The sequence below is a fragment of the Malaya genurostris genome, chromosome 3, assembly GCF_030247185.1.
Source record: "Malaya genurostris strain Urasoe2022 chromosome 3, Malgen_1.1, whole genome shotgun sequence".
Taxonomy (NCBI): Eukaryota; Metazoa; Arthropoda; class Insecta; order Diptera; family Culicidae; genus Malaya; species Malaya genurostris.
The window spans coordinates 121,128,650-121,188,152 of NC_080572.1; the positions used below are offsets into that span (position 1 = coordinate 121,128,650).

Below are 59,503 nucleotides of genomic sequence, written 5' to 3' on the forward strand. Positions count from 1 at the left end.
CGCATACGAGACGAGCTGCTGACACACCTATTACGGAGAGACAGGCAAGAGAGGCAGGATACTCACAGAAACCCTAAAGCCATTCACAATTGGCCATTCAAGTTTCGCGGTGAAAAAGATGCAACATCGCTCAACACATTCTTAGATCGCGTAGAGTGTTTCGCTCGGTCCGAAGACGTTTCGGATGAACTGTTATTGCGATCCATCAAACATCTACTTCTGGATGACGCACTCGATTGGTACGGGCGAGCTTTTGCGGAAGGAACGTTGCATACGTGGCGTGGCTTCAAGGAGCAAATACGACGAGAGTTCCTGCCCAGCAGTTATGCGCAGATTCTGAGAAATGAAGCAAATTCTCGGTATCAAGGTGCAAATGAATCGTTTGCGAAATTCTTCAGGGATATATCAGCACTGTTTCGGTTCGTCCAGCCAGCGATGTCACCAGAGGAGAAATTCTTCATCGTGAAGAAGAACATGAATACGGAGTACGCATCGATTGTTGCAGCTGCGAGACCTCAGTCGTTAACCGAAATGGCGGAAGTCTGTAACGAGTTCGACGAGACGCGCATTCTTCTGAGCCGTCATCGCAGGACACCGATCCCACACTACGCGCTGCTTGAGCCGAGCCTAGCAACGCCAACACCTTCACAAAGAGAGAGAACATACGGGAATACAGGACAGTTGCAAAGGTTCAACAGAGTACACGCAGTGGAGTCAGCCGAATTTCGAGAACAACAACTGTATGATGAGCCGTACGACTCGATGTCAGCAGCTGGAGAAGAACAAGATTGGACACAACAACTGGAGATGATATGCCAGCAAGTAAACGCATTAAAGGCTCGCTTTGAGAGGAGAGATCATCGTCAAAAGGCGACGCAAGGGTTTCGTGTACAACAGCCACAACCGTCGAGACAATCTAATCGGTCGGAAGCGAACAATAATCGTAGAGAGCAACAGTCAGCGATCTGCTCCCAAGAAGCACAGGACGAGAACAGATCAGCCCTGCTTCGCTGCTGGAATTGTGATACGGAAGGACACAGATTTATGGACTGTCCAAAACCACAAGCCATACTGTTTTGCTATCGATGTGGTCAGAAGGGCTATTCACTTCGCAGCTGTCCTAGTTGTTCATCGGCAACGGGAAACGAGCAAGCGAGGAGTCAGTAACCGAGGGAATCGCATCCTCGCAAGAATTCTACAGTCCCTCATCATTTCCCGAGCTTCGGCACATCAACTCTATCAGAATCAACACAAACGGAGACAACCGGCCACATGCCGACTTCACAGTTCTTGGCAAACAGTTAACAGGTTTGTTGGATAGCGGAGCAAACTGTACTCTAATCGGAGGAGCCGCGATAAAGATCATCGACGAGCTGAACTTGAAGCGAGGTCGACTGAAAGGCGGTATCCAGACAGCAGACGGCACAAAACACACCATATCCGAGTTCGTTAAGCTGCCTATAGCATACAACGACCGTCATGAAACAATTCCGGTGCTACTAATACCTTCACTGCCCGAGTGCATTATACTCGGCATGAATTTTTGGGAGAAGTTTGGAGTTCGAGCGGTGTGCAACAAGATAGACATGTCGTTCGATGAGCAGAATAACAATGTTGAACCCATGAGAAAGCTGTCAGACATGCAGAAAAGACAATTAGACACGGTAATAGGCACGTTTCCGGTGAGTGAAAAGGGACGAATTGGCCGTACAGACAAGTACACGCACCGCATCGACATCGGAGATGCCAAACCGAAGAAGCAGCGCTGTTATCACATGTCGAAGTATGTCTTAGACGAAGTGAACAAGGAAATTGATCGGATGATAGCGTTAGATGTCATCGAGGAGGCAGTGTTTTCGCCATGGAACAATCCGCTCGTTGCCGTAAAGAAAAAGACAGGACAGTACAGAGTATGTCTAGATGCTCGCCACTTGAACTCGATCATGGTTAATGAAGGACATCCGATTCCGCAGATCGCCTCAATCGTCAGCAACCTCAGTGGATGTTTCTACATATCGTCGATTGACTTAAAAGATGCTTTTTGGCAGCTACCGCTGGAAAAAGAATCTCGTCCGTTAACTGCATTCACTGTTCCCGGTCGGGGCCACTTTCAGTTCAAAGTTGTACCATTTGGTCTGTGTACGGCGAGTCAAGCACTAGCACGGTTGATGACACATCTTTTTGCTGATCTGGAACCGCAGGTTTTTCACTATTTGGATGACATTATCATCTGTTCGCGCAGCTTCGAAGAACATCTGGTAACACTGAGGAAGGTAGCAGACAGACTGCGACAGGCAAATCTCACGATATCCCCGGACAAATCCAAATTCTGCCGTCAGGAGCTGAAATATTTAGGCTACGTCTTGAATGAAGACGGATGGAAGGTAGACAACGAAAAGATCAATCGCAAAGCAGGAAAGAAGTTCAGCGCTTTCTTGGATTGTGCAACTGGTATAGAAGGTTCATCGAGGATTTCGCTCGCATTGCTGTACCACTGACCGAGTTAACGAAAGCTAAAATCAAGTTCCGATGGACACCAGTAGCTGAAGACGCTTTTGTGAAGCTAAAATCGATGCTAGTGTCAGCACCAGTCCTGGCGATGCCCGATTATGCCAGACCGTTCAACATAGCCTGCGACGCCAGTGACGTCGCCATTGGAGCCGTCCTAACGCAAGAAACAGATGGAATCGAACACCCGATAGCGTACTTTTCTCAGAAACTGTCATCCTCCGAACGAAACTACTCGGTTACGGAAAGAGAATGCCTAGCGGTCATTCGAGCAATTGAAAAGTTTCGTGGATACGTGGAAGGCGTCAAGTTCACGGTATTCTGCGATCACGCTGCGTTGTCGTACTTGAAGTCAATAAAGAACCCTACGGCGTTAATGTGCAGATGGATCCTTCGGTTGAACGCGTTTGATTTCGACATCAAATATCGTAAAGGATCGTGCAATGTAATTCCGGACGCATTGTCAAGGATAGCAGCAACGATTACGTTCTCCACCAACACTAGTGACGACAATTGGTACATCCGTCTCGCAACAGGCGTAACGAAGCAACCGGAGAAGTTCCCAGACTTCTGTATCATGTCCAACGAACTCTTCAAGAATTGTCGTTACAGGGATGAGCTGGGGCAGATCACGCACAAATGGAAGAAGGTAGTTCCGAGGGACGAACGAGCGGAAATACTAAGAAAATTTCACGACTCGGTCACAGGAGCGCATTTAGGATTCCAGAAGACGCTACAAAAAATCCAGACAAACTTCTATTGGCCGAAGATGCAAGAGGACATCGCTCGTTACGTGCGTAGCTGCAAGGTGTGCAAGGCCAGCAAAGCGCCGAATTATCGCATGATGCCAGATATGGGAAAATTGAAACCTGCTAGAATCCCATGGGAGTTAATTTCTTTAGATTTTGTCGGTCCATTCACCAGATCGAAGAAAGGAAACACAATCATCTTGGTAGTAGTGGATTGGATAACAAAATACGTGATCGCGCACCCCATGCGCAGCGCAGACACTGAGGCAATGATTAACTTTCTGGAGAAGGAAATCTTTCTGCGATTTTCACGTCCAAGGATTGTTCTGACGGACAACGGGAAACAGTTCACATCGTTGGCATTTCGCTCTTTGCTCAAGCGGCACAACACTGAGCACATGACCACAGCGTATTATTGTCCGATGGTGAATAACGCAGAACGCGTGAACCGTGTTTTGATAACCTGCATTAGAGCACTCTTGAACGAAGATCACCGGACATGGGATGAGAATCTGCCTTCAATCGTGGCAGCAATCAACAGTGCAAAGCATGAAGTCACAGGAGTAAGTCCACACTTCGCCAACTTCGGCAGAGAGCTGATTCTACACACCGATCTCTACAGACAGCAGGACCTCAACACCCCGGAGGACTTGAAGCTGGCACAAGATCTTCGGTTATCGAATCTCAAGCGGATCCAAGAATTCATGCTTCAACGAATTAGAAACTCACACGAAAAGGCAAAGCAACGGTACAATTTGCGCACAAGAACGGTGTCGTTCAAAGTCGGCGACTTAGTTTGGAGAAGATCGTTCGGATTATCATCTAAGGCAGACCACATCAATCAGAAGCTAAACCCGAAATTTGTACCAGCAATCATTCGTAAAGTTCTAGGCACCAACCTATACGAACTAGAAGACGTTCCATCCGGCAAGGCAGGGAGATTTCACGCGAAAGACATCAAATCAGATTAAAAGCAATTAGCACAGCTATGTCCACAGGCTACGCCTGTCAACGATGAGCTCTACTCACAAAACACCGTTAACGATCGGGATAAATCGTAGACTGTCAGGGTGTGGTGAACAACAACTCATAGAACTACTTCCCCACCTCGGCACGAACAGGAGACAGCCTTCTGCAGGCTTGCCGTTAGCGAATCGGGAGAAAACGCAGATGAAGTCGCAAACAAAAAACAGCCTTCAGCAGGCTTGCCGTTAGCGAATCGGGAGAAAACGCAGATGAAGTCGCAAACAAAAACCAGCCTTCAGCAGGCTTACCGTTAGCGTACCGTGAGAAAACGCACCCAAGTCGAGAAAACTTCAGAGCAAAATGCCTTCCACAGGCGCGCCGGTAGCGGACCGTGAGAAAAACGCACAGGGACAGTTCGAGGAGCCGGAAAGCCTTCAGCAGGCCAGCCGTTACCGTATCGAGAGAAAACGGACAGTCGAAACATAGGCTCGCGATTCTGATCAATCCAAACAACAGGATAGAAGAAAGCGAGCCATAAGACGGACAAATTGGTCGAGGAAGGCCCATGACAACTGGCAGTCGCAGCAAGTTGCTGTCGAGACGTCAGGGACGGGATCGGACTTCCTCCTAGAAAAGGCCGAGGATGTCTGTACGTTACCGTTCAGCGAGAAAACGGACTCAAGCTAAGTAATGGCATGAGTTATGTCGACAACACATCTTCAAAACCCATAAAGTACAACGATTGAACAAGGAATTCAAGGGCACGAAACGGGTCGTAAGATCGAGAAACAAGCGAAAATCGCGTTCAACAACTGCGAGTTCCAGGGAGTAATCCTTCTGCAGGCCTGCCGGTAGCGACCCGTGAGAAAAACGCACCCAAGTATCCCGGCTGGTCAGGAAACGCCTCCCACGGGCGTGCCGTTGCCGTAGCGAGAGAAAACGGATGAATGAAGGACCGAATCATCTCACCGACGCGACCGGAGTGCATTGAATCGTAGTCGCCTACAAGGATCGAGTAAACCGAGCTATGAGCAGCACCAGCTCCCAGAAAAACAGGTTCACAAAATACCCAAGCGGTAGAAGTTCCCCTAAAAGCCTGAACAGGTGCACAAGGTTCAGTGATACAATAATAGTCTTGTTGGTCGGAGGCGTCACCACGAAGGTCGTCAACCCGAAGGAACGCGAATCAAGGGCGCGGTTATAACCCTTGCTTGGGCTCTTGGTGATAGGAGAGACTAAATCCTCTCGAACCTCAAATCAAACCAATTCTCTAAGACTGTCAATGCTGTAGTCAAGCCAATCAATTATTTTGCATGCTGCATGCTGTTTTTCTTTGTTATTCGTTAATCTTCTAGTTTAATTTAGCCATTAAGACTAGATAAGATCACTGACTGTTAATACTCAGTGGAAGTTTGAGGAAGGCATGCAAGAACTGAGCCGGAGACATTTTAGCCATGTCTTGTTGGCGTACGATTATCATTTTGTGCAGACAAGTTCTGCTGTTTAGTTAATGCTGCGGTAGAGTAGAAGAGAAGTTTTGGTTGAGCTCAAGATTTGAAGAGCATTCGTTAGGCTCTGGTATATTTGTGTTGATTTGTGTTGAAGTTTGTAATCGGCACAGTCTCCGGCACACTTCTTAAAGAAGTGAAAGTTTTAGAAATTTTTCGTGAACCACTTTCGTGCTTCACGAAAAATTTTTGCCACTGGGTAGGGTTGTGTAGCGTTATGTTAAGGATTTGAGTTAAGTCATGGTGAGATGCATATAAGGAAATTGAATCAAGCGTGTAGACAGAGTAAGAAAAAATTAGTGCAACTGGGTGCACTGCTCCTTTTGACAGAATCCGAAAAAGAGATAGCGTATCGAACGATACTCAGTTGGTCTTCCGGCGTGCTCGAGTTGATACGTGTCCTGCGAGGGCCGTTTTTTCTTCGCCTTTGGCGGCCATTGCGCGGAACGCGCTTCGGAGTGACGAAGGTTTTGGATTTGTGCGGCCGGCTATGATGTTCGGCTGGATTGTGCAGTGAAAGGCCGGCAAAAGTCACGCGGAAAAAAGGTCGGGTCAATCACCCGCGAGGCAATTAACGGAGGTCATCCAGGCAGAAGCAGAAGATCGAGGCACGTCAGGTGAAGCGGGCGGCACCCTCAATTGAGGCACTCCGCCATTGTAATCTGGGATCGCGTGTGCGGACGGGAGGAAGGTTCCTCGTTTCTGCCCATCTACAAGCACGGGCGAGCATACGAGAATTCTGCCGCTAGCCGCGACGGAGATTGACGGCGCCGAGGCCGGTAGGAAGGACAACCAAGGAAGCGAAATCCAGACAACAGTTCCGGCACATGCACAAACGGTCATGATTTGCATGATTGGTGGCGTTGGTGCAACCGATGTAATGAGAACGTGGACTTCGGAAACAGGAGTGAATGCTGAAGTGACACGGGTAAGTCTGCACAATCATTTCCTTGCATCTCATTAGTCCCAGTAGTGTGTGACGTTTATTGGTCAGCGGATCACAGTACATTGCCAACGTGGCGAGAAAGTGGCATGCCATGCCCCAGATAGAGTAAAAGAGAAAACTTTAACACGCTTGCCAACTCGATTTGTTTACTTATGTAAGATTCGCCCTTCTTTGAAAAACAGCTGACATATCATGTCAAGTGTATGTCATACATTCGTATGTTAGGTAGAACTCACAGCGCAACCCAAGCAAGGAGAGCTGCTTCGTACGTTCATTAGTTCCTGAACATGTCTGCCAGCTGATGAGTATGCTTCATGAGGTTAGCCTTTGATCAATGGTTCGCATATTGAAGATGCCTATGAGAAAACTAGATTGATAACTTTTAGTTCCAATGAATATTAATTGAAAAAACATTGCTTCTTGTGTTTGTAGGATATATACACAGTATATTCTTCCAAGAAAAAAATGGATCGTTTGAAAACGGACTCAAATGCAATATTTATGCTATAAAATGTCTGAAATATTTTTGAAATGTGATCAAATTTGGTCTTGGAGTACAAACGTTATGTTCAAAAATGATTTCTGCAAACCTACACTAAAAAGACACCGTAAATATTGCCTGTATGACCTTGCTTCGCATCTTGTAGCACGCCGTGAAGCAAAGTTCTTCATTCTCGTACAGTACTAACGAGAGCGAACCCTTCATTTCATTGCATTGTCATGGATTGCTTAGTTCATGTGTTAATTGAGACTGAGAGCACAGGCAATTTACCAAACAAGGGAACTGGTCTGCTCAGTAGCATATACTCTCACGCATCCAGTTTCTCTCTAATATAGGACTCTCATTCAGTTATGTCAAGCAAAATATTCTCAGCGGGTGTTTTTTTGTTGCTTCGTTTGTTTGAGGATTCACAATACAATCCCTGTATGCAGTGCTGTTATTTTCACGCGCGAATTTTACATTTTCTCATCTACTTGTATGTACGAGTTACGATGCGGACACGACTGGCAGCACCATGCTATCAAAAAAGTATGTCGCTAATGATTTGTTCGGAAAATATGAGAGCTGAATATCTTGATTATATGATGTCTTCTATTGCTGTTATAAAACACGTACACGCTAATCGGAAAGTAAATCGATTTCAATTGGTAATATTAAGAATACATCGCAACGCTCCAGGTAATGTTGCACGATACGATTGAATTTATTTTTGATTTGATTTGTAGTAGAAAAACATCATACTTTTTCAAATGGACTTTTTATTGCTATAATCTAATTTCGATTTAAGAGCGAAATAAGAAAATTGTCGCATATTTTGATAAAGTCTAATAAGAAGACACTTGTCAACAGTCATACCAATAAAAAAAATTTCTTTTTTTCGGGTTTTCAAATGTATACTCTTCTATCTGTCCCAGCAAACTTCGACTTTGCTTAAAATTTATCTTTGGATTTCAAAAACAGAGTCGTTGCACGCAATAACATATCATTCCAAACTTATTACTTCTTAAAAATATTTTTGAATCAGCATTTGTCATATTACAAACAATAAGAAATCCTACTTGAATCGTTCTAAACAGGATGTGCATTTGTTGTGAAATTTATTGTTGTATTAATATATACTAATATTGCTGTATAATACTACTATCTGTATTCCTAATTTTTTATATTGTCTCCATTTATCGGAACAAATCATGAATTCCGTTAAAAAGTGCAAGATTTTCATTCTGTCGATATCTTGAATTTCTTCACCAGCATCACTCGCTAGCATTTAATTCAGAACGATCGAAAATTTTGATACTAGTGACAACCAGCAGTAGGCAAGCGATTACATCATGCTGGTGGGCTTGTGCCAAAAAACATCTTTTTGAAAAACCACAAAACTGCGGTTTTTGATCGCCTCCACAGCAGGAATATAAGATTTATAAGAGTATCGAAATGAAAACAATCACGAATACGTCGTTTTTAATTTCTTTATGACAGTTTATAACGAAAATGAAATTTGCACCAAAAACATAATGCAACTTATTCTCATTCCCGCTATCTTGGATGTTGAAACGACTGTAAGTACCGTTTTCAACTTCTACTCATCGAATCCTTTCGAATAATACTCATATTGTGATGGTTTGTAACGAATATTAATATGCCGGAAATCGCCATCTTGGATTTAGAAACGTCTAACGTCGTTTTCTAACATCCACTCATTAAATCCGTTCGAAAAATACTCATATTGTGATGGTTTGTAACGAACATCGATATACCGGAAACCGCCATCTTGAATTTTGAAACGGCTTCTAACGTCATTTTCTAACATCCACTCATTCAATCCTTTCGAAAAATACTCATATTGTGATGGTTTGTAACGAACATCGATATACCGGAAGCCGCCATCTTGTATTTAAAAACGGCCTCTAACGTCGTTTTCTAACATCCATTTATCAAATCCATTCGGAAAATACTCATATTGTGATCGTTTGTAACGAACATCGATATGCCAGAAGCCGCCATCTTGGATTTTGAAACGGCTTCTAACGTCGTTTTCTAACATCCATTCATCAAATCCGTTCGAAAAATATTCATATTGTGACCCAAGTAACAATTTATGTTATGCTAGCTTGTTTGTGACTAGTTTGCAACCAGATATTTGAGTGATTGTTACTAACATCTAACCACTTGCATGACTCAAAAAGCGCAGTTTCTACTAGTTGTTAAATCGGCTAAAAATATGTTGTCGTTACGTTGTAATGCCATACTGAAATAACTTATCTTTCCATAACTTGAAAATAACTTGTTTCCAAGTAAACTAGTTGAAACTTAGTCACCATCGACATTATAAACATTGAATGAATCCAGAATACTTTTCTATCATCAATAAAAAAGCAAGAGTACTTTAAGTCCCAAACTTGATACAAGGTACAAATTTCACAACGATTCAAAAATTGTCGAGCGGAATTCAATTTTACTTAACTGTTTTTTATGCGCCTTCAATCAAAATCTGTTTATAAAGATAGAAAAAATAAACAACAAAATAACCCTATGTTCAGAATGCTCAAAATTATTCCAAGTAGAGTGATTTCTCATCATTTAAAATTCATATATCATGAGAACTTTAATATTATCACCATCGATGTTCAATCCCTATATTATTTTCTTCGTGTTTATGACAGTGCATAGAACAAAAATGACTATCCTGCCTTTCACTATTTTCGGCAAAAAGTAGTTTTGAATAAAGTAATATCCTGGTTTTTTTTACGTTTCATACACTTCTTGAGACTCCATAATCAAGTCAACAAAGGTTGTTTTGTTTGCATTGTAGTTATCATAACGTTGGGAAAACTTACCGATAACTATCTGAATTAATGAGTAAATTATATGTTATAATCTTATAATATCTAAGTTATTGTTATATCAATTCACAGTAACAATTCACATAAACGCTAACGTATTTATAATGGTTTCGCAACGGAAAATAAACCTTTTTTCAACTAGTAGCTAAAAACATAGCTGTGATTAAAGATATGTTAGAATCAAGTAACGATAACTTACAAATGATAGTTAGTTTAATGTTTACGTTATAGAGAAACACTGATGTCACCTTGTTTTAAACAGTATAACATAAAAAACATGTTCGTGCTCTTGTTGCAACACAGTTGGGTTAAGTGGTATCAAAACTTGTTATGGGTTGCTACTATTGACGTCAAATAAACTTATTTTCAACTAGTGGCTAGAAGCATTGTTGTGATTAAAAATATGTTTGGATTAAGTAACGATAGCTTGTAAATTATATTTAATTCAATATGACACAAAGATGTTATGATTGGAAACCTAAATAACTATTTCGTAACTAGTTATGTTATGATGAAACATTGCTGTCACCATGTTTTAACCAGTATAACATAAAACACATATTCGTGCTCTTGTTGCAACATAGTTTGGACTTTGTCGTATATGAACTAGTTGCGGATTGCTACTTGGGGATGGTTTGTAACGAATATCAATACGCCGGAAGTTGCCATCTTGTATTTAGAAACGGTTTCTAACGTCGTTTTCTAACATCCATTCATCAAATCCATTCGAAAAATACTCATATTGTGATGGTTTGTAACGAACATCGATATGCCGGAAGCCGCCATCTTGTATTTAGAAACGGCTTCTAACGTCGTTTTCTAACATCCATTCATCAAATCCATTCGAAAAATACTCATATTGTGATCGTTTGTAACGAACATCGGTATGCCGGAAGCCGCCATCTTGAATTTTGAAACGGCTTCTAACGTCATTTTCTAACATCCACTCATTAAATCCGTTTGAAAAATACTCATATTGTGATGGTTTATAACGAACATCGATATGCCGGAAGCCGCCATCTTGGATTTTGAAACGGCTTCTAACGTCGTTTTCTAACATCCATTCATCAAATCCATTCGAAAAATACTCATATTGTGATGGTTTCCAACGAATATCGATATGCCAGAAGTCGCCATCTTGTATTTAGAAACGGCTTTTAACGTCGTTTTCTAACATCCATTCATCAAATCCTTTCGAATAATACTCATGTTGTGATGGTTTATAACGAACATCGGTATGCCGGAAGCCGCCATCTTGGATTTTGAAACGGTTTCTAACGTCGTTTTCTTACATCCACTTATCAAATCCATTTGATAAATACTCATATTGCTATGGTTTGTTACAAATGTCGATATGAATATCCATTATATTATGTCGAATAATGTACATAAGATAAAAATTATGTGGAAAATCTGAAATATCGTCAACTTATTCTACGTAATGAATTTTAAATTACATAAACTTTGTTTGTTTGTTGATTTTGTTGACATCCTCGATTATTACGAAAGTAATTTGAATTTTTTCTTGGTAAATTTCTTTAACTATTGATTTCACTTTTTATTGAAATAAAACTAGAAACTGTTAAAAAGTAGTAAATTTTTGCTGGTTGACAACTCTATGCCCTTTTAAAGTACATGAATATAGTAAATTTTGTACTCTAAAGACTTACTTTTTATTTATTGCTATTTTACATTTTTTTTCAAAAATTGAAAATTTGCGCTAGTTGACAACCCTATGCATCTAGTAAATGTTTAAATGTTGTGATTTTCGATTAATATTCACTTCTTTTTCCATTTAATTCAAGTTTTTTTTTTGTTAAATTGAGAATTTTCGTTGATTGACAACCCTAACCCGCGCTTTTTCATTGACATTGACGTTCTCCTTTTGCAATAATGGTATGAAATTTGACCATTTCATGGAACAGTATCGAGATGAAAACTATCACTAATGACGGCGTTTTGGATTTCTTCATGAAAGTTTATTGCCAGAAATGAAATTCGCACCGAAGACAAAATGCAGCCGATTCTATTGAGGACTATCATTCTTTCGTTACATTCATCGTCCAACACGAGTAAGACTGTCGCCACTACATTCATGAAGCGCTCGCTCATGACTGTCACATGCGACTTTCATCTGTATGGTTCGTGCGACATTCATGTGTGACAGCCCGAATAGTAGGCAACATGAAAGTTTCCAGCACACGACATTCAAAGTAAACATCTACAGTTTTAGGTACCAACATAGGAATTTCACTTAAAACTGTCACGTGAAGGGACCGTTTCCAGCATTGGTAGGGTCATTCGATGTCCATTTTCCTTTTTTTTAATTTTTTCTTCAGGTTGACTATTCTTATGCTGGGTTGAAAAAATCGAAATAATTCAAATAAAATCAATTTTAGTAAACCTTTCCCATGCACAGTTTTCGAACTTTTTTTTCTGCGCTATTCCTTCTTAGAGCCGAAGTAAAGATATTGTATCCGATTTTATCACAATTCGTTGATTGAAAGTCGACTATTCGCAAAATAACATTGTGACTCTACTAATGAGATGACTATTGGTACAATAGCCCTGCGAGTGAAAACTCCAGCTCAGTATCTTGTTTGATACTTGACTAACAAATTTTGTTATGATAATAAAATTGTATGGGTAATTTTAGCCATACCTTTCTTTTAGAGTTCATGATACTAGAAGTGATACCCAAACCAGATGCTTGAGATAATTCAAATTATTATTTTATTCTTTGTTTTGTCATTTACTTTACCTGGATTCTCACGTGCTAGTCTGCATTGGCTAGCAAACATAGTGAGCAATTTCTCTGCCACCATTCTCAGTGCAGATGATTTCGCTTTCCCCTCTCTGGTTATCTTTGGGACTTTGCATGCTCCCTCATAACAAAGTACGACAACTGTAGCTTTTGCGCCGCTCCATATCACCAACGTTTATTTTATACCAATTTTATTTATTATTTATCGTGCTTCTCAGTCCTCATCCGCCAGAGAGCCAACAATACGCAGCGCGCGTTGCTCTATGGTCACACCATACCATGCCAACCTGGATCGGCTTGGAGCCACTCTTTTGTTCAACTTTGCCCGTCGGCGTCAAATAAGTTCAGTATCCGTTGAGCTATTGGATAGAGTGGATTGATTGTTTGTATATCTACTCTGCAACGTGCAACTGCTCACTGATCCAGTGGTACAGTTTAGTGCGGGCCTTTCACTCGTAAGGTGCTTTTCAACCAGTTAATTACAGGGGACGAAACGCTTGGTTGCCTGCCGCGAATCACTTGTTCACAAATACCAAAGGGCTTCCCAGTTGCCGGTCTACTGAAGGGGGCTTTTCGAAGTTTGCCGGAAATAGAAAAAATTAAACTTACTTTTATTGTGTTTTTAATTGATACAGTTCTGGTAATAGTTAGGAATATATGTCCAATAGTCGGCGAATTGAAGTTTAGTGAAGAAGGGTGCAGCTTTAACATTGAAGCTTATAAGCACATCGCGGGTTTGGTGCAAACCGGGAAGAAAGTGATTAAATTGTTTAACCGAGCTGTTGTCCGAAAAGAAAGTTGTCTGTGACTTAGATGCAACTTTGATACGTCGTAGAGATCAGATCTCCGAGCATAATTGCATGTTCAATTGGCTTCCAATCCAATCCAATCAAGTGACAAAGATTGAGTGTGTGTTACTGATCGTGGAGGTGCGGAAAACGATACAAATTAATACTAATAACAAAAGAAGAGAACAACTCCATTGGACTAACGGTAGAGGAGATTGAAGAGTGTACAAAAGAGGAAAGTCGCTGACATCAATCACATCAAGTCATCTGATCGAAACCGGATTGTTCCGAAGAAACGAAAAGAGTTTTCTACGAAGCGTAAAAATGAGGCAAATTGGCGCAGAGGTGAGTGATGGACATTTTCAGCTATTGTCACATTACTGTAGATTAAACCACATATTTGAAATTATTCACTTTAAAATTTCGATACTTATATTTGTTTCGTTATCTTATTTTAATTGTTCTTTCAAACCCTGGCTGAAATATAATTTCATTATAGTTTTAGTCGCACTTATTTTGTTCGATATTGTTCACAAACTTTAATTCAGTAAAACAATTCGTTTCTATAAAAGATGCACAATGCGTTAAATAAGCAATGCAATTCTTGAACTTATATTGGTGTACACTGTATTCGACTGAATGTAAGTTCAATGAAAAAAGCCCCGGTTAGTGTATGCAATGAAGAGTCGGTTAAACTCGAAATTTGTTTTGCGGTGTTGCATGTGTTTCTCAATTACAACGCTGCAGTTGGTTTTGAGGTAAATTGCGCCATCCTGTAGAATATCGTACCGTAGCAGAAGGCTTCACAATATTACGTTACATTTGCCAATCAATCTACAAACTTCCTGTCTGGCATTTCGTTTATCCGAAAGTAATCGATGGAGGCCATCAAGCATATGCTGGTCTGAAGAAACAAATTAAATTGGAAATTCAACACCGCTCGAACAAGAAAACGCTACAAAAAAGTGGGTATGTTTTCATGGCGTATTTAACTTGTCTGTACTAACCTACAGCAAGCGGAAGAGTTGAATCGAGAGACAACCGTAGTTAACGGATGCAGAATAAAAGTGCGAGAAATGGAGGAAAGTTCGTCTTCAAGCCTGCAATTTGCCGTCCACATTGGACAGTGACTGGTGGTGTGTGAATAAGAGTGATGGGTGATACAAAAAGTCGGAAAACTAAGACAACTTTCGGTAAACACTTCTTTGGGTTGGCCTTATTTCATGTGAAAGACATATAACTCTTGACCGTTTGGATACCAAGCAATATTTTTGCTAATTATTTTCATTCCTTTAGCCGAAAATGCACTAAGATTTTCTCTCTGCGGTTTTCTATGTCACGCAAAATAAACACGTGAAGAACATGACTTTTTTTCTGAATCCGTGAAAATCAAACTCGCGTAATTTTTTAAATACGCAGAGAAAAATTATAAACTTAATTTGTCTAAAAATGCAATATTCCATTGGTGCAGTATTTTACAGGTTCCGAGTGTAATTTGCACTCGGGTACCATGTGCAGCTGTATGGGTTTATATGTATCAATTGTTCATTGATGTGACAGACATGTGCTTCTGTGTCTCAGTCGATTAACTGATGTGCTTTGTGATCTAATGTATCTCTGTTCAAGCCGCACTGTTGTTAACGATCTTTTCTTTTTTACTTCCTTTCTCTTATAGAAAGGCTATGCAATCACTGTGAAAACCGACTTTATAACCAAATGTCATATACCATAGGCTACTGAACTTTATCCGTATCGGAGGAGGGCCGAGTGTCATATATCATTCGATTGTGTGTGTGTGTGTGTGTGTGTGTGTGTGTGTGTGTGTGTGTGTGTGTGTGTGTGTGTGTGTGTGTGTGTGTGTGTGTGTGTGTGTGTGTGTGTGTGTGTGTGTGTGTGTGTGTGTGTGTGTGTGTGTTCCGGAATTACAAGGAAATATGTGAAAATTTATGAAAAAAGGCGCACTCAATTTTCTCGGAAATTTCTTTACCGATATTCTCAAACTAAGAAGCAAATAAAAGGTCTTGGATTTTTTTTAAAAGTCCCCGAAAAGTTGATTCAGATCCTACCTCCGGTTTCGGTATTACAGTACGATTAGTGGAAATTTTCAATTTCATGAGCATTTTTTCACAAGCGATGGCGAAACGAGGTGCACATTTTCACAAAACTTGCTGCTAAATTCATCTAGTTGCCAGATCGTGGTAGTTAGTGAATATTTAAAACTACTTTGGGAGTACTAGTCCCCGGTTCCCGCTTCCGTAAGCACCGATAATAGTGAAGAAAAGCTCCAAAAACAGAACTCACTTGGACTTCTCAGTAACAGTTAAACCGTGAAAACAAATCATGATTTAAATTAAATCTCTCATTGTCTTAAAAGAGACTGAGCAATTTTATCCAGATCCAACTTCCGGTCCCGAAATTATAGAACGATGAGTGTCAAAACATTCAAATCGTCATTCAAAATGATGCAAAACTGGTACGAGTCGGTACGTGCGGCTTTGCTCCGTTCGCAACGTGCTTTGTTCAATTTCGTATAGCTTGCATGGTTGCCACATTTCAATCTTTATTTTTCAGGTGAAAAATATGTAAATTTGAAATCTTTTATTCAATTTGTATCTACTTGTTAGTATTATCACAAAATCATGATTGCCTTTCTCATATAAAAAGCTTATGCAATTACTTGAAAAATTGACTAGTGAAAATTGGCCCGGAAGACTAAGTGTGTATGTATGTGTCAAATAATGTCACTCATAAAATAAAAAATCTCATAGTCCCTTAGGTTACTATTGAATTTTATCATGCTTTCATATGGTAAAGTGTGTTTTAAAATGCACATCGTCATTTAGAGCGACGATGCAAAAGAGGGTAGAGTTCTTCTAAATTTGGCTCAAAATTGATTCAATTTGTAGGCTATATTAGTTACTTACTAAACGAACCGACTTCGGGTATACTGGTTCCATGTTTCCGGTTCCAGAAGTAGCGGAAATAGTGGTCAAAAACTTTGAAACAAGACTCAATCAATTTTTTCAGAGATTATTTGGTCGATTTCCACAAACTTAGGCTCGAAATAAATTCCAATAGTCTCATAGGTAGCTGTTTAATTTCATCCGGGTCTGACATCAGGTTCCAGATCTATAGGGCAAAGTGTGTTTAATCATTTAGTGCGACGATGCAAAATAAAGAAAAATTCTTATTAACTTGACATAACTGCTTACAATTTGAAAAGGTTATGTTAGTTCATACCCAAAAAAGGGTTATTTTATTCAAGATTTAAAAAAAATTGCCAAATCTTCTAGTGATATTTTTGAAAATATAAATTATATGAGAAAGGCATCATTACACCACTAGATGGATTAAAGAAGGTTTTTTCCACTTATGTTCAAATTAAACGCACAGAGAACAGACACCTATGCTAGTACAAACTTTTTCAAATAGCTGTGTAAAGCATACAAGCAAAAATCCATGAAAAATCATCGTTGCGCACGACTTTGCACGCAAAAATTGTCATTGTACGAAACAGAGAAGCCAGATCTGCAGATTTGTCTGTAAATTTGCAGATTTCGTACATAGTGCTGCAGAAATTTTTTAGTTGTGCAGACTTTTGCAGACTTTTAAAAATCGAGTTTCTCGCAGACTTTCGCCTAAATTTACACACTTTTGAAGTTGTTGCGACCTATCTTTGCTCGCCAAATCAGTTTAGCGTATCATACTTTATAGTGAAATGGCTGCCAGCAAGACAAACTTGCTGACTGCAGATATTTGAAATCTTTACCTGGCATCTCTGGTACGAAAGCTCAAACACAAGAACCCATAAGGGGCTACTGGGTTGCTCGAAGCTCCTCTACAGCCAAATGTATTCAAATATAATAATTCTTCAATTACATAGTAAGTTAGAAGTACCAGAAGTGTCGGAACTAGTAACCAACCCCTAAATGTTCATCAGTTTCATTTTTTTTATTGTCTGTAGTATGGTATTACTAATCGGCCAATTTAAGCGCCAGGAATTTTGTTTTATAAGTCATAATGTATATGTATACCCAGAGATGAAAATATTTTGGAAATTAAACATAAAGTTACTTTACCAATCTGTACGTTTCACTATACTTTAAACGCAAAACTAAGCAGTAATTGAAATTTCATTTTTTCTTACTGTGCCGACAGGGATTGTAGTTATTATATGTGTTCGAAAAGGTTTTTATATCTGAAATGCAAAAATTTCACAAGTAATCCCACTCATTTTTCGCTATGTGTCCGATTTCACAATAAGTGTCTCAACTTAACCTTTTGATTGTACTTTTTCACTGTAATCTATCTCAAAATTTATGATCTTCAATTCACACGAAACTGCTGATTATAAAAATCTGCAAAATTTTACTAATTAACACATCACTCCATAACTCGTGTGGCTTACTAAGAAAACCACATTATTTGACATTTTATTCATCAATGTAATCTTCAAGAGCTATACAATCATTCCAACTTTTTTGGTGTAAAATGGTCAGTAAAATCGATTCCACGTATTCAGGAGGACCGCTCGCAACGCTATCATGTTCATTTTTCCCCAAGTTCCCTTTTTACTTACCTATATAACATAAAACCGAAGTACTACATAAGAGCGAATAGAGTGTTTCTAATGTAAAAAAGTCTAACAAATCGATTACATATACACGGAACGACCGAAATCAGTATTTTCGCGAAAAATTTAGTTGATTTGCTGATTTTAGTTAGTTATTTTTTGAGACAACTAAAAAAATCTTACTTTTGCTGATTTAGATTTTTTATTCTCAATCCCTTAATAATAATAAAATATTTGTTGAAATGACTATTTTTTTTAGTTGAATTCACAAACTAAACGTACTGTCATTTCTTAGCTAAGGCACACTTCATATCCAGTCAACTAATTTTTTAGTTGAATTGAAGAAATATAATGTTGCTTTCAACCAATATGAATGGTTGAATTGGCTTCTGCAATCTGCAGCTATATGGCGCCCTGTCACCGAAACGGTAACACCTTAATGACTACTAGCCACTAGATGGCACACTACTGCCGAAAAAAATTCTGACGCGGTTGTCTTTTCTATATTGGCAGGTATAAATACGATGTTGTGTTGGAGAAAAAGACATAAACGAAACGTAAACATCTTTTTGAATTTTTTTTTTCTTCTAAATCACTGTTTTCTTCATTCTCACTGAAAACTTTGAGCACTCGGAAAACAAAAACCGAATACAAGTAGTACACCGGACGGCGCAGCTCGGAAGGTTTGAAGATACAAAAAAACTTCATCACAATTAGAGTGAAACATTCGAAATTCACTTCACTGTTCTGCGTAAAAACATTATTACGCACAATCGCTTCAAGTGCGCACAAATTCTGAATAAATACGATTTCCACTAACAGTTTACGACATTTTTACATATCGGTTTAGAAATTTAAATAAAGATATATCGAACACATGCGAAAAACATCAAAACAATGTTCAAGTAGTTTCAATAAGACTGTCCTTTTTAGCTTTTTAATGGATTGTTTTGCTTTGACACTTCTCATGAGTTTTTGGCTAATAAAGTTGTTAATAATACCCATTTCAGTTTTGGTTTTTTGTGCTGTCCTTCAGTAATGATGGTGATAGATAAATAGAAACAAATTTTCTGATTTTAATAACAAAATTAGTTGTCAATGAGAATTTCGTGTTGGATTGAAATATTGCTGGTTTGAGTCCAGGATATTCACCAACTAAACACATTCTCTACAACTAAGAGTTTTTTCAGCAAAGTAAATTCTCAATTTTAACTAATTTTATAGTTATTTTGGAAATTTTGTTGTTAAAATCAACTAATTCAAAAACAGTAATACGAATTAGGCGCAGAGCTAATTTCGGTCGTTCCGTGCAATTGATTAGAGATGGACAATTCGTTCGCGAACGATTCAAAAGAACTAATTCTTTTTAAAGAATGAATGACCAATAGTTTTTTTTTGAGAATGGTAGTTCTTAGTTCAAAGTCGTGGAGAGAGCGGTGTCTCGGTTAGTCTTTCAACAAGCAAACTAACTATGGAAAGAACGAATGAACGACTCTCGAGAACTAGTTCTTTTAATAGAACTCTCCACCACTGAACGGTTATTTGAAATGAACTGTTTTGCCCATCTCTACAAGTGATGTTACGAAGAAAGACTTAAAAGTAAAATTTTAAATATTGATCTACAATCTGGAAGAAGATTCAATACGAACTATCAATATTGGTCTATATTACGTAAAACACTTCAGTGATCCGAATACACATAATGGGAATGACAGTACTAGCCCGTTTATCCTGTTTTACCTCATTTTTTACTCGTGTTACCCTCTTTTCTAATATTTAATGAAAATAAGAACCATAGCTACCATATTTCTTCTGCCGATTAAAGAGAAAGCATAGCAATTCTGTTTTATTGTTAGTCACATCCGAACCTTTTTCCAAATTTGGAGCAAAATGTTAGGACTCAGTAAAGGATAAATTTGGGTAAAACGGTACAACATTATACGTGCAGCTATCGAATCGATTTGTAATCTTATTTTTAGGTCTTTCTTCGTAATATCAATCGATTTTCATCAACCGCAATCATCCTGTTTTCGGTATTCGGAAGAAAGTTTATCCAGAGATACGACTTATGAAATAAATTGGGGTAAAACGGTATAACAAAATTCGTGCGGTCATCGAATCCATTTGTAGTCTTATTTTTAGGTCTTTCTTCGTAATATTATTCAATTTTCATCAACCGCAATCAGTCTGCTTTTGGTATGAGAAAGAAAGTTTAAACCGAAATACGATTTTTTATATAAATTGGGGTAAAATGGGTTAAGCAGGCTAGTACTGTCATATGAATCAGTATTGATAGATCGTATTGGATCTGCTTTTGGATTGTAGATCTTATATCAACTAAAAATTATAACTAGAAAATAAATGGGATAAAACGGTACAATGAGTGTGCTGCGGTCATTAAAACTACACGGAACGACCGAAATTAGCTCTGCGCCTAATTCGTATTACTGTTTTTGAATTAGTTGATTTTAACAACAAAATTTCCAAAATAACTATAAAATTAGCTAAAATTGAGAATTTACTTTGCTGAAAAAACTCTTAGTTGTAGAGAATGTGTTTAGTTGGTGAATATCCTGGACTCAAACCAGCAATATTTCAATCCAACACGAAATTCTCATTGACAACTAATTTTGTTATTAAAATCAGAAAATTTGTTTCTATTTATCTATCACCATCATTACTGAAGGACAGCACAAAAAACCAAAACTGAAATGGGTATTATTAACAACTTTATTAGCCAAAAACTCATGAGAAGTGTCAAAGCAAAACAATCCATTAAAAAGCTAAAAAGGACAGTCTTATTGAAACTACTTGAACATTGTTTTGATGTTTTTCGCATGTGTTCGATATATCTTTATTTAAATTTCTAAACCGATATGTAAAAATGTCGTAAACTGTTAGTGGAAATCGTATTTATTCAGAATTTGTGCGCACTTGAAGCGATTGTGCGTAATAATGTTTTTACGCAGAACAGTGAAGTGATTTTCGAATGTTTCACTCTAATTGTGATGAAGTTTTTTTGTATCTTCAAACCTTCCGAGCTGCGCCGTCCGGTGTACTACTTGTATTCGGTTTTTGTTTTCCGAGTGCTCAAAGTTTTCAGTGAGAATGAAGAAAACAGTGATTTAGAAGAAAAAAAAAATTCAAAAAGATGTTTACGTTTCGTTTATGTCTTTTTCTCCAACACAACATCGTATTTATACCTGCCAATATAGAAAAGACAACCGCGTCTGAATTTTTTTCGGCAGTAGTGTGCCATCTAGTGGCTAGTAGTCATTAAGGTGTTACCGTTTCGGTGACAGGGCGCCATATAGCTGCAGATTGCAGAAGCCAATTCAACCATTCATATTGGTTGAAAGCAACATTATATTTCTTCAATTCAACTAAAAAATTAGTTGACTGGATATGAAGTGTGCCTTAGCTAAGAAATGACAGTACGTTTAGTTTGTGAATTCAACTAAAAAAAATAGTCATTTCAACAAATATTTTATTATTATTAAGGGATTGAGAATAAAAAATCTAAATCAGCAAAAGTAAGATTTTTTTAGTTGTCTCAAAAAATAACTAACTAAAATCAGCAAATCAACTAAATTTTTCGCGAAAATACTGATTTCGGTCGTTCCGTGTATATGGACCGGATAACACTTTTGAAGTCATGGCTGAGCTTGTACAATTTTTTTATCAACATGTAATTAACACGAAATTATTTTGAATCCATTGTTTTGAAAATGACAAAAGTAGCTTAACTGGAATTGCCCAGTAAATTCGAACATCGGACGATTCCAAAAAAATCGAACATCGAACGGATCGTGCATGAAAGCTTTTGATTGCGTTTTCGTTGAGTATCTAGCGATATCTAGCGAGAAAGAGTAAAGATATATAGAAGCATGGAGTGCGACGGATGCCCGAAACTCTATAGGTATAGCGGGATTCGATTACCTACCCCGAATGTAGGGTCAGAGTTTTTCTGGTCCGAAGAGGTGGATGACCTTAATATTAAAACCTTTATAATAGAAACAAAACAAAATGTACAATGCTCTTTGTCACTCTATTGCTGAGATGTCGAGTCGACATTCGACCTCATAACGCCTTGATTTGATATCTCTTCACTCTTTTTTGTTAGCGATACATAACGTAAACGTGAAGCTCTTGAGCAATTTGACGTCTCTGTTACTCACACCGATGCAGAGTGCGCAAATCTATTCATATACGAAATTAGAATGTGTGCGAGCCGAAGTCACAGTTTGTTGTGGGTTCAATTTTACACTGAGGTAAAATATTTTTGACTCATAATCATACACTGCGAAAAATGCATATAGAATTTCGTAGACTATGAACTAATGAACCAAGTAGAAGACAGTTCCATTACGTGATATAGAGTTTCATGAACGATTTTTTGTCTTTCTCAACTGTTCTCTTGGCATTGCAGTGTTTTTTATTGCATATATGTCTTCAATAATTGGCACGATGCGGCTTGACAAAATTCACTGGGTTATTTCGACATACTCACACTAGCATTAACCTTTCAACTGCTGAGAATAGCCACACCAACACATTCGCACGTGGATTGGACTCTTTCAGGTTGGCGCGGTTGATGCTAATGGTGCAGAATTGTCCGATGACGGCCCGATCATTTGAAAGATGATATTTCATAAACGTCATAAGGATTTGACAATGATAGCACCATCTGAGTGTCAAGTACACGACTTAAGGAGTGATGTGTTGAACGTACACGCAGAAAATTCCCGGCTGTTAAGCGGTTCTATTTTGTTGGTCGTTGAGCGCTTGTTGAACGACATACTGCACGAAATATTCGTTCAGTTTGCTGGGTCGATTTGTTGTTTTTTTCTCTTGTAAAAATAGTGTCAAAATTAGGTGTTACCTTCATATAGAAAGAAAATTTGTTGTTATTCTACGTTAAGTAGAAGAATTGTACAGTTATGTAGTGCTAGTTTAAAATAATAAGTGGAAAAAACTTTAGAAATTCTTCTGTAAAACTAGTCCAACTCATATGAAAAATAGCTCAATAATGGACCTCTGTCTGCCGGGTTTGTTGAACGAACGAAATGGCATTCGGTCCAACGGTCTGTTCCAAATCGGCAAACCAAGGTTCCGTGTTGGCCTCCCATTGAACGATTGATTGGACGTTCATTGGACCAATGATCCAACGTATTGGACCAACGTTTAACGTTGTTTTTCTAAGAGGGAATGATTAATTGCCCATCAAGCCAAACAATAGTTGTTTCAAACCGAGATGTCGCAAGTTCAAACAATATATGCTTGCTTTAAACTAGGATATGGTTGTTCCAAATAAATGTTGGTTGTTTCAAAAAACATTGATTGAATCAAACCAGAATTGTTATTGTCACTGTATTAACAAAAAATCGTTAGAATTACCTTGAATTTATTTAAATAATATTTTGTTCTACGTGTAAGATAAATTGCATCAAGAGGATGTTTTACATTCAATTTGTTTGGAAAATATTTTTACTTTAATGTCAGCGTACATTTTGAAGCAGAGGGAAACAACACTTTCACCCAATCAACAGCTTTATGTTATGTGTTCATCCTCTATCGGTCTCTTCAGTTTGAGTATATCAATCGCTGGTTATCGTTCATAACATCGTAGGAATTTCTTATGATCAATTTCTACGTGAAATAAAAACAATACAGCAGCCGATAATAAATTAACAATAAGTACTGTATTACATTTCATTTATATTAATTTTTGCGGAAACGCTCATGCATCAAATTGCACTTTTTCCACAAAGATGCGTTTGAACAAGTGCATAATTTCAGCATCTGATATACTGTGATAATGGTGAGACGAGAGGCAATAGAAGAGCGTGGGGCAGTGACTGTGTGATAATGAAAAATCATCGATGGGAACACATTGTTCAGCGAATAAGACCGTATATGATTTAAAAAGCGAAACCCATTGTTTCGTGACCGTGCAAGGTAACTCTGATCTAAGGTAATTCACTCTCATCACACTCTTGTAAGCAGGAGAACGTGGGAAAATAGTATTTTTTCACATGTACAAGCGGTTGCAATAGCACATATTTATGGGTACACTTCCAAACAATGTCATGTAGGGCTGTTCGATGGTGCCACAATGGTACAAGAGCGGTCATGCAGATAAGTGGTTCGGATGTTGTCTTTTATATTCCATATAAGCTAAAAAAATGGTACATTCCGTATAAATGAAAAAAAAAATCTCAATTTTTCTACCCGTATAATCGTGACAATTTATTTTTTTTTGTTGCTTCAATGGGTTAGAATTTTAAAATCTCTCGAATTATCAAAAGTTGGAGAATATTCTTCCATGAAATTTTTCACAAGTTGACACCCGAGAGAATAAGGCAGATAAGTGGTGGGTTTTCAAAATGTACTTTTTGTACAGTCGAAATCTGAAAATAAATTTACTTAAGAGTCTCAATCAATCATTCAAACCAGTGTAAAAAAACTCTAACATAACTTGTGGTTTTTCCACTCAGAAACCAACTGTCAGAATTCCTTCTGCAGAAAAATTTTGTTTAGATGCACCAATAGAAAATTACAGTGATAAATTGATTACACGAATGCTTACAACGAAATTTTTGCAATAGAAATTATGGAAAGTCCGAATGTTGATCGGACACCCCTTCAATGTTCAAATTGATGACACTTTTCGTTCCAGAGATATAATGGTATAGGTGACGTAGGCGAAAAAAGGCGCTTTTTTCTTAACCTTCACTTTTCTTTGAGATGGATAAGCCGATTTCAACAAGCTTAGACTGATATACTATTGAGTCGTAGATTATGGCTGAAGATCAAATGGCTGTCACTAACGGTTCTGGTAATGTAATGGCATAAGTGACACACCAAACTCATTACCGCTTAATTTTCTCGAATATGGATAAACCGATTTCTACAATTTTATGCTCGTTCGAAACTAACATTGGGTTGTTTAACAAAATTCTAAGATCAAATGGTTGTCTCTTTTATTTCCGGAAAAAATAATCACAGACTAACAGACATGACTAGTTACTTTTATTTAAGAAATCTCAAAAACAAACCCTATCCAAACATAAACTAATTGTCCTCGTTTCCTCGCGGGAGTGGACTGTATACGAATGAGTTTCGGTTTCTTGGACGGATAAATTCAAAAAGCGTCTGTTTGGTACAACAGTCAAGTTTTTACTACTTAAAGAACGAATGAATACATATGTGTTAGTAAGAGTGTTTGAAAATAGGTATAATAGTTTTTCTATTCTAGTTTGTTGTCTGGATCATCGTAGCAGGAGTAAACATCTACCCGGGCGTTGAAATTGGAAATTTCAAGATTCCAATTGCCCAGTCTGGTCGTCGCTCTCGTTGTCTATTGGCAGCAAGCAAATTTTCTTGACGGCACGCCTAGTTATGCCATTCTTGGTTCGCAAACTTACCACTCGAGTGTGCCCATCCTTGCCAGGATGGAGTTCGATTATGCGGGCCAGCGCCCACTTCAACGGCGGTGCATTTTCGTCGATGATGACCACCATTGCTCCAATCTTAAATTCAGCGACCTTCAGATCTCGTTGACGCCTTTGAAGTTCGTGGAGATAATCGTTCATCCACACTCTCCAAAACCTTTGCTTCATGTCCTGAATAAATTGTAACCGCGATAGCCTGCCCTGGGGAATGCCAGTGTATGTGGGTTCCGCAATGGCCTGGAACTCTCTTCCAATGATGAAATGAGCTGGAGTTATGGCAGTCATATCATTTGGATCATCTGAGACAGGTGTGAGAGGGCGGGAGTTTAGAATTGCTTCGATCTGTGCGAGTACAGTAGAGAGTGCTTCAAACGTCAGTCGATGTTCAGCGAGAATCAATTTCAGATGCGATTTAACCGATTTAACTCCCGCCTCCCATATCCCTCCAAAATGCGGACTTCGTGGAGGAATGAATGACCATTCAATACCTCTCGGCGCGCAATACTCGTTCACAGCACGGATGTGCTCTTCGTTGTGGAAAAGTTCGGCTAGGCGACACATTTGGTTATTGGCGCCTTCAAAATTAGTCGCGTTGTCCGAGTACAACTTCTGCACGAGACCTCGGCGACTAACGAATCGTTGTAGCGCACTCATAAACGCGTCGGAGCTTAGATCGGACACAGCCTCCAGGTGTAACGCACGGGTAGCCATGCAGACAAATAAACAAACGTATCCCTTGGTGGTTGTCGGATGTCTTGTAACAGCACTTGATCTAAGATTGAAAGGGCCCGCAAAGTCCAGACCTGTATGCGCGAACACTGGAGACGGCTTGACGCGGTAGTCAGGAAGATCTCCCATTAATTGCGTAGACTTCTTGGGTCTCATACGGAAACACGGTACACAACGATGCAGTTCCTTCCGTATGACATTCTTTGCCTTGAGTGGTCAATACTGTTGCCGAACGACGCCCAGCAGACCTCTTTACCCAAGATGCATGTTGACACGATGTAAATGCCTGATCAATGTTGTTGTGAGTGGATGTGTTTCAGGCAGAATGGCTTGATGACGATGTTCATATGGAATAGCAGCATTCCGTAGGCGACCACCTACGCGCAGCACTTCATCATTCGCGTCGATGAACGGGCTCAGGTTCTGAAAGGGTAACTTGCATTCCTTGTCGCTTCTCAGCATTTGTAGCTCTTTGTGAAACATTTCACCTTGTACCATCCGTGTGATCAAAATGGATGCTCGTTGCATTTCTGTTGCTGTAGGCAGTCCCTTGGCAATGTGCCTTCGACCACTCTTAATGTAATCGCAAAAACGAATCACATATGCCATCGATCGCTGTATAATCATGTACCGACTGATTCTGTCGAATATCGGTAGCCTCGAACGTTCAACTGCACCAACGAGTGCTGTTATTCTGAGTTCTGGTAGTTCCTCTTCCGAGAGTGGAGCTGGTTGATCGATCGACACTTCAGCGCAGTGAAATCTGGACGGTCCGTGCCACCAAAGCTGTCGTCTTTCCAATTCTGATGGCGATACGCCACGGGAAATTAAATCCGCAGGATTCTCTTTCGAAGGGATGTATTGCCAAGTGTAATTAGCAGTCAATTGCTGGATTTGTCGAACTCGGTTGCCAACGAATACGGTGAGTGCTTCCGGAGATTTCTGCAACCAACAGAGGACTATCTGTGAGTCCGACCACAATCGAACAGAGCTAAAGTCGGAATCAATTGCTGCTAGCACCTTCACGGTGAGCTGAGAGAGTAACATTGCTGCTAACAACTCGGCCCTTGGTGTTGTAATCTCCTTCTGCTTGTTCTTCTTCCTCGGGAGAATTCGTGACTTACTGCAAATTATGTTCATGGTTGCTGCCCCATCGTGTCTTATTACTCGAGCGTACAGACAGGCGCCGTATGCCAAGTCTGACGCATCAGCAAATCCGAAGAGTTCAAACGTACACGATCCGTTACTGAAGATCCATCGTTCAATCTTGACGTTGTTCAAGTATTGTAGTTGATCACGGTAATCTGTCCACAGTTGTGCTAATTCACATGGTACCGGTTGGTCCCACTCTAAATTCGCGCCCCAGAGCTCCCGCATAATCAGCTTCGCTGCGGTAATCACGGGTCCTACAAATCCCAAAGGATCGAAAATTCGAGCAATCTGACTGAGAATCGATCGTTTAGTTAGTTGAGCGTTGGGATTACGACATTCCGCTACGATGAATGTGAATGTGTCCTCTTTGGGATTCCACGACACCCCGAGAGTCTTCATTACCGTATTAACAGTTGGGTTTGTAATATCAACACAGCCTTCTCGTTGATGTTCAGGAATAGTAGCCAATAATGATTCCGCATTCGAACAGAACTTGTGTGCATCGAAGCCACCTTCGTTGAGTAATCCAACTATTTGATTTTTTACCTCCATAGCCTTCTCCAGAGAACTGGCTCCAGTAAGCACGTCGTCAATGTAAAAGGACTTCCTAACCGCCCCAGCACCGAGCGGGTATCTCTCCTTCTCGTCCTCAGCGAGCTGGCGGAGTGCCATTGTTGCCAGAAAAGGTGATGATGCCAGTCCGTACGTTACGGTTCGTAGATCGTATACTCGAATCGGATGACTCCGGTTCTCGCGCCAGAGAATCTGATCCTTAACATCGTTGAAGGGAAGGCGAACTACGTATCTTCCTTCACTAGTGCGCTCGTGTGTATCACGGAAATGGTCCAAGCAAATCTCATCCAATGGCACGAATTTCTCGTTGAATTCGTCGCATGACTCGATACGCCAAAAGTTTCGTACAATTTCATTGAGATCTTCTTCAGCGGAGATGAAGAACGATTGTTGCTCTGAGCTCTTGCTGGGAATCGGACCACTTAACACCCATCCAAATTGGGTGTCCTGGAGAATGGCAGAGGTGTTTGGAATCCTCATTCGACCGGACTTCAACATCTCAAAAAATACTTCAGCGCCCAGTAGCATATCGACACGGTCAGGAATACTAAAGTTCGGGTCTGCTAACTGTATACCAGTCGGTAGTGCAATGTTGGTGCAATTCACCTTCGTCAAGGGAAGATTACCTGTTATCCTGGGTATAACGAAGAAATCGAGACATGCTGAAAAATCGCTTATACGAGATTTGATTTTCGTATGAATCTTCAGTCTCACTTTCGTATGAATGTCATTTAGACCGCTAATTGAGACATTCGCGGGTACCTTCTTCAAAGATAGCATAGTTGCGAAATGTTCTGAAACGAAATTCGAGTGTGAACCCGAGTCCAATAGTACGCGGCACGGGTAAACATCAGACTTCCCGTAAACAAGGACTACAGCGGTGGAAAGTAGAACTTGCTTCCCGGTTCCGTTCGGATGAGTACAAAGTGTTGACTGTACTCCAGCATCGATAGATGTTTCTTCGTGGTGTCTCTCAGGCGGTAGTAAAGACTTCTTCTCGGGTTTTGACTGCGAAACTTCAGTTTTCGAATCATCTGGTTTCTTCTGCTGATTGTCGGCTGGATGCAACGTAGTATGGTGACGTTTGTTGCATTTTTTGCACGAGTGCTTCGAAGAACAATCCGTCGTGCGATGCCCCTTCTGCAAACAGTTAAAGCATGCGCCGGTCCGACGGAGTGTGTCGTATCGATCAGAGATGACTGCCTTTTTGAAGACATCACATTTCCACAGATCGTGGCCTTCAGAACAATGTGGACAAGCATCAGTCGCGGTGACTAAGGAGTTCGCACGCGCCCTCGGTCCTGCAGGACTGCTTAGCTGGAGTTTCGCCGGAATCTTCATCTGCGTCTTGTGGAACGGATGAATCTTTTCGAGAACGCGACATCTTTCGCGTAAGAAATCCATAGTAGAATCGTAATCGGGTAAGGCAGTGGAAGCTTGTTCAAGTTCCCAAGCCTTTCGGGTATCACTGTCCAGTTTAAGAGCGATACGGTTGATTAACATTCTTTCTCCAAGTCCAGATACTGGTAGACCTAGATTTTTCAAAGCGTCTACATTTTTCGCGCACGTGTCCAATAATTTCCTCAACCCAACTGTATTTTCGTTAGTTAGCTTCGGCAAATCGAAGAGTGCATCGATATGCTTGTCGATTATTAGCCGTCGATCTTCGAAACGTTCAGTCAGTGTCGCCCAAGCAGCGTCGTAGTCATTGTTGTTTATTATCTCCTGATCAATGATTCCCGCAGCCTTTCCCACTAACGAATTTCGAAGATGATACAGTTTTATGGCTGGAGCTTCCGAGGTGTAGCGGGACATGATCGTTACAAACATCGACTTGAAAGCGTACCAGTTCTCGTACGATCCATCAAACGAGGGAAGAGGTACTTTCAACGGAGGCAGATGTGCCACGTTCACAGGAGGTATCGCGGAGGGCTGAACCGTATGTTCTTCCTTCTTCAAGGAAGTCTCAAACAATTTTGTAAGGACAATATACAACTCACCATATAGCTGCTCAAATTCAATGCAAAACTCCTCTAGCCCCGAGCGATCATCATCGCTAATGTCGAGGCCGTGTGCTCGCTGCTGGTGAACGTTGTAATCGGCATTCACACTCTCAACAACCTTTAGCTGAAGCTGCAGAAACTGTTTGCAGTCCAGACTCTGGTTGGGATCGTCGTTGTCAGCCTCTAATACCGTTTTCACTCGCATTAATTTTCGACTCAAAGCATTCATCTGATTTATTAGCACTTTGTATTCAGCTGCCATCTTTTTTCGCGCTTCTTTATCTCTTTTGTTTTTCTTCTGTTGACTGATTGGCACTATTTCACAGTTTAGTTTTTTATCATTTAACGTATTACCGTCTTCACCAACAGAATCTGTTTCGCCGATGGCGTGTTTATCTTTTGCACTTCGCGTCGCAATTGGTGTGCGTGTCATGCTCATTGTGCCGATGATACGGAAACATTTCTGATCGGGGTTCGTTTCAAATGCACGTCACTGAATACCGCACTAGTACCACTACTATCGCGTTCCACTCGGATATAGCAAACGAGATTGCGAAAAACACTATAGCATTTTCATTCTTCTCGGTAGGCGGCCATCTTATTTTCACTGAGTCAGAAGAGCATGCGCGTACACGTTGTGATTGTTTCACTACACGAATAAAATCACTCGAAAAAGCACTTAATCCTCGAGAACGCTTCCCAGGACGCTTTTCAATGAATACGCTGCCATCAGCAGCGCCAACAGGTTCGCGAAATAAAACACTTGATCCGACTGATACCGCTCGATTCACCACAGTCAGTGGCGTCAAATTTCTCCTGGCTACTCGAGAGCCATAGTAACGCGGTGGATCCGTATTTTAGATCACTCGTTTTTCTCGCGAATTCAACTGTTATCGGAACAGTGAATCAGAAAACCGAAACATCCGGCTCGAAGGACCAGAAAATGTCCTCGATTCCTCGCGGGAGTGGACTGTATACGAATGAGTTTCGGTTTCTTGGACGGATAAATTCAAAAAGCGTCTGTTTGGTACAACAGTCAAATTTTTACTACTTAAAGAACGAATGAATACATATGTGTTAGTAAGAGTGTTTGAAAATAGGTATAATAGTTTTTCTATTCTAGTTTGTTGTCTGGATCATCGTAGCAGGAGTAAACACTAATGTTTTAAAACTTTATTCAGGTCATATGGACTGTAAATGGTCTCATACAATTTGTCAATAGACAAACAAAAAAAACTTCTGTTTACAAACAGTACTGCTGAACTGTCAAATTGTGTTCATCTGATTGGGGTTAGCAGTGACGGTAAAAAACCTAATTGGTAATTTTTACCCAGGCAGGCCAGAAGCAAATATCGTAACAAAACATCGATTTTGTATTGCGTTGGAGGATGAGAAGTAGGCACAGTTCTGTATTTAGTTTTGGCAATATGTGTTAAATCTGTACCCTGAATGAAATTCGCATGGACATATACAAATCAGTACATTACAGATAATTCTGCATCAATGGCACTCTGTTGGTGAATGCGAGTACTGTCCCAACTATTTATATTTTCATTATTCGAAATGACCGTTAAAATGATTAAAGAATCCAATTTTAGTGCCCTGTCTGTTACTCTGTGGTATAATCGTACAAATGACGTAACCGAAAAATCAAATCTTTTTTTTTCTATTCCCACAAAACTTATTGAACATTTTGTTAAATTTGATATGTTTCACATAAATTGTATTTGTTCATACAAATAAACAAAATGTATTTTATGTCTCCTGAGTCGGTACATTCTTAATATAGGTTTATAATGTTACGACACCCATCGTTGATATTCGTTCCAATGTTCCCCAGATACATAGGGTATGCATTACATGATCAGACGATTGTCTATAATTATGCTGCATTCTTTCACAACCATGCAAACAATTAAAAGAAACCAAAAATGCTGTGGGTATGGATGGGGCCTGCTATTTTCGTGAAATTGATGTTCGGCTAGTGAATGGTCGATTCTCTAATTTCAACGGTTTTTATTCCCAAGCACAACACTCTTTCGGACGCGGAATCAAAACAGACTTCGGCAGTTGAAATGTGCACGTAAACTCTTCATTCGTTGATGATGTGGTCTTTCTAGTGGGTATAATATTGTTGCTCACAGGTTTGCGGAGCCTTAGCCACTTGAAACTGAAGTTGAATCAGGGTGAAGAAAATTCAGGGTAAATGACAAATTACTGGAAGAATTGATATTTTGTTTTGATTCCGAATGATCGTTTTATGCAAACGTATATATAATAAGAAGATTAATAAGATAACAAGAATCGATGAAATCTCGATAATATGAGTAATTGAACTACTTGTCGGTCATAATGCACGATATCAGTCTTATACATTATTAATATAGCCGTATTGACTATATACACAAGACAATTCAATAAACGAGATACTAAAAAACTATTTTATAGATTTTATTTTTATAGATTTATTATTATTTTATAGAGATTACACACAAAACGGAAACCATTTGGATACACAATAAGCATCGGTTGAACAATAATACATCTACCTCACTATAAACTTATATAGCTTTCTTGTGTTTTGTTCAACTGTTGTACTTGTAACATTTTTTCTTACCATCCATCGAGCGTGAACCATCATACGCAATGCTTCTCACTGTTCATGCCATTCGCCTTTCAATTTTTCTACTGAACAACTTACTTTCTTTCGCTTGATTTCATCTTAATTTGCGTATATGCGCGGCTGCAAATTTTTATCTCTACATGTTCATAATTGTATGCGAAATTAAGAGGAACACGGATGGCGAAGCAAATTAGTCGCGAAAATGCGACGAATAGCAAATGATGTCAGACAATTTCAGTTGATATTAATGTTTTCATAAAAAACAATCAAATAAAACAGAGCATTGTTATTTTAGAAATCGGTTACATGCATATTGTTATTTATCCAACAGTATTAAAAAACACAATCAATGGAATTTAGCAGAAGGTCTTAGCGCAATGTCTTTTCTGATGTCCGGAAGAAACAAAACGACTTTTAGCCAAACCCCTAAATAACCAAAATCTGTGGTCGGTCAGTTCAGTCGCCTATTCGTTTCCTTCGGGACGTCAGCAAAGACATTGCGCTTCGGTGCAATATAAAAAAGTGTTTCGCAAATAGCGTTAACTTTACGTCTGCTTAGCAGTTCAAATTGAACTTTCTAAGTTTTTGCACTAAGCCGGTCAATTTTACCATAATTACTCCAGAACCGGAGAAACATTCCAGCGAGGTATACAAGGACGCGCTCAAAAATCTGATACTATCCAAACATTGATTTTATGTGTGTATTTATAATCAATTAGGTGCAATTACGTGCGATCTAGCATTTTGTGGTTTATCGCGATAATACCGATAATACCTGATATAAGTTTGTAAAGTAAAGACTTGGCATTACATTCCTTTTGTGAAATTTGGCCTTTTTGTTTCAACGGACTTCGCAGCCGATAAATTTACCTTATATAGGACTGGGTAGAACTTAATCGTGAATATCTCTTGTTATTCTTAACCAGACCCTGACAGCTTGGAGCGAAATCAATCTTCAGATTAGCAACGCTATAGCGCGGCATCACATTCAACATATCATGTCAATTTCTCTCAACTACTTATATGTACAAGATTTGAAGTGGTCTGAGGGCGCCGGCTAACAAAAAACGATGTTACCAATGATTTGTTCGGGAAATGTGAGAGCTGAATATCTTGTTAATATGATGTCTTTGACTTAACTCAACATAATAATTTTCACTCCATGCTATCGAAAATATGACCAGCAGTGTATGATGAAATCGACGACATGAAATCTTCAGTAGTATGAAATTATCACAAACTCAAAATTTTAGCTTTCTTGAAAACTTTGTATCAATGAGTGTCAAAGAGAAAAAGTTATGTCTTTTATTTGTCATTCTAGTGCTTTGATTATGGTTTCGGCGCAGTTTGATGGTTCTGGTGCAGTAAGCAACATTGCATCCTCTCGTTACCTTTTTAGTTTGATTTTTAAGTATTAGTAAATTATTCATTAATGAACTTTTCGATATAATCTATCAACTTATGAAAACGATTTCAGATATTCAGAAGTGTGAAGAAACATGTTAGTTCTATTCTTATTCACATCATCCAGTTATGTCTCTAACAATAACCACCGACTTTTTGTTCATATTTTCAATATTCTATGAAAACTTAATTAGAAGAGAATGCGAACAAAACCGCTATAGCTGAATAATCAATATTTATACAGGTACGAATCCTATTGTAGAAAATACAACATGCTAAAGTTTGTTAGACAAACACAATATCATCTATTAGATTGACCAAATGTTTTTCAATACCTGAGCTTCTCTTAGCAGACAGAAGACCCCAGCTAGCGCATCGTGATCGAACGTACTTTCCTTTTCTGTTTGGAATGATGCATATTGAAAGGTTGATTACCTTGCAATCGGGTTTGCTTCACACACATACTCACACACTTCAAACTGTAGTTCCAGAGAAAGAATATGCCTGCTTTTTACCATGACCGGTCGTGAAAAGTAAAAGTGGTTTTCTTTTGCTTTTCCATCCAGAGAGTACTGCATCGACATGCATGCTATTTTTTCTTTCATCCTACTTCATGGCTACTGTGACCGTTTCAGTGGATCCTGTTTTCAGCGATAACCTATAAAATTTCGAGAAAGCCATAGCTTACGTTGCAAATGACGTATTGAATAACATAATTACCGCACCATTATGCAGACGAAATGCGTAAAGTTTTGAGGCTATGACTTTCGAGCTTTGCATCTTGACCCAACGATGCTATGCTCTTTTGATCGACCTGGTAATGGGATAGTGACACACTTTCGATGAATTGGTAATTTATATTCAGATATGTAAATATGTAGGTTTCCGTTTAGTCTTAGAAATTCACATGTTATGTAAGAGTATCAGACAGTGAAATAGTTTTGTGTTTTTTGCCTTTCTGATAAATAAAAAGGTTATGCAATCACTTGAAAACCCGACTAGTAAAAATTGGTGGTGTCATGTGTGTGTGTGTGTGTGTGTGTGTGTGTGTGTGTGTGTGTGTGTGTGTGTGTGTGTGTGTGTGTGTGTGTCAAATAATATCACTAGGTTTTGTCGGAGATGGCTGAGCCGGTTTTGACAAACTTAGATTGAAATGAAAGGCCTTACGGTCCCATACGTAAATCCTGAATTTCATCCGGATCCGACTTCCGGTTCCTGAGTTATAAGTTAAAGTGTGTTCAATATTGTACACCGTCACTTGAACCGGCGAAACATAAAAACGTAAAAAAATTTCTAAACTGGTCTCAAAACTACACAAATCGATAGCCGTTATCAGTAGGCAATTGTTTAGTTTCAAACCGATTCCGGCTATCCTGGTTCCCGGTCTCCGGTTCCGGAAGTACCGGAAATAGTGATCAAAAACTAGTAGAGTTTGTACGTCATGTTAGTTGGCGGCCGTACGAACCGACTTCGATTATACCGGTTCTCAGGCTCCGGTGCTGGAAGTACATATAATAGTGAACCCACTTAGTTTTCTAATGGATGGCCTAACCGATCAGAGAACTGTTTTATTCTTCATGTTATACTAGTTAATGTACAAACAATCCCTTGGTTTCTTTCAAAAATCGAAGAGAAACATTTTGAATAGAATACCACAGTATTATATATGAGAAAGAATCATTCACCACTAGGTGGATTAAAACAGATTTTTTAATATAGGATATTCACATCACATGACTTTACAATTAGTTTTTGTCAAGAATATTAGGATTATTGTTCAACACCGATTTTGGTCGAAAGCTTTCTTTTCACGTGATTTCGTCTGTAGCTTTTTCACAAATGGCTAATCCAAACGGTTGGTATAGAATTTTGATGTCGATCATTTTATTTCGGATGTGCATATTTCTCTGAAAGAAACTTTAAAAATGCTGTACGGGATTCATTTCTGACAAAAGTAGAAGAAGAGTTAAATTGTAAAATTATCTACGATAACAAACACTGGGTTTATTCGCACTCGTTTAGTGCGAATTTCGCATTGCCAGAAGTGCACAAAGATAATAAAATTATTCTAGATTTTCTCGAAATTAATGATTTTTATCTCCGATTTGGAGAAGTAAACCTTTATAGCTCATTAGATAACATTTGAAACCATTAGAAGGGCTAATTTTGTATAATATTCCCCATCGTTGTACGAGAAACGCACCATGAGTTTTCTTCTTTGATATTCGTTGATACCAAATATTTCAGAAAACTTTAATTTCGAATTATTTGTAATTATGTCATACAACTGAAAATGTTATCATGAATTGATGATCATATTTTCGATGGCATGTAGCAAAAATTATGTTGATACGTTATATAATTTACGATCAAAAACTTATCACTCTCTCAAAGGGTAAATTTTGAAAAGGTGCCCCATAGTAAAGTAAGTCGTATTCACGACTAAAGGCGGGTGGGTGATGAAACAAACATAACTGGAGGACCTGAATACGAATAAAACTGACATTCTTCTTTCACGTTTCCGAGTATAAATAATCGTTCGCATTACATTGTGTGAATTTTACAACTTTTTTCTCTTCGTTTCCAGAATTGTAGAATTGTGGTGCGTCTATACTAAGGTACGACTTATTCACAACAAACATGTTCTACCATACAATTAAATCATTTGAAACAAATACATTTTTTTTGTTGTAGATTTAGATACTCAGTAGAGGTACACTTCGCATAATCGTTTGGAAATAATATAATGGTTCTTAAAAGAACCGATTTGCGGAGTTTACCAGTTTTTGAAATTGTTGATTCTTTTTTGACATTATTTATTTATCAACACTAGAACTAATATCCTGGCCCAGGACTGAATTTTAGAACTGGATTCAGAAACTAAATGCGAAATCTGCGATAAGTTAAAAATTCAATTGCAAAATTCAGGTTCGGAATCCAGATCGTCATAAATTTAGTTCCAGAGTTATGGAACTGAACTCATTCTCAGAATCCAGGATCCGAATTTAGTTGACCTGAATTCCAAACTTGAATTCCGAAAATTCAGTTCCAAAATCTAGCTCCAGAATCCGTGTTCCGAATTAGGTCCAGTATGCAGGTTCTGAATTGAATTGATTTCTGGTTCAGAAGACTGTTCTAAACTTCAGGTTCGGAGTTCAGATCAAACATTAAGTTTTGAAATTCAGATCTAAAAGTCATATCCTGACTTTGCTCATGAATTCTAATTCAGGATTCTGAATAAGAATCCCGAACTTAAATTAAGGAACTAAATTCATTTTCAAAACCTTGTCAAGGAACCAGTTCCAGAATTCAGATTTAGGATTCAGTTCCACAGTCGCTGCTCTATACCTGCAATGTGTGCCTATTAAACTCGTGTGCTGTGCTTTTTAAACCAGACTCATGAGCGTGTGCTATTTGTGTAGTCCACCTACTGACAAGAGACAATACAAGAGCGGACACTGTGTGCTTTAAAATTATATTATATTAGTAAATTTAGAAAAATCGGACACTCAACTCAGCACGTGAGCTAGCTCCCCATTCCAGCTCATGAGTCAGCAAATGAGCAAGCATCGCGAGTTGGTTCTTCAAAGCATACGACTCCCGATCTAGTAGCAACACAGACTTCGTGTGCGTGTTTTTGAAAAGGTACAGCATACGGACTGTATGAGAGCTGGCTCGTGTGCTGGATCATCACTGGTTGACAGGTCCTTAATAAACTTAATTAAAAAAATATTTTAAATTTTAAACCTGAAATTTAGAACTAAATTCTGAACCTGAAATTAAATTCAAAATTCAGGGGGACCAGAATCCAGGTTCTGAATTCAGTTCTAAAATTTAATTACTAATACTACTTAGATGGTTTGCTGTTACTGATGTTGGTGAAAGATTCTCACCATGACGTCCAGTTCCGTATAACGCACTAGAAGAAATGAACGATTTTCGATCAAAAGCTTACCTTTACTCGCTCCGTAGAACATAGGGACTGAATGGCAAGCAAGCGTGATGAGTTCTCTCATTGTTTCCAAAAGTTTGAGAAAATTTAGGTTTAGGTTTATGGTTATCTCACACTGTTGTTACTCACAAATTACTGATCATATATCTGATGGCATGTAAAAAGAGTTGCTACGTTCAGTACAACTAGTGTTATTCACGACTAAGTTCTGTCCATTCTTTTACCGGGCACCCCAAAAAAGCACTCCATAGTAAAGTAAGACGTCGGGTTTAGGCTCAAATATCTGAAACCTTCTTATGTCTCGGACAAAATAAAGAAGCGAACGGCGAGCTGTTGGGTTTTCAACGGTTTAGGAAATTTAACCTTTTATTTAAAACAGACTTCACAACCAAATCTTTGCATAAATATGCATGGCAAGTACTGGTTTGTAAGACTATGATTTGACACCAACACAAGTCTCGTACGAATTTAATCACTTTATACATGCGCTCATACTAAAGAAAATAACTTTGCTATTGTTCAATTCATTGGAGAGATGTATAAACTAGTTTTGAAATTATGTTCCTTACTAAATTGACTATGAACGCATGCTTCCATATGCAAGGAAATGTATGAGGAATTTATCACCGTATAAAGATCGAGAGCTCTTTTCCTCTTCATAAATCAATGTGTTCAGACTTTTGAGTAAATTGTTTGAACTATTTGTATTCCAATTGAATGAAAATGCGGATATGTGCTCATTGGATTCAGATGTCTGCGTTCGAATCGTTTATTTCAAATGATTTAGTTTCATGTACGCAGATTGTTTCTTCTGATAACTATGATGGTACATTCTTATCAGTTACTCAGTGATGATAAGTGTGTCGTTTTATTTGCTCCTTCATTTTGCTTTTCTTTATCAAGCGGGGACCGACCACTTCAACAGGTTCGATGATATCACACTGTTTTCGCAATTTATTCGAGCACTGTGTATCGGAAATACCATTTAGTGATAACGGGACAGATATTTGCCGAATGATCGATTGCGTGCATTGCTGTTTTTAAAACAGTTACATGTAATTAAAGGAAAGCTAGTATTGTTCACATTCAACACAGCTTTCAGAAAAATACTAAAGGCACACATTTGAGACAACATGTATAATTGAGCCCATTGAATCGAAAAGGGTTTCATTTGAACACATGTGACAAAAGATTATCAACATCATTACTTTGGAATTTTGTAGTCCAGATCGTTAGTACGATAGTGGCTCTTTAAGGAATTTATTTGATTGTTTTCGTTTCCTTTCGTATTTTTTTGGTAAATGTTTGTATTATAATAGTTTTACGTTTCGCCTTCGGTTCATCTGTGGATTAGCAGATTATGTTGGGACTAATGCCGCCTCGCTGATCCCCATAACCCGCAGCATTTGCTATTTGCATATAATCTATTTATGGTATGTATTATGTTTGAAATGACACTCTCGTATTATATCGCAACGATAGGAGAATTACCGCAAACACGTAGTCAATTACTCTACGATGCCGATATACACCAGTTATCGATGAGAAATCGTTTGGACAATGCTAGATGGAAAACTTATTTGAATCTACCGTTATATAACGACATTAATGATTAATATTTAAAGAATATTCTTAAAAAACAAACTCAAAAATAGCGAAAATTGATATGAGACTGATATGCGAAAACCGACATTTGAACCGAGACTCGGAGGGTCGAATGTTATATGCATTCGAAATGTTCGTCGGTGTATGCAAATGATTTTCTCGGAGAGGGCTAAACCGATTTTTACAAACTTAAATACAAGACAAAGGTTATACGATGCCATATAACGTTATCGAATTTATCCGAATATCACTTCCGTGTCCGGAATTACAGGCTGATAATAGAAAAAAAAACAATTTTTAAAACGTGTTACTATATATGACTCTAAAAACGATCAAAACCTTTTGAACTATCCAGAAAAATACAACTCCAGTTGTGCAAATCTGATCAGTCAATGACCAAAAGAATCGACCACGGCTGAACTGATTCCGGAAGAACCGAAAATAGAGGTCAAAAACTCTAAAACGGACAAAATATTCCTAGATGGCTTAGGCTTAAACGAAAGATATTATAATCACTTTCTATAGCATTTTATACGGATTCGACATCCGGTTGCGGAGCAACAAGGTGAAGTGCATTTGTAATTTTAAATACTCAGTTGGAGCGATAATGAGAAAAAACGCTGATTTTTTTTCTAAATTCGGCTCAAAACTGTTTCAATTTTTAGGTTATGTTATTTGGCCGAAAAATCTTTCTTATTTTTATACAATTATTTATGGAAAGTACTTATACGAGTCCCACGGTAATATTTTTAAGAACATGTATGATATGAACAAGACATCATTACACCACTCGATGGATATATAGTTGACCATCATATAATGAAATGACAGATACCACGGATACAGTCGCACTATCGAATATCAAACTTTAAACAAAATCTATTTTCCACGGTCAAACCTGTATTATTCCGTCGCTAATCTGGTCTAAAAAACTCGAAGTCTGTTCTCCATCAGGAACGTTTCGACAGCTTTTGAAAGTCACTTCGACAAATAAGTTCAGAGGAAAGGGTAGGTTTAAACAAATCGCAATGACATCTGTTCCAGTTAGAGCAACAACTGAACAGGAAGAGATTACGCCCGCTGACTCATCTCAGGATAGTGGTGTTGATACTGGGACTGATGATCGCTACTGTTGTTTTGCCACGGAAGACGATGAATATATTTGAATATTATAGAAAAGAGCACATGTGATCATTATTGTTTTTTCTATTCGAAAATTGTTTAATCATGATGTGCGCCTCCCTTCACCCAAGTATAAACTAACCAAAGCTATGCCATAAAAACTTTAAAAAGTTCCATTTTAGATGACCGAGTAGATCTCAGTACACTCGTTTGGGTGATAAACTTTAATGTACATGGCTATTTCTTTTTGTTTCCAAAATTACCACAAATTCAGTATAAGATAGGAGCTCAGTTGCTAACCTACATCATAAGAATGAATAGTATGCCACTTGAAATAACTAAGCTAAGGCTCCCACAATTTGAATTGCCTCTGTTTTCTGAACTTAACTGAGTCGCTATTTACCAGCTATTTCAGGCCAAAATGGAATGAAATCATTTCGTAATAACAGTTATTTAATTACTTAGCCATGAACAAGTCGCAGTCGCACAACAGGAAACTTAATTGAACGAAAAATTTGGAGAAAATTTTTGGTTGATATATTGAAACGAAAAATATGTCAATTTACGTTTTCATCTCCACGTTACAAACGGTTTCAGATGCCGATAGATCTAAGCTTGAGAAAAAATCGTCAAAATTTTGGTCCCTTTACTCGTCTTGCCCATTAACTGCGGTAGTTGGCGGCTTGTTTGAAGAAAGCAAATAACCAAGCGCATTTGCCCACCTCGCAGGTGTGTGCCAACGTTACTATAAAAATATAAACAGCTGGCGAATGATTATTCATGCGGACCTTGAACGATTGCAGCACAACTTAAACCGGCAAAGATGCATTTCAATCTACCGAAAACAGTATATTTTCGTGAGTTGTTTAGTGATCAGTCTGAAGCACGTTCTTCGAAATACTCTCCTTATATCTGAACTTGATTTGTGTTTGGCATTCAATACGTGTCTACAATACCTTAAAAAACACGACTGTCCGATTTGTTAATCTGGTTTTAAAGCGTAATTGTCCCATTCTTTAATTGCCACTTTATCTATACCAGAATTCTGCATACTAGTATAAAAATAATATTATACCAAGAATTACCTATAGGGGAAACTGGGGCTGCCTGGACGAAGGAGCAGGTGTAACCTTACTTATGTAAATCGTGATTGTTTGTGAAATCATTCTATGGTTTAGGTTGGCCGAACTTTGTGCGGAGTTGGGTGGCCGAGTTGTAAAATTAGCTTAGGACATCTTGGATATTAACGCAATTCAAACCTTTTTTTATTTTGACGAAATTGGATATTATGCTGATATAGTTATACATAAATATATACATATACATAAAAAAATATAAACAAATACATAAAAAATAAATTATAAACAAATAGAAATGTAGGTAAATAACCAGAGGCTGCTGCAAAGTCAATATTCATATGTGCATACGCACAGAGGTGCGAACGCATAAAAGTGTTCAGACACAGAGATGCCATCGCATAAAGGTGCGAAGACGGAGGGATGCAAAGGCACAGAGGCAACCTAGTGCTGATCCACCAGGTACCAGATTTGGTACGGTGCGTTGAATCGAAAGAGACGACACATATCCCGTGGTGCTACACAACAAGTATCACATTTAATCGCCACCAAGAGCTATAGCACTGTACCTACTACCAGGTACAGCCGCAGAACAAACCCAAACCAAACGATTTCTTGGTCCAACGACTTACATAAGGCCTCCAAAACCTTGATGGGACAAAGAGTGCTCCGATGCTCAGATGTTTTAAAAACCAAGTACAAGAGCATACTTCGGGCCAATAAATGTAGCTATTGGAGACATTTTATTGAAGGTTTCTCTAAAGCAGTTGTGGTCCCTACAGCCCACTAGTAGGCATTAGCTCATTTTCAGTGGGTAGTAAACTCAAAATTGTTAACAGGTGGGCAATGATTCGCAAAAAAGTAAAAATTTACTCGGCTGCACGTCCACCCATGGAAGTTGACCATCAATGTCATTTCCCTTTTTTCTGAGCAGCCTAGATAGCCGTGTAGTGTCGGTAGCGGTTTCCCAACTGGCTAAGAATAACACTACGATGCACCTGTACTGGTGGTATAAGTCCACCAAACAGGTAAGCCGTGTGGCATCCGGCGGAATTATTTTATACTAAGAATTGATCCACTGGTTTCCTGTTTCATGTCGTAAAAGGCCACAAAAATAGGAACTCCAAAGTCAAGGTGTATTTTCGTGCCGATGACTGAATGGCTGCAGGAGATTAAACAATGCAGTCTTGAACGGAATATCTTTGGTTTTTCCCATACTGTGTTAAGCGAAGCTCTGGCACAGTGGACGATTTCATTCGCAACTTGTGGGATTTAAATGATTCAAGCATTTAAAAAAATCCTTCAACGGTTCGCTGTAGGCGATTATAAACCAATATATTTGGTTCCTTCAAAAGGTTCTTCAAAAAGGTTGTATCATACTGCTGCAAAAGTAATTTACCGCATATAATCGCCAGTGACATAAATGCTCACCATATCATTTGGGGCAGCACAGATATAAATTCGAAAGGCTCTGATATGATGGAATTTGTGAGCAGTACAAACCTGCACATAGCCAATGAAAGAAATCCTCTAAATTTTGCAAGATCTGGAAGAGAGGAGGTTTTTGACGCAACTCTCTACTCTGAATTGCGCATGGGTTGGTAATTTGGCTCGTCTCTGATGAACTCGAACCTTCGTTATCTGATCATAAGTACATCTTTTTTGATCATTCGAACGTTAAATTTGATATTATCACATATCGTGGTTGGAAAAGCCTTTGCACAAATGTCTCTAGTCTCAACGAGGCTAGCAGATTAAATAAGTTACTTTCGAAATCGATTTCTTAAGACTTCAGATGGTGAGTACTTGTCTGATGAAGGTGATGTACTTCGCTATCTTTTTAACACTCATTTTCCAGGATGTATGGAGCCATCGCCGACAGCTGTTCCTAAGACTTTTTCGGGTACTTACGATTCTTGGAAGCTTGCTCGAAATGTTGTGACGATTGATTCGGTCAAATGCGCAGTTGAAAGTTTAGCTCCGTACAACTCTCCTGGAAAGGATGGAGTTTTCTCAGTGTTACTGCAGAAAGGGTATGAACATTTCAAACATGTTTTGAAGAAAATACTTACTTTTAGACGTGCGACAGGATATATTCCAAAAGCTTGGCAGGAAATAATTGTCAAATTTATTCCCAAAGGCGTTTGCCACACTTATGAAGAAGCGAAGGGTTTCAGTCTTATCAGTCTTAGCTCATGTCTTCTTAAAACAGTAGAACGCATTGTCGATCACTATATCAGGAATGTTAGTTTGGGCGTGCATCCGTTACATGGAATGCAACATGCTTACCAGCGTGGAAAGTCCACCACAACCCTGTTACATGATGTTGTGTACAACATTGTAAAAGGTTTCTCACAAAAGCAATCTTGCTTGGGAGTTTTCCTAGATATTGAAGGTGCCTTTGATAACGTGTCTTTCAATTCAATTCTGGAAGCAGCCCGTGGTCATGGCATACCTTCAAGTATCACAAATTGGATAAATGCAATGCTTAGCAATCGACTTCTTTGTTCATCGTTTCGGCAAGCAGAGGTTAGAAAGCTGAGTGTCTGTGGGTGTCCTTAAGGTGGTGTACTATCCCCACTTCTATGGAACCTAGTTGTTGATGGTTTGTTAAGGAAACTTAATAACCTCGGATTTCCGACTTATGGTTTTGCCGACGATTATCATATATTGCTGACCGGTATAAGCATTAACACTCAATGCAGCAAGCCCTGCAATCTGTTGAGCAATGGTGTTCTCAGGTTGGATTATCTGTAAATCCGGTCAAAACATCAATGGTGCTTTTCACTCATCGTAGGATAATCACAGGAGCTCGTCCGTTACAGTTCTTTGGTTCAGAGGTTACTGTGGTTGATCAAGTTAAATACGTCGGGGTTATTCTTGATTCAAAACTGAAATGGTCTGTTCACATTGACTTCAGGATTTAAAGAGCTTGCATGGCTTTAGGCTAATGCAGACGATCTTTTGGAAAATCATGAAGACTCAAACCCAGATATATTAATTGGATCTACACAACTATTGTTAGACCAATTTTAGCATATGGATGTCTTGTATGGTGGCAGAAAGGAGAAGTTGCGACAGTTTAGGCAAAGCTAAATCATCTCCAAAGGATGGTCCTAATGGCGATGACAGGAGCATTCACGACCACTCCTAATGCTGCTCTAGAGGCGCTACTGTGCATTAAACCACTACATGTGTTCCTAAAACAAGAAGCATTATCTTGTGCATACCGTCTTAAGGTTACAGGGCTTTGGAACAGTAGCCCTATAGACTATGCTACTAGCCACATTCGCTTGTGGTCTGAAATGGTTACGTGGGATGAGTATTTACTCGCTCCTAGTGATCTAACTCTCACATGTAGTTTACCTTTCAACACATTCAATGTGTGACATCCTCTTCATGAGGAATGGTTGTCTGGTTATTTGGAACGACAACTTGATGAACACATAGTTTGTTATACGGCCGGTTCTCTGTTGAATGGTCGTGCTAGTGCTGGTGTCTAATGTCGTGAAATAAGGGTAGATCAGTCTCATTCACTTGGTAGATACTGTACTGTGTTCCAAGCAGAAATCTACGCGATTTTGTGTGGAATACAATGCGCACTTCAGCAGCGAATCTGTGGCAAACGAATTTCTTTTTGTTCCGACAGTCAGGGAACTTTAAAAGCATTCAGTTCGAATGATTCACGGTCGAATCTAGTGATCACATGTCGAACTCAAATTGAAGACCTCAGCATTCCAAATGCTGTTTACTTCTTATGGGTACCCGGCCATTCTGGTATTACTGGAAATTAATGGGCTGATGAGTTGGCTAGAGCTGGTGCAACGAATGATTCCGTTGGCCCTGAACCAGCTTGAAAGTTGGATAAAGCACAAGATCGTCCTTGGTCTGCATCCAAACATGCCAGCAACTGGCACAGCTTGCAAACTTGCGCTCAGACAAAAGCATTTTTACCAGATTTTCAATGATGGAATTTTCTATAGCACTCTTGTCTTGTAACAATAACGCGAATGGGTTGGACAGAATTAAATTCAACTTGGTGAAGAATCTGCCGGACCTCGCAAAAAGACGTTTGTTGGAATAGTTCAATAAGTTTCTTGAGCAAAACATTGTTCCACCTAACTGGAGACAAAAGAAATTTATCGCCATTCAAAAGCTGGGGAAACCAGCTTCCAACCACAACTCATATAGACCCATTACCATGTTGTCCTGCATGTATTTTTAGACATAAAAGGAGCATTGGATTCAGTTTCTATTGATGTTCTTTCAGACAAGTTCCACCAACATGGATTTCCAGCAGTTATAAATAATTATTTGGACAATCTTTTGTCAAAGAAGCGCATGAATTTTTCACATGGCGATTTGACAACATTCAGAATTAGCTACATGGGTCTCCCGCAAGGCTCATACCTCAGTCCGCTCCTCTATAGTTTTTACGTCAACGACATTAACAGCTGTCTAGTAACCCCATGCACACTAAGGCAACTGGCAGATGATACCTTAGATAATTTGTCAGTTTGGACTGTTCATCTGGGTATCAAATTCTTTGCGGTGAAAACAGTGCTAGTGGTCTTTTCAAAAAAACATGATCGCGCGCAGCTTCAGCTCCATATAATGGAAAGAATGATTGCGCAGGTTTTGACTTTCAAATACATTGGGATGTGGTTTGATTTCAAATGCGCGTGGGGAGGATACATTAGGTATGAGGTGCTTAACCGGAAAATCTAATAAAATTGTATCAGACAACGATACTTACATTGATAGAATATGTATGCGTTTTCTTTCGTTCTGCTGCAAACTCTCATATTATCAAACTTGAACGAATTCAGTATCGTTGTTTACGTATTGCCTTAGGTTGCATGTATTCGACACATACAATAAGTCTTGATTTTCTGACGAAGATCGTTTTTGGGAGCTTTCATCACGCCTTCTGATAAGATGTGAGGTATTGAATCCTCTCGTTATTATTCAATTTTAAACTCACCGGAACATCGACGCGCGTGATCGTCCGCCCTTTCGCAGTTTCGATAGTGAAGAGCCTCACATTGAGAACAGCGTTCACCGGAATATCCTCACGTGATGTTGTTCGCTCACCGAAGACAACCGCGGACACTCATGGAATGATTGTCTGACGATTAGTTACTGCTTATTAGCACCGGTTATGTAGGTTAGATGCTTCCACTTCGAAAAACATCATTACCATGTTTTTTGTACTTTGAAATTTGTTTCAATTCCAACAATGGATCATTAGATGTTCAATTAATTTGGCATAATATTTTGGCAGATGTTTTGCATCTACTTTGAAAGGTGCCTATAATTCAGGCCCGTGCGCAGAGGGGAAGGGGGGTTTTGGTAGTTTTACTCCCCCGGAAGATTTTTCAACATTAAGTTCTATGAACAATAGAGTACTTATTATATAAAAGTGCGAATCACTTGACTTTGCCTTCAAATTTTTGCGTTTTCCCCATCTTCTTAACCCCCTCCCTCCCGTGAAACCCAACCCTTCTTGACCCCCACCCACCTTTTTTTTAACCCTCTCTTGAACCCTCCCTCTAATCCCCCCTTTTGAATGATTCCTGCGCACGGGCCTGCTATAATTAATTGAGTTGAAGGGGCATTCATTATTATGCGTACTGTCGACTATTACTAGACACAGATCTTGTACACAAAGTACCACTACCCGTCGGCGAAATGTGACCGGAATTTTAAACAGATTGCAGGCAGACCTTGTATATAGCGTTGCATCATCTGGATTGACTAAACTAGCTGTCGTAAACGTTTAACATTAAAAGCTTTATGTAAAATTAGTGCACTCTTTCCTTCCTATTAGTCGAAACAACTCCCTGTTTATTCGTGTAGATGTTCTGGTATGTCGTATGGTATGTCGAAGTGCTTTCTGTATACATTTATTTTTATATTTTAAAAACCATGCATTTATTTTTATATACTGAAACGCTTATTGAATAATTTTATCTTTCTGTTTTTGACATACTTTATCATCTTTTTCAAGGAATTACACACAAAATCCATCTCGACTGTCATAACTCAACATTGAATAAATTGATTTCAAATCTTTTCCTACCATAGCAAGAAAGTATGTTTTCCGAAAAGTTTTCACTGGATATTAAATAAATATGATATATATTTCCTTCTATAATTCTTCATAAAAATAACTTTGTAACATCCTCTCATCAAGCATCCAGGATTACTTGAAAATAATCAAATTAAATCCGCATGATCAGTTATGAAGGATGATTTACTAAGAGATACAGGATTTGATCAAAAGACACAAAAAATGATAAAACTGATAAAAACTTTATTGGAATAGATAGAACAACCAATATACTTAATGTTTAAAGATGATTTCGTGCAAATTTTGGTCGCGGTTTTGCATTAGATGGAGTTTTGCATTAGATGGACTATTTGCATTAGATGGACTATGCGCAATCTTGGCACACTCTCTCGAACATATCGGCCGGTATTTCACGAAAACATGCTTAAATATTGTCTCCCAGTGCGAAAATCGTTGCTGGTTTATCCTTGTAGATATGAGCCTTAACATGGCCCCACATTATTAACAATAGGCCGAATAACTCAATTCAACTTGTACATTCAGTAAAATCCTGCACATGCAATGCGACAAACAAACTTAAAAATCAGTTATAGAGGATATCACACTTTCAATCCAGAAAGAAATCGTTCTTAATAATCATCGGATGAATAAAACGAGAAATATTATTGCTAAATCATTAACAAATAGTCATTAAACTGCACCAGAACTTGACAACAGAATTCTTACTTTTCAAAGTAGTATATGAGTTTCATGACGAATACAAGCCATATTTAGAGAACAATAGAAATTTACAAACTAAATACTAAAATTCTTCTTAAAAATCTAAAGAGAAACACGTGTCGTATTTACGCTCATGTTTACTCTGAAACTGTTTTAATTAATCTTGCGACTAAAAATGGACGCCTGAAATAAATATTGGTGCATGCAGAATCAAGAAACGAATGCAATTATTTTGCTGTTAGTCAAACAAAGAGCAATTCGCTGTGTTTAGAGTTGATAAGGGAAATCGCATCGTTATCTGTATGATAGCGGAATCAATAAATTGTGCCCACGTGCGTCAAGTATATAGCTATTTTAACAACTGCTAAAGCTTTTCTACATGGCTTCTACGAAGAATGTGATTTTGTATGATTTTCAAAGTTGAATTTTGAACCGATGTGGAGCAAACTAGTCGCAAATGAAAGGTCTCCTTGGTGGCCTGAACGCTATAAAATGTTCTTGAGATTGGATGAGTAAACACTTTTCGAGTTATGCAAAGATTTGTGTCAAAATTTGCAGTTTTTACCTTCTTTTTATAAATATAAAAAATAGGTATAGAATTCGCTCAAACTTTAGAAAATTTTTTCGAGGCCCGGAGGGCCGAGTGTCATATACCAATCGATTCAGCTCGACGAACTGAGCAACTGTCCGCGCGCGCGCGCGTGTGTGTGTGTGTGTGTGTGTGTGTGTGTGTGTGTGTGTGTGTGTGTGTGTGTGTGTTCTCAACTAAGAGGTCGAGATCTCAGAGATGGCTGGACCGATTTTGATCAAACTAGTCGCAAATGAAAGGTCTCCCCGGTCACCCAGAACGCTATTGAATGACAAATAATTTCACTCAATTTTTTTCGCAGATCACTCAACGGTTTTCAACAAACTCAGATTCATATGAAAAGTCGTATGCTCCTAAATAATGTTCCTGAATTATGTTTGGATCCGATTTCTGGTTCCGAAACTACAGGATGATATGTGAAACGAAATTAAAATTGTGGGCCCATTTTTCACGTAGATGGCTGAACCGATCTAAAATTCAAATGAAAAGTTTTAAGATCCTGTAAAACATCTTGCTTTTCAGTCAGATCCAACTTCCGGTTTAGGGAATACAGGATGATTAGTATAAAAATGTCTATTTCACATAAATTAATCAGGGTTATCGGGTTTGCAGATTTGGATAGTCGATAACCAAATAAACTCATTTCAGTTTTAGTGGTATTCAGTTTTCGATTCGGATTTAATTCGCACTACGATTTCTCAAAGATGTTTATACTGATTTTCAAACATTTTGAAACAAATGTAAACTAAACAGCTACTCAGGTGAATTTATCTGACTTCGGCTACACCGATTTTCGAATTCAGGTTCCAGTATCGAATCGTTTCTCAAATTTTCTCAAAGCTCAATCGTTTTCTAAAAGAAAAGCTAGACAAAATAATTAATATTGTCCAATTCTGACTTCCGATTCTGGAATTACAGGATGATGAAATTTTAAATTCAAACCGGTATAGAAAATGACAATTCCGAGAAGCTTAAAAGTTGGACTCAAAACTATTGCAATTTATTCGTCATAAGGCCAATCGAATCGGTTTGGGTTATGCTGGTTCCTGAATACCGGTCCTGGAAGTACCTTTAATTACCGTAAACCCTAAGAGCAAATTCAGCAGCTGCAAGATTCATATGGGTGGTCTATAATGTAAATGAAACTGAAACAAACGTATCCCCAGCAAACCGTTTTAGTTTTATTTTTTTCGACCAGTTCTACTGTCAAATTTAAAACTGGTATACACTGCCGTTCTATTTTTTCTATATTCGAAACACAGATAAAACGCTTCTGGGGCTGCAAGTTTAATTTGTTATAATTTCAAGATTTAAATTTTAAAAATTGACATAAATTATGCATCTAGAACTAGAACACTCCTGTTCATGCCCTAAGTGGAACTTACCCCGACATACCATGGAATGTTCAATCGATTGTCACACTTTTAGATTCAAATTCGATCCGATTTGTAGTTTCGATATTACAGAGTAATGAGTGAATAAAATCTCAAATTGCCGCTTAATTCGACGGTCATTAAAATAATGTAATGAGAACTGAAACACCGAAGAATATTCATGCAAAAAACACATGCGGATTGATAATAAAAAGGTATCATCTCACTGCTAGGTGGATTAAGCATGTTTTTGACAATACATGTCAAAATTGTCCTTGTAAAAAAATATGTTTTAGACTTAGATTTCACACGGTAATAGTCATCCAACAAGCCATAGATTGTTTAAATCTGTACATTACTAACAGAGATATCGATAGTTTTGTGCATGCGAATTTCCCCTTTTTCCAGTACACCCAAACCTCCATTTACGTAACTTATATAGGTATATATGTATTGATATACGTACGCATGTGTGCAAATATTTGTATTTCTTAATACATATAAATATTGGTGAAGTAAAAGCGATCATTTATATGTATAATTATATACACATATACGCAAACGAGTGAGTGTGTAAGCATACATACATACATATATAAGGTTCGCAAATGGAGGTTTGGGTGTAGTAAGATTTTTGAGCGCTTTATGATAAAGCGATGCTTGGGAGCAAAGTCAAACACGATATTTAATATTGTTGTATGCAATTGTTTCTAAGCTTCAAATAGACTGTGTACAGCATCCTTTCTCATGACATTTATGCCCGTTTCGATTTTACCACGGTTCGTTTTTGGCAACATAATCGTTCGAATATGGTGAATATGTATTAGTATTTTAGAATTCTAAACAATTCCATATTTCTATTGATTTAAACTGCTTACAGCAATAATTGCTGGAAGACTATGACAGATATATATTATTCGAATCAGTTCGTTGAGATCAGCAAATGCGTGTGTGACAAACAATTTAATACAATTTTCTCGGAGATAGCTCGGCCGTTTTCTACAAACTTTGATTCATATGAAAAGTACTATGTTCCCATACAAGGTTCCTGAATTTCATTTAGAACCGACTTCTGGTTCCGGAACTATAGGATAATACGTGTAACGAATTTATTATATTTACATTCGTTTCGTCCCGGCTTGGCGGTTCAATGCATAGGGCACTAGTCTTACAAACCAGTTGTCTACAAAGCGTTGTAATGTATATTTTTCACCGATTGCATGATGTTCCATATTTGGGACGCATTCTCAACTCACATTCATAAAATTCATAGAATTCCCTTCATATCGAGAGAAGTTAGCGGCATCTACCTAACATTTCTGCTATTTTCAAAAAAATCCAGGAGTGCTTACTTATGAAATAACTTGAATTTTTTTGGTTGTTTTGAAACTTACCATTCTAATAATTAAAAAAAAAGGAACTTTTCGTTCGTGATTTTCAGGTAATTCAATGCACAATGTCCTATATATGGGACAGACTGTTTTTTTTACCCCTGAAGGGGTAGTTTTGTCAGGGGATTTTTTTTAGTATTTTTCCCGCGTTCTGGACCACTGGAACTATCGAAAAAAAATTCCGGCTGTTTATAAAAAAATCATGCAATTAAGGGTTGAGATACCATAAAAACTTTATGTTTTTCAATCAGATCCGACTTTCGAATCAGGAGATACAGGATGATTAGCGAAAAAGTATAAATTTCACATAAATTAATCGGGTTTAAAGGGTTTGCATGCTTTGATAGTCAATGACCTAAAAAAAAATAATAAAAGTTATTTATTGGTGTTCGGTTTTCGATCTCGGAAGGTATCCAAAAAATTTTATTTTTCTAACGCATGACGATTTCTCAAAGATGGCTACACTGATTTTCAAAAATTTCGAATCAAATGAGATGGTTTTCAATTCCTTAGGTGAATTTAACTGACTTCGGCTACAGCGATTTCCGAAAGTATCAGGAATCGAGAAGATCGTTTTCTCAAGGAAAACCAGAACGAATTACATAAACAAAATTTCAAATTAAAAGAATTATGGCCCCAAACAAAACTGACGAATTTTATCATGGTCCCATACAAAACTGGCGATTCTGGAATCACAGAGTGATCAGTTTTTAAAATTCAAACCGTAATAGAAAATGACGATACCAAAAAATCATCATAGTTGGGCTTCCAATTTATTCGTTAATTCATCGCAATACGAACCTTCATTTAAACTGTCAACCAATAAAATAATTTCATGAAAATGCGAACTAATAAAAATAAAGGTATCATTTCACTGCTATGTGGATTAAGCGCGTTTTTTCATCAACATGTAACATGGGGAAGCACATAAATAAATCCATCATAGTCAGAAGCCTTCATATTTTCAAGTTTTCTAATAATTGACTTGATGTTATCGAAACTCGTCTCAATAATTTCATCTTGTAACAATATTTGAATTGAAATATGAGCATGCTTCCATGAGAGGTGGTAGGTTTAATTTGTTCAACTTTTGCAAAAAAGTGAATCTGTGTTTAATTTCCTTTTGTAAATTCTTAACCATGAATTGCATAGCAGAATCATGAGAATGATTGATTTATTGTTGTATCGATGTCAGCGGAATTTTCCAAAGTATTTTCAATGTAAGATCTGTACCCGAACTTTGAGCTGTTTTGTTATCGAAAGATAATCTGAGTCATAGTTTAAATGAGTAATCGGTTCACTCCAAGTGTGACTTTGATTATTTAGGATCAGAGCGTTTGTGAAAAGGTTTCTCACAGAAGAGAAATAAGTTGGATAATTTGGAAATATAACTGAATAATAACCAGACGAGAGTCCAAACGACGAAAGATAAAATATCGAGAACCCAAAAAATATTGCTTATAGTATGAAAAACGAAATACAGAAAATACAAAAGTAAAAATGTGATGTTCGCGCCAGATCTTCCGGTATGAAGGTTCATAACAAAATACGAACCTTGTAAGGGTCATTGGCATGAAACATGGAAACTAATATCATTTTATTCAAAAGTAAAAGACGAAGCACACCGCTATCATTGACCGTAAAGGTCTGCTTCGTGACGGTTGCTTGTTAAAATTGAAGTTGTACGAACGTAGAGCACCCCAACTATAATAACGACAATGCACAATTTCTCCTCATCGGGATATAGGTCTCCGTCGTCGCCCATTAAATAGCTACTATTGTTATGCTTTCTTTCGTCTAAGTTTTATTCGCGAAGTGATGATCTTTTGACCTACATGCTACTACAAACGGTCCATGTTTTTGGCTTACATAATAAATGAAGCATTTGTACATATATTCATCTCAATGGTCAAGGCATATCCCTCAAATATTTGCTCCAATATTTTTGTTTCGGCCCTAAGAAGCTGTTTCATTAAAAAAACATGTGTGACAAATTTAAGAAGAGATGTCATACTGAAACGAAAATTTGAGCTAAACGCACAAATTTTCATCCTGTTATTTTAATCGCTACACAAAGTGGAATTGTAATGGTTCTGGTAGATGTGATGAATGAAGTAGCTGATCTCAGCACAATAACTCTGGTTCTAATTTTAATCAAGCTGTCACAAATATTTTAGTGTTCATTTTTTAGTAATCTGATGACGAATTAGTATTTCAATAAATTGTTTATGGAGATCAATTGTCGTTAAGAAACAGATATACTTACTATTCTCTTATTTTAAGAATATCCAACATCCGTCAAATATTTATAATCACCATTATAAATGTACTGAGTTTCATTATTTTATTTTTTATTAATCTGTTAATGTTTTTCTCTATATATTTTAGTGTTCATTTTTTAGTAATCTGATGACGAATTAGTATTTCAATAAATTGTTTATGGAGATCAATTGTCGTTAAGAAACAGATATACTTACTATTCTCTTATTTTAAGAATATCCAACATCCGTCAAATATTTATAATCACCATTATAAATGTACTCGTCGTGACGTTCCTTACATGAAACTTCTTTATTATTTCATTAAGTCCATTGGAGTTCCAATTTAAATTTTATTTTATGTTAGATTGTTTTCTCTTCCATGAGCTCAACCAATAGCCAGCTATCTTATATTAAATAAAAGTGATGAACTGATACAAACAAACCTGAAATAGTTATAAGATCATGTACAAAATAAATGTATTTCATTTAATGTAATTTATAATAGCAACTCGCTTAATAAAAACAGTGTTTAGATTAACTAATGAATACCAACATACTAATAGGATATTCGAAATGTATTAGGTTTAAAGTACTATGTATTGTAGATGCCACGGCGAAGAAAAACTTATGTATATTGCCTATGAAATAAACGTATTTATGAAAAAAAAAAAAAATTATAAATGTACTGAGTTTCATTATTTTATTTTTTATTAATCTGTTAATGTTTTTCTCTATTATTTCTACAGACAGAAGATCCTTTGAAACGAATACAGGAGGAGATCAATGAGGTAGCAAGACGCGAACAAGAACTACGACAGGGTCACAGACGTACTGACTCTGCCGATTATTGTCTTTCTTCGGCGAACTCGGATGACTCTGGTCTGTCTCTCTCGCCTAGCCCAGTTCATTCACCGTCAGTATCGAACCTAAAAGATAAAATTGAGGCAGTTAACAGTCAACAGAGTGCATCTAGCATTCACGACACTTTGGCCAACGGAAATCGCCATTTAATGTTGCCGCAGGCGAAAGCACTGACCCGAGCCCGTTCCACACCGCAGCTTTTTCAAATTTCTCCGAACCGACGATTTAATCCAAATCCGAATCAGCGTGGTATAATGCAAAAATTCATTGCGTCTCGGGGCAGACTCAACAAACTACAGTCAACGCCGGGTAACAATGTTAATAGTATTAGTAGCCTCAACAGCAATCACCTCATGAAAATAGAACAGCATGTGGTGAGTAATAAGTTTGAGCACGCACTTATAAACTAATGCAAAATTAAAAAAAATAATTACACATTATTCTCTTTTATAGTCACCTATAGAACTAAATCGTTCAAACATGTTGCTGCCCCCTACAGCTATTTCTGCACCACCAGTTATCGAGCGAGATTCCAATGGTAAACCAATCCGTCGTGGTTACATACCAGTAGAGGAGAAAATCCAAAAAGAACTACGGGACTTGAAGAACAGAGAAAGTGAGCTTAAACGACTACGCAAACAAAATCGAGTTGCCTCGCAGTCTAACTTGGTAGAGTTGTGTTACGAAAGGTTAGATTTCCAACATTTTTTTCGAAAAATTACCAAAATAATCATGTTAGGTATTTTAGTAGTGACTCAGGCGAAGAGCTTTCCGATGAAGATAACACAGAGACGATAGTTTTTCCATTATCGAGGAAGTTGCGTTCCACAAAATCAATAGGTGAACTTTGTGAAGCAATGACAAATTCTAGTCTTTCCCCACGGTAAGCATCATGTTTCAGCAAATCAGAGCGAATCTATAATGTACCAAACCAACAGGGAAACGCCATCACCGCAGTTTGAAAACCGACAGCGCAGTGCATCAGGTATGCGTCCTGCTATGTCACTGGCCCAACTTTGTGACCTGACACCGGAAGAAGCTCCGTCATCTCATAAGTTAATAGCACAGTGGGAAAATCTAATTCAGCAAAAGCAGCAACGACAGGCTGCCAGCGGTAATGTTTGCACTTTTTGAACTTCCAAAGTATTCAATATGTTCTATTTATTTTATTGTTTACTGCTAAAATAGCTAGCTTACTTAAAGTATACAAATATAGACATATGGAAAATAATAGTTAATAATAGTAAGTATTCGCATTATCATAAACAGATATTATGTTTGTTGAAATTTATTCATATTCCTTGTGTACATGATCGCAACTTATTCGAGAAAAACAATGTTTTTTTTAATTAACAACTTATTTTATCCTGAAATTGTACTTTCATTCGAAATAAATTTTCTTCAGAAATACAATCACATTTGAGTAAAGGGGTATACGTATTTTTTTCAATTTTATATCACTTAAACCCACTCAGAAGTTTCCTTTAACTATTTTCCATATGTTATTTAAATGCGTTGTATAGTTGACAATTGATGCTAGTGACAATAAAACGAACGAAAGTTAATTGAAGATGTTATGTTAATCCGAAATAACCAACCAAATCAAACCAAAAACGTCATGCATAAACTACGTCAAGCTGATATATATATATATATATATATATATATATATATATATATATATATATATATATATATATATATATATATATATATATATATATATATATATATATATATATATATATATATATATATATATATATATATATATATATATATATATATTTATATTTATATGTCACCCAATTTTCTCAGAGAGGGCTGAACCGATTTTCACAAACTTAGATTCGAATGGAGGGTTTTATAGTTTCATACAATTTTCTTGAATTTCATTTGGATCCAACTTCCAGTTCCGGAATTACAAGGAAATATATGCAAACTTTTTAAAAAATGCGCACTCAGTTTTCCCGAAAATTTCTTAGCCGATTTTCACAAACTTTCTCATATAGAAACTTGATGCAATCTCTTGAAAAATTGACTAGTGAAAATTGGCAAAGAGGGCTAAGTGTTCTATATCATTCGACACAGTTCATCAAGCTGAGCGATGTATGTGTCTGTGCGTGTATGTGTGTGAGTGTGTTTCACATAATGTCACTCATAATAAAAAAAATCTCATAGTACCATAGGTTGCTATTGAATTTCACATCGTCATTTAGAGCGACGATGCAAAAAAGGATAAAATTCTTCTAGATTTAGCTTAAAACTGATTCAATTTGTAGGCTATATTAGTTACTTACTAAACGAACCGACTTCGGCTATACTGGTTCCAAGTTCCCGGTTCCAGAAGTACCGGAAATAGTGTTCAAAAAGTTTAAAATGAGACTCAATTTTCTCAGAGATGATTTGATCGATTTCCACAAACAGGCTCAAATAAAAGTTAAAAAATAAAAGTCCTCATCTTTTTAATACACATTACAATCATAGAAACGATACATTTCCCTTAAATTTAGTTCCATAAAACCTCCTCATCTTCTGATTCAACATTGCAATCGTCCAAATGGTACATTGCCCTTCAAAATTGTGTTATGGAAATTAAAATTAATTAGGCAGTCACCTTAGGTATGATTTCTTGATAACGTTACGCGATAAATGAAAGTCGAAATTATTGAAACAGTTGTTGAACATGCAGCACATTCTAGTAATGGGCCTCCATAACGAGCACAAGGAATCCGAAAAAAAAAAGGTTCGAAGATTACGGCATCGAATGTCTAATTGTAACAATTGTAATAGCTGGTAGCCTTACAAAAATCTTGACGGACAAATAATGAATCTAGACCAATCACTTTGCTTCGGTCATCTTCAAGAGAGATGACGGAAAGTGAATCGGATAATTTACAAGACTATAAAGCGCTAAAGTATTTAATAAAAATATGTATATTACTATGGGATTCATAATAAAATATTAATTTGACTCTTCAACTGAAACTTAGCCACAGAGAAAATGAATGAAAATTTATCTGTGAATGTGATGCCGTGCGATGGCGTTCCTGAACTTTAACTTCAAACAGACAAGAACTGCCACCATTCAAGACTAAACTAAGCATGGGTTGGTGGTTCAACGCATAAGGTCGTGCAATATTCCCGTCCATGAAATTGTTTGGAGCCTCTATTTGTGTATTTTTATATGTAAACTAGCAAATAAAGACAACGACAAATTTCGCTTCAAACAGACAAGAACTGCCACCATACAAAACTAAACTAAGCATGGGTTGGTGGTTCAACGCATAAGGTCGTGCAATATTCCTGTCCATGAAATTGTTTGGAGCCTCTATTTGTGTATTTTTATATGTAAACGAGCAAATAAAGACAACGACAAATGAATCATAAAAACAACCAATTTAAAAAAAATGGTATCTTCGTGCATAACTTCCGTGATAGTGCTTTAGCTGATTTGATTTTTAATTCGATATATGATTTTAGAGGACATTTTGAGTAAGTTTGTGACATCTCAGACTAAAAGAAGCTGTTCTGCTTGAAAAACTTATCATTATTTGTGACTGTTTGCAAATATTCTCCGAACACTATTATTACGTTTGACTCGGCTATTACTCGACCGACGACGAGCACGAATACTTTACGAAAACAATGTCGGTCCCGACAAAATGGCGAACGATGAGAACTTTGAGGATTTTTTAACTAGGATATGTGTTTTTTAAGAGAATGAAAAGGGGGTGAGCCAATCTTCAACTCGGGGATGAAGTATCGTTCACCGCTTACGTCCGTAAACACCGTGCCGACCTTGAGCCGGTAGCCTCGATTGCAGGGCAACACTACCTGCTTATGTATGAGATTTTGATATCGAGTTTAAGCCCTCCAAAATGTGACGTTGCGTACAATTCGTCAGCATCTGGATGGACTGCTACCACACGAGCAATCTCTCAAAAAGCTAGTGGTGTATTGACGCCTAGACCAGCACAAGGTCTCCGATTTTGATGTTCTCCTGTATCGTCCTCCATTTATGTCTTGGCTGAAGCGTTGCGAGATATTCAGATCTGCTACGCTCCCAGATTTCAACAGTATACCGACGAAGTTGCTGATATCGATCCAAACGATTATCTGGCACATGGCTTGTATTCGGCTCTAGTATCAAGTTCAGTGGTTGACCAATGACAAAGTGTCCTGGCGTCAATGCTTCACAGGAATCTGCAGTATTAGGGAGTGCGCAAAGAGAGCGGGAATTTAAACAAGCTTCATAATCCGCGAGCAAGGTCGTCAGATCTTCAAATATATGAACTTGAGCTCCAACCACGGTGCGAAGTTGTTCCTTCATGCTCTTGACTGCGGCGTCCCACATACCTCTCATGTGAGGAGCGTTGGATGTGATGAATCTCC

The 59,503-nt window shown here is 38.0% G+C and overlaps 1 protein-coding gene and 1 long non-coding RNA gene across 6 annotated transcripts; one reads left to right on the forward strand and one right to left on the reverse strand.

Moving 5' to 3' along the window:
* Positions 1-13,093: 13,093 nt before the first annotated feature.
* Positions 13,094-56,663, forward strand: LOC131436183 (uncharacterized). 5 transcript variants are annotated; one of them, XM_058604749.1, is made up of 7 exons: positions 23,743-23,844; positions 23,919-24,121; positions 36,673-36,703; positions 54,994-55,482; positions 55,562-55,797; positions 55,848-55,991; positions 56,047-56,663. In XM_058604749.1, exons 2-7 carry the CDS (start codon positions 24,030-24,032, stop codon positions 56,240-56,242), a joined length of 1,188 nt encoding a protein of 395 aa, XP_058460732.1. In that variant the 5' UTR covers positions 23,743-23,844; positions 23,919-24,029; the 3' UTR covers positions 56,243-56,663. The 5 variants fall into 5 exon arrangements, with proteins under 5 accessions (XP_058460735.1, XP_058460732.1, XP_058460731.1 ...); XM_058604748.1 differs by having other exon boundaries at positions 23,749-24,121; XM_058604751.1 differs by having other exon boundaries at positions 23,753-24,121; positions 55,860-55,991.
* On the reverse strand, positions 33,168-35,074 carry LOC131436184 (uncharacterized). The gene is made up of 3 exons (XR_009230590.1): positions 34,811-35,074; positions 34,555-34,743; positions 33,168-34,485 (listed from the first exon to the last, which is right to left on the reverse strand). It is a non-coding gene; the product is annotated as an uncharacterized LOC131436184 (long non-coding RNA).
* Positions 56,664-59,503: the final 2,840 nt, after the last annotated feature.

What these genes read in the sequence shown, in the direction of transcription:
- LOC131436183 (XM_058604749.1), top strand. Translation starts at nt 24,030, where the DNA reads ATGGGAACACATTGTTCAGCGAATAAGACCGTATATGATTTAAAAAGC. An exon ending in GTAGAGTTGTGTTACGAAAG is followed by an intron (nt 55,798 to 55,847) that starts GTTAGATTTCCA and finishes TAATCATGTTAG; the next exon opens with GTATTTTAGTAGTGACTCAG. An exon ending in AATTCTAGTCTTTCCCCACG is followed by an intron (nt 55,992 to 56,046) that starts GTAAGCATCATG and finishes CCAAACCAACAG; the next exon opens with GGAAACGCCATCACCGCAGT.